General features: G+C 40.7%; 2 protein-coding genes and 1 long non-coding RNA gene across 3 annotated transcripts; all 3 read left to right on the forward strand.

Annotated features, from left to right (window-relative positions):
• Positions 1 to 6,782: 6,782 nt before the first annotated feature.
• Hoxd3 (homeobox D3) lies at positions 6,783 to 10,282 on the forward strand. The gene is made up of 2 exons (XM_026405642.2): positions 6,783 to 7,343; positions 9,506 to 10,282. The coding sequence occupies exons 1-2, from the start codon at positions 6,803 to 6,805 to the stop codon at positions 10,261 to 10,263; spliced, it is 1,299 nt and encodes a 432-aa protein (XP_026261427.1). The 5' UTR covers positions 6,783 to 6,802; the 3' UTR covers positions 10,264 to 10,282.
• A 5,063-nt stretch (positions 10,283 to 15,345) lies between these two features.
• On the forward strand, positions 15,346 to 16,677 carry LOC144254931 (uncharacterized). The gene is made up of 3 exons (XR_013343642.1): positions 15,346 to 15,407; positions 15,861 to 16,218; positions 16,435 to 16,677. It is a non-coding gene; the product is annotated as an uncharacterized LOC144254931 (long non-coding RNA).
• Positions 16,678 to 24,410: 7,733 nt separating this feature from the next.
• Hoxd1 (homeobox D1) lies at positions 24,411 to 25,748 on the forward strand. Its single transcript, XM_026405655.2, has 2 exons — positions 24,411 to 25,062; positions 25,408 to 25,748. The coding sequence occupies exons 1-2, from the start codon at positions 24,411 to 24,413 to the stop codon at positions 25,746 to 25,748; spliced, it is 993 nt and encodes a 330-aa protein (XP_026261440.2).
• The last annotated feature ends 46,341 nt before the right edge of the window (positions 25,749 to 72,089 follow it).

The raw sequence follows: 72,089 nt of genomic DNA on the forward strand, positions 1-72,089 counted from the left end.
CTCTTGCTGTTGGCTTAGTATTCCCCCCCCCCTTGGGAGTAAAATGCTCCCAACCTTCTCCCTGCAAATTTGAAAGAACCCCCAAACTACCCTAAAGAGTTTGGGAGGCTTCTCCACTCTCCTTCTCACCAATCTAGGGGTTTGATTGCAACAGTGGAAGAGAAAAGGTTTAGTGTTTCTGGGTCCTTCTCCCCAAGGAACCCCGAGTGAAAGCTAAATCATGTATTGATTCCCGCATCCCACCTATCCTTTTGTTTACTTGTTCCTTGAGGCTTCTTGCTGGGGGAGGACAGGACAACTCAGCCTGGGTCTTACCCTGTTAAGGCCAGACTGAGTTGCTTCATGAGATCCAGTGAGTTGCTGTGTACTCAAGAGAAGGCCACTGAGCCAAACCAGACTGAACCTTAAGGGGAAGGGACCCCCCAAAGCTAGGAGCACTCCCAAAGACTATTTTGGGACAGGCCCCATTGGGAGGACTGATTTCCAGGAGCCTCACCATCAAAGGAGAGCAGTAAAGTTGTTTTGTCAATTGCTTGAGCTTGGCTCCATCAGAACTTAAAGTCGGTGAACATTTTTCTTCGTTCACTGCCTTGGAGCTGCGCGCCTGCCAGCTTAGTCAGCTGAATCCAATTACTGCGAGCAGCATTTCATTTGGCCCCATGGAGCACTCACTTATAACTTCCCCGAAAATTTCAATAATCCCCACCAAGGCTCCACGCTGGCCCTATCCTAAAGTGTTTTCCCGGGGTGCTGCTGGGGGGTGGGGTTATGGAGCCCGGGGTTGCCTGGAGCTAGCTTTTGGTTGACAACTGGAGGACGGGGGCTCCCTCCCGTTCTCCAAGTTTCTGGCTATGAAAAAGGTATTACAACTGGTGGCCCAGAGCCAGCTGGGTTAAGCTCGGATTTAGGGCACGACAGAAGCCAAAGTTGGGTCAACGCTGGGTGGTAAGTGGGCATGGGAAGAAGCGCTGAAGAAGGCGCTGGGGGTTCGTCTGGAGGCTCAACTTTGACTAACTTAGGGTCCTCTTTCCCTTCCCCTTCCCAAACCTTCTGCGCTTGGAGCTCAGAACGTACCGGCGCATCCCCCAACACCCAGGAGCAAACTTACCCTGTTCCGCCGCAGCTGGAAAACAAAATCTAGCTAGAGGCGCGGAGGGATCACCGCCCTAGGTGGCCTCCCAACTTAGCTCTTCTGAGGGGACGCTCCTACTTCTAAAGAACCCTTTTTTTCAAAAATAAATAAAAAATAATCAAGCGTCGAGAGTTGACGTCCGCCCACGTGAATGTATTATATAAAGCGGCTCCAGGACCGCGGGCTTGAGAGCCCTGATACTTTGCACCTCTGCCTCAGGGCCCGGCCCAGCCGAACCACCTGGGGGTGGGGAGCGGTCGAGTGACTTGTGCCCTTGGGCCCGGGTCATCTGGGAAGCTGAAGCCGGGGTGTGAAGTTAGGAGTCCTACCGGGCTGGGATCTCTCCGAGGCGCTTCCGTTGGGTGTTCATTAAGGGGTGAGTTATTGCGGTGCGAGCCAAAGGTCACTTCAAAGGCTTATGGCTGTGCGCTCTGGTCTTTAGAGCGCCCTGAACGCTTTGTGTGGGGGCTTTCCCGGGTGCAGTTTAGTGTTTGCAAACTACTGAGTCGACAAATTGCACAGGGCAGATGCAAGAGGGAGATCGAGTCTCTCTCCTTTCACCTGAAGGGGGGCCAACACCCGCTGAGCAGCGGCGTCGGTGGTTAGACTGTTCTTGTGTTGAGAGTGTAGGTGGATAGGATGTTTGTATCTTTGGTGGTTTGCAGCCTAATCCCAACACTGGAGTGAGCAGCCCAGGACAAGCATGTGGTGGGTACTTACTGGAAAAATGTCTGGAAAACCATTTAAGATAAAGTTAAAATGTAAAAAGTGGGAAACAGTGTGCAACTCCTTCTCAATAGTGTAGCCCCTGACTAGGATGCTCCCAGATACATCTACAGAATTACTCTCCTTTCCTGCTGTCCTAAGCTGTAGCCTGGCTCTCTCCCTCCATGATTCTGCACAGTCCTCTTCTGCTCCTTAGAGGGTTGGCTTGGTCTCTGGGTTTGGAAGCAGGAGCATTTAGCTTGGTGGGGGCAGGAGGAGAGCTGACTGCTTCCCCCACCACTCCATGGCACACCTCTGACCCACTAGGGTCACCCCCTGACAGAGAGTCTGGCACTTTCCTCAGGTCCAAGCTGTCCCCCATTCAGCCAAGGACTTTGGTGTTTAAGGCCTCTAGCTCCCCAGGAGCCCACTGAGTCTTCTTTCTGCTGGGGAAAAGGCTTCAGGAATGGCTGCAGGCACCACATACAATAGTCACATTGATTATGGCACTCTTAAAGGGGGTAAAGCTTCTCCGCGTGTGTTTCTAAGAAAGAAACGGCTGCTATTGAGTTTTCCATTTTGTTCCAGATCTGCCTCCACAGAATATCAAAAGAAACTGAAGAGCCTACAAAAAGAGTTAGAAACAAAATTCAAGAAAACACACATACAAATTTGTGGTGAGTGGGGATGATTTTAAAAAATAATTTCCACTACATTTTCATTTGTCCTACAACTCAAGTAGCCATCTCAGGATTCATACATCAAGACATAAAACAAAGGGCAGCTTTGAAGTGGATCACCTCAGTGTGAACTGTCGCCTGTTACATGATAACTGATCATCCGCCTTCAAATTTATGGCACTTTAATGGGGTGAGCACACTGCCTTAAATGCAGGGTATAGTACAGTATTAAGTTATCTGGGCTATATAAGAGTGATTTAGAATGTGCATTCCATAGTACAGAAGAGGCTTGGGCTGCAAGAGAGGGAGAACTTGGACAAAACATAAACAAACCTCCTTCTGAGCAAACCTGAAAAGGAGTGGTTTCGAAAAACCTGAAGTGGCCAGGCCATCGGGGAGAGGAGAATCGTTGCTCGGTTCCAGTGAATTTAACAGGGATGTCCATCAAGAGTACTGGCTGTCAGAAAGAGATCCGCGGGCTTCTGAGGCCCTGGGATAGGCAGAGCAGGGAGAGAAGCCGGAGGCCAACTCGAACCTTAAAGAATTTTGAGAGAAACTGACTCAACCAGCACACCATCACCTCCTCCTTCTCTTTCGGCTTGCACAGATTGAGTGTACCCGTCCGAATTTACTAGGTTGCAACAGGAGACAAAACCGGCGACTGTATGTCATCCCCTCCCTTCTCAAACCTCCTCCTCCCCCGGCCTTCCCACGGCCACCGCGGGCGAGCGATCGCCAGCAGGCCTCTGCGTGTCGGTGGTGCCTCCCGGTGTCCGAGGCCATGGCGGCCAGCAGGTCTTTGGTCCTCTGCGAAGCTGCGCGTCCCATCCCGACTCCGGCCGGCCGAGGAGCAGAGCTGCTCGCAGAGGCCGGCGCCGGCTACTTTATATAATCCCGCTGCTCGTAGGATGCATGAGCGGGAAAAGTGCGGAGTAGGGAATTCTTTTGCTGCGCTGCCTCCTACGCGGAGCCTGCTTTCCACTTCTGAAAAGTGCCCGGCCTTGGGAAGTGTTTTTCTTTTCATTCCTTACTGAAGCGTTTACTGCCGCCGTGGTCGCAGTCATAAATTTTGTTACAAACCACAATGACAGGTGCATTGATATGCACCGTGAGAGCTCCAGCTGCTTAATAACCCCGTCCCCTGGCCGCTGTGAGCGCCTTTTATTTATTCGGTATCATATTAGGTATTGATCCTGGGCAGAATTAAGTGCAATGAGCAAGTATCGGGGCTCTGCTGCTTCGGAGTAGCGGCGGAAACTGCAGGACGGCGCGGCCAGGGAGCGGGTGATGGTGGCTTTGAAGACGCCATTCTTCTGGCTGGAGACGGTTTGGCCCTGGGTTCCGGGCCTGCGGTTAGGTCTCCAAACTGAATTGAGTAATTTCCAGGGACCTGGAGAAAGGACTAGCCAGACCCATTTGGCATTCTTCCCCAACAGGGACAGGGGATTGAGCGGGAAGGGATTGGGGCGACTGCTATGACCCATTCCTTGGGCTGGGGGAGGGGTGGAGAGAGAAGGAGGAGGAAGAGGGAGAGGAAAGGACAACTGAGGACTTTGGGAAAAATACCAATCCCGGTTCATCCCCCCCTCCCCCCAGGGGCTTGTCTTTACCCCAAGGCATTTGGGTCTTGGATCCCAAATGAGCAAAGGTACCAAAGGGCGAGAAAAGAAAGCCTTTAAAAAAGGGCTGGGGGTGGGTGATGGAAAAGATGAGCCACTGAACAGTTGACCATTGTCCAAGTGATTTATGACCCGTTCCTGCTTTTTAGGTTCAAGCAGAGTTCACAAGGAGTAGTGATTTCTGGAAAGAAATAAGCCCTTCAACCAGTTTCATAACAATAATCTCAGGTTTTGCTTTAGGAGAGGGGAGTTCTTTGGGACAGTGCATAGTCTTTTCCCAGTGAGAACAGCACAACTTGTGCCCTTATGGGGAAATGGACATGGATGTAAGGTAGTGGATCATGCAAACAGGCAGAAGAACAGACTATGGTTACTCAGGAAGCTACCCAGGGCTTGTACTTTTGAGGTCTGTACACAGACTTTTCTCCAGGCATATGTTACAGGAAGAAATATGAACACAGTTACCTATCCATAGACCTGCTCTGTTCATAAATAAGCTATTTTGATGTGACTGCTCCATGTATTAAGGCAAACTTGGTCAAGTTGAGAGGCAGGAGGGGGATGTTTTGGTTCCAAAGTTGTCAGTGGAATGACAGAAGCAGTAACAAGTTCTGGTGGTGTCTGATGTGACCATTTAGACTTCCAGAGAGTCAAGACTGGAAGCAGCATCCTGGGAAAGTCCTGAAATGTAACCAGTCTAGTCTTTTGGCCCTGGGGGAAAACACATGAAAATATTAGTCACAGGATGAGGAGTTAGCATCCATTTGATATTCAGTAACTTTAACAGTCAGAGACTAAGAAAATTCATCAAAAGAATTAAATCTAGCTTTGTTAAATAGATAGCCTAACTGTGTACATTTACAAACACTAATGGAAACAGTTCCTACAACAGTTATGTCTTAGTGTTTTAGAATCCCATTGAGAAAAAAACTTGTCTCACATCAAGATAAATGGCACATTCATTTAGATTCTAAAACAAAATGGGGGAGAATACTACTAAACAACAGCTAATTTGAAGAACTTTTCAAATTGGTTAGGCTTTTTGGTGAAAGTGGATGGAAAATGAGTGCATGGAGAAGTGATGTTGGTAATATGGTGAAATCACTTCAGCCACATAAGCTGTCTACAGAATGTGGTCTATCATGATGAAGCTAGGGGGAGTTTCTGGAAAGTTGTCTGAAGGATGAGATCAAGAATTAAGACCAGGGAGCTGACCTGTGAGTTTTCTTTATCAAACAGACAAAAGTATTTGAATGGTATTAGTTATACTTTAACTCCTCAGGGGTCTTTCAAGAAGAAGGGAGGGGAGATCTAGGAGAGAAATCTCCCATTAAAAGTCAGGGGATACAAAAGGGGTAGACTTTTTCTTGTTTTGTGTTTTCCCTTCTTCTTTTTTTTTTCTTCTTCTTCTTCTAATTCTGGGTCCATTCAATTATGCCATGACAGGTTCTCTTATTGGTTGTGGACTGGGTGAAAAGTAGGTGGAATAGATAATCCAGAGCAGAGGTCAATTATATCTATTTATAGAATAGATCCAGGGTAAATATGATAAAGTTATAATATAAATTATTCTCCATTTACCCATGCTACATCCATTTAAAATTCTAAAACCCTTTAACCATTTCCATGGTGTCCCTTTAAAAGTAGTAGGAACATACTGTATCAGGTCTAGAAAAATGTAGATAAAAGGAAATAAATGTTTTTTAACCTCAAAATAAGTCTGGGAATCTTTAAGTGCTCTTCTTGGTTTTTATCTTCTAGCTTTCTGCATTATAGATCTCACAGAGCTGACCCACAGAATTAATTGAGCGAATTCTCACCCTGTCATTAAAAAGTGAATTATCTGTGTCTTCATGAAAGATGTGGTGATTTTGAAACTAGGTGGGTAACATACTTTGGGGGAGGGTTTTGACAGTCCTGAGTGTGTTGTAGGGCTTCTTTTGTGCATTAAAACACTAGGATTATGGGTTAGGGGTGTAGTGTAGTTTGGCGGTTGGGCCCTGTTTAGCATGCAGAAGGCCTTGGGTTTAATCCCTAGCACCAAACATACAAAGACAGAGATTACCCAATGACTGATTGATTCACCCATTCATTCACTCATTCATTCAACAAGCATCTATTGCAGTTAGCATATGCAAGGCATTGAGATGATGTTATAACTACATAGATAAATGAGACACAGTCCCTGCCTGCAAGAAGCTCACAATTTAGGGGTTTAAATGAGATATTAAAATGTATGAGGCCATAGGTTTATTTTCATGAAGGCTCAAAGGCTGAATTGAGCCACACCTCCAGCCCCTGAATTGACAGTGTTGAAGAAAGAAAATTATATCTGGGGGTGGGAGGAAGCCCCTTCCCTAGATTAGAGTTGAACTAAAAGGAAGAAAAGGTCTTTTCTTACATTTGGGTGAAATTCCTTTAGACTTTTCCAGGGCTCAAATAAGTAAATCCCAGATTTAGAACCTTGCCCATTCCTCCAACACAAAGTGGGTAGGAGGCAGAGAACCTGGGCTAGTCCTTCTATATTGACTGGTCTTGCCAATGACAGTTCCTCTGGGGCCTCTCACTTTTCTTCTTGTCAGGTCACCTGGAGTCCGGGGCCTGGCCCAGCTCTCTCAGGATTCAGCAGACACTGGAAGTGGTGGCCAAGGACACAGTGGTAGTCAATGTTATTTGAGCAGGGTCAGCAGGCCCTGGAGCTTCTGGAGTGCACCATGCAGAAGGCTGCATACTATGAAAACCCAGGACTCTTCAGCAGCTATGGTTACAGCAAAGCCACTGATACTTATGGCTACAGCAACCCTCATCAGCCCTATCCACCCCCTACTGCTGCCAACTCCCTGGACACTGATTATCCAGGTTCTGCCTGCTCCATCCAGAACTCTGCACCTCTTCGAGCCCCAGGCCACAAGGGGGCTGAACTCAATGGCAGCTGCATGCGACCTGGCACTGGGAACAGCCAGAGTGGGGGTGGTGGCAGTCAGCCTCCTGGTCTGAACTCAGAGCAGCAGCCCCCACAACCCCCACCTCCACCACCCACCCTGCCCCCTTCCTCACCCACCAATCCTGGAGGAGGAGTTCCTGCTAAGAAGGCCAAGGGTGGGCCCAATGCTTCTAGTTCCTCAGCCACCATCAGCAAGCAGATCTTTCCCTGGATGAAAGAGTCTCGACAGAACTCCAAGCAGAAGAACAGCTGTGCCACTGCAGGTAGCTCTCTGAGGGGACCACCCCTAGACCAGGTCCCCTATAGAATGGCCCCAGGAAGCCCCAGTCACTTAGGAACCAGGAGACTCAGGACTTTTAAGTGCAACCTTGGAGGTCAAGGTCCAAAATCCTACTCCTTTTAATGTTTATGATTGGGGTCATACCCTTGCAGTGACAAGGTGCTCACTTCCACTCTGGGCTGCTAGTGCCATTGCTGGACAGGTCTCATATTTATTAATAAGAGCTTTTTCTTATACTGACAAATTATCTGCTTTCCTGAGCTTCTGATTATAACTCAGCTCCCACCCACTTCCATCCAACATCTCTTTAAATTTTGAAGACAGAGCCTGGTGCTGTGGCACCTGCCTGAGGTTCCAGCTACTGGGGAGGCTGAAGCAGGAGAATCACTTAAGCCCAGGAGTTTGAGGCCAGCCTGGGCAACAGTGAGACCCTGCCTCAATTTTAAAAGAAAGAAAGGGCTGAGCATGGTGGCACTGTAATCCCATTTGAGAGAATGAGGCAGGAGGATTGAGAGTTCAAAGCCAGCCTCAGCAACTTAGCAAGATCTGCCTCAAAATTAAAAGGGTTGGTAATGTGGATCAGGGGTTATGTACTCCTGTGTCCAATCCCTGGTACCAAAAAAAAAAAAAAAAAAAAAAAAGGAAGGAAGGAAGGAAGAAAGAAAAGAAAATTAAAAATTGTAGACAGGTACTATGATTCCTAAGTCCAGGTGTTTATGTAGTCCATATCCTATGAATCCTACTCCTTTAAATTAACATGAGTTAATGTCTAAAGAGTGTTAAAAACCACACCAAGTACTTTGCAAGCATTCTCTAATGTTTTCAAAGAATACTTTGAGGATAGGTATGTGGTAACATTCTCTTTTTATAAATAAAGAAATCATTAGACAAAATGCAACTTGCCCAAGACCACAAAACTGTAAAGTGGTGGATTTGAATCCACTTGATTTCTAGGCCTATAAGGCAAAGCCAAGAGATTCTACTTGGCTTATCCCAGCCCAATTCTCCTATTCCAGCAAATCCATAATGAGGAAGCTCATGTCCTAGGGGGAGAGGATATTTCTGGGAAACAGGAGCAGCCTTGGATTTCACTCCTTAAAAGGGAAGACCCTGGAACTGAGGTTTTCTCTAGGTCCATCCAGGGCATGTAGAAGATGGGCATGGCCAGGAGCTCTGACACCTGCTCCTTTTCCGCTCAGACTGGTTGGTTCCTGAAATGTTCTGGCCTTGTGTTCTCTAACAGGGTTTATTTTTAGATAGATGAACATGCTTCCAGGTCCAGGGCTAGTTTGAACCCTGGGATGTGGCTTGTTATCAGGTCTCTGGTTGGTCTGCTGCTCCCTAGGGCTGCTACTGCTAGGGGGAAGGTGTCTTCCAGCCTGTAAGCTCCTTCTTCTGCTCCTCCCTCCTCAGCTCAGGCTCAGGCTCAGGCCCTCCCTCCCAGGAGAAATCCATTTGTCTTCCCAGTGAGGGAGTAGACAAGCAGCTGAGAGGTGGCAGGGGTGGTGGAAGCCAGTGTCCAGGCACTGCACCTAGCACTGCCATGCTCCAAATGCTTCCAGCCTGGTCTTGGGACCTCTAAAACTTTGGGGCAGTATGTTAGTACTTTGGGGGGGTGGGATTATCACCTCCTTATCTCTGGGTGCAGCTGGGATACAGTGAGGTATTAAGATCCCCGCTCCCATTATTTACTCCCGCAGGGTGCTTTGCCCAGGAGCCAGCCTCTAAGCAAGGCAGGCTGGAGATCCCCCCCACCCCCAGGAGCAGCAGAGGGTGGGAGGAGTGTTCAAAGAAGTCTGGCCTTTCTTCAACACGGGGGAGGCCTTACCAGCTGCTCCTAATCTCTCATTAAAGTCCTTCATGGCCTTTGGGTGGAGAGGAGATGATGGGTTAGGATGGAGTGGGAAGGGAGGGCCGAGTGAATAGGACCTCAGAAGGCGGATGGAGGTTTCAGGTGCGACTGATAGGTAGGCCTGGATGCGGAAAAGCGAGCTCCCCCTCGGAATCTCACAGTCCTTTATTCGCCCCAGGATTGGAAATGAAGGAAGTAGTGGAGGAAAATGAAGCCAGGGAAGTACCCCTCTCCATTCCAAAGGGTCCTTATCCCCTCGCTCAGCGCCCACTCTCTTTCCCTCCCTTGTCTAGGAGAGAGCTGCGAGGACAAGAGCCCGCCGGGCCCAGCGTCCAAGCGGGTGCGCACGGCATATACTAGTGCTCAGCTGGTGGAGTTGGAAAAGGAATTCCACTTCAACCGCTACTTGTGTCGGCCGCGTCGCGTGGAGATGGCCAACCTGCTGAATCTCACCGAACGCCAGATCAAGATCTGGTTCCAGAACAGGCGCATGAAGTACAAGAAGGACCAGAAGGCCAAGGGCATCCTGCACTCGCCAGCCGGCCAGTCCCCAGAGCGCAGCCCGCCGCTCGGCGGCGCCGCGGGCCATGTGGCATACTCTGGCCAGCTGCCGCCAGTGCCTGGCCTGGCCTACGACGCACCCTCCCCGCCCGCTTTCGCCAAATCGCAGCCCAACATGTATGGCCTGGCCGCCTACACGGCGCCGCTCAGCAGCTGCCTGCCACAGCAGAAGCGCTACGCGGCGCCCGAGTTCGAGCCCCACCCCATGGCGAGCAACGGCGGCGGCTTTGCCAGCGCCAACCTGCAGGGCAGCCCAGTGTATGTGGGAGGCAACTTCGTCGACTCCATGGCGCCCGCGTCCGGGCCGGTCTTCAATCTGGGTCACCTCTCGCACCCATCTTCGGCCAGCGTGGACTACAGTTGTGCCGCGCAAATTCCTGGCAACCACCACCATGGACCATGCGACCCTCATCCCACCTACACAGATCTCTCCGCCCACCACTCGTCTCAGGGACGCCTGCCCGAGGCCCCCAAACTGACACATCTGTAGCGGTCGCCGTGGGCCCGAATTCGCGGCGCAATTACCTCTTTTGCTTTGGTGGTGGTGGGGAGGGGTGGCGAGTGGGGCCCAGGGGGCAGTTCGGAGATCCCCCTTTCCCGCTCTGGCCCAACCATCAGCGGCCAGAGGCATAGGTGACCGGGCCTCCCCTCCGTGCGCGTCCTCCTTTGGGTGACTCGCCATAAATCAGCCGCAAGAATACTCCCCCCATAAGCCTGACAGTGCCATATACTGCGGACCGAGGGACTCTAATCTGGTAATAGTGCCCCGAAGGTAAGTCTGAGACCCATCGGCGGCGCGCCCTGCAGAGGCACTAGAGCCTGGAGAGTCCTGGGCCTGGCCCGCGTCTAGCTTAGTTTCTGAGACCTTAATTTATATGCTCCTTCCCATCCTGTAAGGATTGCATCGGACTAAACGATCTGTATTTATTATTTGAAGCGAGTCATTTCGTTTCCCTGATTATTTATCCTCGTCTTAATGTATTTATGTGTATATTTGTAGAATTCTCCAGCCGAGCTTAGGAACGCGCTCCCAGGCCATGGGGGCCACATTTCACCTCTTTAGTCCCTTGGTCTGAACTAGTTGAGAGAGTAGTTTTGAACAGTTGTAACCGTGGCTGGTGTTTGTAGTTGATGTAAAGGATTAAGACCACAAATTGTCCTTCATGGGTAGAGTCAGGCAGCCCAGTGGCATGGCATGACACCCGTTAGTCATTTCTCAACAGCCATTTCTCAACAGCCGCAGCCCTCACCACTCGACACAGTTTAATGATTTCAAATTGTCTGGTACTATTTGAACAAATATTTAGAATAAAAAATTTTCTCAGTTGGAAGTGTATCTGTGTTAATCACACACACTTGCAAGCAGATCACTTTGCCTATATCTTTCACACAATCCCAGTGGAAGGCTTTATGAAAGACTGACCCTTTGAAAAACATCATTCTATTAATTTGGAATCTGCTGCACCAGTTGGTCTGGGAGGTACTCCATTATTTCATTCCAGCTATTGATATGGTGGGGGGATCTGAGAATGCAAACCTAGAAATGTTCTGGGTGGGATGACTGGGATAGGGTTTTGCTAAAGCAGAGCCCGCTTTGCTGTTTCTACCACCTTCTTTCTCGATACAATCTAATGTTACATTAGAGAGGCCAGAGCTCATTTTTCTGCATTAAGTAATAAAAAATAAACTTTGAAAGAAAACTGACAATCAAAGACAAGATACAAGAGAAGTTGTAAGAAGAATTGTACTTTGAAAAAGCTAAGGTGCATGGGGAAAAATCCGATCATTTGGAGACAGGCACCCAAGCTTTTTCTCTAAGAAGTGTTGTCATAAAATTTTCCTTTGTGGTAGTTTGTAGTTCATTTCTAAAGAAAAACAAATGTTCTCCACGATGTAAAGTAATAAAAGTTTCATTAATGGAACATAACACGTATAAACACCTTGTTTACTCCTGTTTCTTTGTACAAAAGGGGCAAAATGTCTTCAAAGATTTATAACCGTTTTTGTAAATATTAGCGTGGCTCAAGCTAGGGACAGACAATTTGCACCCAATTCCATGGGAGGGGGGCACTTGGAAAATGCATTCAGATAAGGTTTAATTCTTTTGTATTTCAGCAAAGTCGGCCCACGCATCTCTGTTTGATTTGACAAATAATGCAACTCCTACTACATCCCCGGTGACAGGAGGTGAAATTCCTATCGTGTGGAAATAATTTAACTTCTTCTGGTGGAACAACAATCGTTTCTATTTGGATGTTTGTGTTTCGCTAAGTAATGATGGTTCAAAATAATATTTAGGTTTTTTTGTTCCTTTGTGCTGTTTTTAAAATGGCATGTTAGGTTGTGGTGGGAGGGGATATCTTTTTGCTAAATTTCACTTTATCTGAGCGGGGTTTAAAGTATATATGTTGTAGAAGTGTATCAACAGAATAAATGACTTCAAACGAAGGCATATTTTACCCATTTTCAAGATTTAACATTGTTTTATATGAAATTTGCATCCATAGGCAAAATTTCTAATTGTCTTGTAAGAAATTATTTTTTAAGCTATTAGGGAAATCAAAGAAAAGCTCGCTGCCTTGCAGGGATTACAACCACCTTTCTTAACTGGCTAAATATTAAATAGATGAATTGTCAGGCTGTTTAGATTCAGCCCGGTTTTCCCTCATCTCGTCTTCCTACCATAAATAATAATAAAAATACATAATGCATCATGGCTCCAGGCGTTTTCCAGCGCGGTGTGTTACCGCAGGAGTATCTGCTGAGTCTGCGGGTGTCTGCAAAGCCCCAAGCGTCATCTGTGGCTTAGGGTTTCATGGATTAGACTTTAAAAGGTGTCTAGCTGGGCTGACAACAGCTTCCTCTCATACTCAAGCTCCAAGGAAGTGCGGGGTACATACGGGCTCCCTCTCCAGGCAGCCACAGCCTCCCGAGACCCTCATTTTGAGTATGTGGGGTGGGGGTGCAGGGGTTCCCTTTCACTAAATCTGCGGCCATCTCCAGGCTCTGGAGGTTCCTGAGACTCCATCCTTTCCTGTCCCTGGTGTGAGTCATGTGATGGGGAACACTCGGTCGCTCTGAGAGGCTGGGGGAGGCGTTGAGTCCTGGGAGGGCGCGCTCCCATGCGGCCGCCCGCCCGGGTTAGAGCTGGGCCCGCGGCACAACCATTTAAAACTTCATAAATTATAAACAAGCCGCCTTGGCCTTCGCCATAAATTCCGCTCCTCTTGAACCTGCAATTAGTGTTAGGAAAGACCCAAATCTAAACAAAACCGTACGTTCTCTGAAGGGTCCAATTGCCCGAGTTGCAAACCTTCATGCATTTCTCAGTGCCACCCTTTCTGCATCCCAGGTTTGCACACAGTAGCCTCCTCCCCCGCCACCGCCGGCGGTGCACACTCGGCTGGGTTCCCGCTCTGAGAGGGAAGGTCACAATAGCTGCTCTATCCGCGGAGGCGCCTGCCTCCTCCCACCCGGGTCTCAGAAGCAAAGAAAGAATAGTGGGGGAGGGGAGCTCGGCCGGCGATGGCGCCCTGGGCCCTGGCCTCTCCTCTTGCCGAGGACCCGCAACGGGACCTGCAGGAGGAAGTTGGCAGGGAAGGAAATCTCCACCCCAGTTCCTGTCTCTCTAGAGACGAGTGGACTAAGAGCAAATGGGAGCGCACCAAGGATCGAGGTTGTTGGAGGCGTCACCGACCAGCACTGTGTTGAGGGTGCCCTGAGCAGCTCCGTCCGCGGGGAGCAGGCGCGCCATTATGTGCGCAGCTTCCCTACAGGTTCTGCTGCGAAGGAGGCCACACATAAGCAGCGCTGGCCGACGCCTGGAGGCGGGGAAGGGTTGGGTTTGCTCGGGGCATTGGCCTCTGGGGGGTATACCTCGTTTGCCCAAGGGGAGGATATGTGTGTTTCGCTAAGGTCTTGGCCAGCTCTGCTTTTGACTGTAGAGAACGTATTGAGAAAGGTGGGGTCAGGGAGGTTGTGGGATTTCTTGAGATCGGAAGAGATCAGGGCTACAAGCCTAGGCCTACGGGTGTAGATGAAGGGTGGCAGTCGTTTGAGCTTCCTGGTTGTTCTGTCCAGGCAATCAAGTGTAAATTAAGGCCGGGTAGCAGTGAAGCAGATGGAAAGGCTTGTTACCAATGGGAGTGGAGGAAGAGACTTAGGTGGAGGGAGAGCTTTCCTTGCAACCACGGGGAAAAAATCAGTACTCAGTTTGGAGTGGTGTGTCCAGACCTTACTGATCTATTCAGGAGTTTGGGGAAGTTGCAGAAGAAAGTGGCCAGGATTACTCTCCAGGCCATTGGTAAGGAGGTAAGAAAGAGTGATTAGGAACATACTCTGTTTTTTGGCTTTCAGACCTCAGCCTCATCCAGGGAACTGACAGAGAAAAATCCACCTCTGATGGAACCATTAAGCTAACCATCCATTTATACCATTTCTTTGTACAAGATTTCAGTGAGAGAAAGAGAAAGAGAATACATAACAAGTATGTTCCCCTTGGTGCAGCCTGAAGCCCAGTCCCTATCAGAGACACTTCAGCCAAATTGGTTTCCAAGGCTCCAGAGGCTGCTAACCTTGCTGAACAAGATTTTTCGAATTTCTATCTGTAAGAAGTATTAAGAGATAGTGATTACCTATACTAGTTACTTCTCCCTTCTCCTCCCCCAGTCTGGACCAGCTGACTTGCCCTTGAGTGAAGTGCATCATCTCAGCCTGCAGGTTTGGGAGCTTAGGCTTTCCATCTGTTGAGACTTTTCATTAGTGATGAAGAGGATATGTGTGGGTGTGTGTTTGAATAACAAAGAAGTAAGCTTTCTTTCTAGTAACAAGTGCTCCTCTGCCTGACCCGGGGGACGGTCACAGGCATGTTTTGGCTTTATCCTGAGAGTTAGCTGAAACTTCTTGCTGAATTCAAGAAGTGGCTAATCCCAGTTACAGATCTGGGAAGGTCCTCTTCATGTGGGAGTTCTTGGCATTTGATCCTTCTTTCAGGAACTGAAAGAAAATAAAATGGGGAGAAGAGAAGTTTATGAGTAGGCAAGATGAAAGGTAGAAAGCTCCAGTCCCCAGAGACTTATAGCCCAATTACTCCTGGGCGCAGCAACTTCTCAGAGCATATATTTAGGGCCTTGGTAAGCATACCTATTCCTAGACCCATGAGACACTTAGGAAACTTAGGTTGGGTTGTCCGCAGCCCAGTCCTTCCCATCTTTGAGTGTTGGCTCTCACAGATTTCAATTGGAGAAAGCCCAGATGGAGAGAGAAAGACTGGGCAGATGAATCCCCTGCATTTACTGCATTCCTGGTGCTGTGGAGGATGGTGAACAGAAAGGTGAACCCGGAGGATGGAACCTTATTTCTATTGTAACCTTGTTTTCTACTCTAGCCACAAATGTCCATATTTCCTGGGGTTCAAGGTTGGTGTCAAATGAACTTGTATAAATGGCATGAAGCCTATTTTTAAGCAGTTCTCTCAGGTCTCACACCCACCTTGGCAAGTTGTAAAGTTCAAAGATCCATTTTTAGGACAGATCCAGTGTGAAGAAAAACAAAAGGTTTCCACACATGAAGAGCCAAATGTTCAGTACCTTGCAGTAGCAGAGGTGGGTGAGGGGTTCCCAGGACATCTATGAGGTAGGAACATGTGTCCTCTTGGTCTAGATTTTGTGACAAAATATATATTTTTTCATTTATTGGTTGTGGGGATTAAACCCAGGTTGCATTTTGACACTGAGTTACACTCAAAGCCCATAACAAAATATACTTGACAAGTTGCCATAGCTATCTGGCTCATTTTTATGTAAGAAAAAGATATGGGAAAAGCACAAAAGAAGTGCGGTTTTAATATTAGTGAGGGCCAGGGGAGGAGGAGATCTTAGTTTAAATCAGGATTCATGGAAAGCTCTGGTAGATGGAATGTTTTTGCCCGAGAATCAGGGCTTAAATCCAGGCCAGGAGGGCCTATTGGGCTAGGTGGGGAGAAGAGCGTCCCTGGCTTGTGAGGAGATGGGAGAAGGCCTTCTAATGGCTCTATTGTTCACAGCGCCTCCCTACAAATCCCATAGCCCTCCCTATCTCCTTCACCAGGGCCACGCGGGGACGGGGTCGGACAAGCGGTGCTCTAGGGAGCTGGCACCAACGTCCCTGCTCCCTTGGGGCAGTGACGACGCCGTGCCAGTGGCCGCAGAGAACACACAAAGGAAGCCCCGACCCATCTTCTGGACCTGGAGACATCACAAGGAGGGGACTGGTGCGGACCCCGAGTCAGAGCATTCCTCGGTCCCCCGCGGGGAACAATAGGCGCAGCAGGCCGGGGTGGCTGGGCGGTTTGGCCCGCGCGCCGCACAAAGCCCGCTTGGACCGCGCTGCACGTGACGTGCGCGCGCGCGCGGGCTGGGGGGTGGAGGTCCTGAATCCACCTGGAACACTTTCAGGAAGACAAACGGTGAGTTAATCACCCTACCCGCTGGCGGCCGCGTCCCCTATCGCCCGTGATGAGGCCCGGGAAGGGGCTGGGTGGATTTCAGAGTGTGTGTGTGTGTGTGTGTGTGTGTGTGTGTGTGTGTGTGTGTGTGTGTGTGTGTCTCCAGGGTGGGGGGCGGGAGAGGTTAGTCCTATTAAGAGTTCATCAATCACCCGGTGTGCACTTTTCGCTCGACAGCGGTTCCTCCTATTTCTGAGCAAGTCTGGGCCAGCTGGGAGCCGACCAGAAACCGCAAGCTGGGGAGACGCAGGCGCGCGGGCTGAGCGCTAACGGAGGGCGAGACCCATCGCGCGCCCGCCCACCGGGGAGCGGTGCAGACGGGGCAGCGGGATCTGCACTCCGGGGACCCGAGCTACCGCCCGCCAGCCCCGCCCTCGAGCTACTCCGGGCGCCTGGCGACTTATTCGCACCCCCCCCCCCACACACACACACCCTGCATTCCCCCAGCTCCTCTCCACCCACTGCTTGCCCCAGCGACAGAAGCCCTTACAAGCTGCTTTCTCCCAAGAAAGGGACGAAACCATCTCTGAAGGCAGTACAAGAAAAATCCCAAAGGGTCAGAAGGTTTTTTGCAGACTCTTGTTTAAAAGTTTCTGTTTGCTTGTAGGAGTACTTGAGTGGGAGGAAGTAGGGTAACAAGACCATTGTTGAACTTGGGATAAACTTGAATGCCATTTAAAATAACAATTAAAACACAACACCAGATACAATGAAAGGTCTCCTTTTTCTACACTAAGGTAGACTCTTGAGTATTTTTAGTTCAGTTCTCTTAGGTTCATTTTAGAAGCACCATATACGAATTGACTGGACATTTCAGGGGGCAGTCATTAACTTTACAGCTGTTTGCAAGAAGGGGGGTCTAGGGGGAGTAGGTGGTGAAGTATTCTTATACCCCTTATAGAGTGCCACATGTCATCTTTGTAAAAGATACAAAAGTTCTGGCCAAGTCACTCTTTTTGCTGGGTGACAACAGTTTTTTTTTTTTTTTTTTAACTGGGGATTGAACCCAGGGGGCTTTACAGTGGAGCTACTTCCCTAGTGCACACACACATACATACATACACCACACACACACACACACACACACACACACACACACCCTTTTTTAAAATTTTGAGACAGGGTTTTGCTGAGTTGCTTAGGGCCTCATTAAGTCACCAAGGCTGGCCTAAACTTTCCATCCTCCTCCCTCAGCCTCTTGAGTAACTGGGAGTATAGTCATGCACCACCATTCCTGTCACATCTGACTATCTGAAGCATTAAGCTTTACACAGTATCCGGATATCACTGAGCAATGAAAACACTGGTCTTGCAGTTCTTGGTTCAGTCTGTCTCTTTCCCCCTGCCTTTCAGCAAAACCACTGAACAGGTCTTGTGTGCCCTGTGCTGGGCTCTGCAATACAAAGTTGAGTCATTAATGGTTTGCACCCCCCAGTCTAGTAACAGAGAAATAATCCTACAATAATGTCATAGGGCTGGGGGTGTAGCATTGTGGTAGAGCATTTACCTAGCATGCAGAAGGTCCTAAGTTAGATCCCCATTACCACAGAACCTCAAAAAAACCCACCCAAACAAAACAAACCAATGTAATAGGTGCTTTAACAAATGTGCTCAAACTGATCCTGAAATAAAGAAAAGAAACCACTAACAGTACTGTAGTGTCAAAAAGACTACTCAGAAGAGGTGAATTGAGGTTCCCCTTAAAGACTGAGTTTTTCAGGCCTAGGAGGGAAGAGCATGCTAGGCAGAGAAAGCAACTCAAGCAAAAATGAAGAGGGAAAAAAAGAACAGGATCTGGACTTAGAACAAGGAGAGTAGTTCTGATTGAAAAGAGGTTCATTAGAGGAGTCTGGATCTACTCTAGATAACCAGGGAAGGTTTTAAGCTGGGACATGTTATCTATATTGAAAGCTAACTCTTTGGGGGTATTGTATTTGATTGGAAAAAGGACAGAAGGCAAGAAGAACAAATAAGGATGCTGTTGATATATTCCAGTACAGAGGAATTAATATAATAAAACTGAAGGGAGATAGAACTCACAAGGCTTGTTGATCAGTTGGAGGAGTAAAAGAGGAGCTGTAGATGTTAATTCCTAGTTTTCTGTTTTGAGGGTCTGATTTGGAAGTCAGGATATTCACCAGAATGAACAGAGGGGGAAGAGACTGCAAGGGAATCTAAGGAGTTCAGTTTCAGGTCTACATTGTATTTCCAGCCTTGCTACTGATACATAGTGTGACCCTAAGCAATCCACTTAATCTTTCTGGACTTCAGATTCATCAGTGAAGCAGTCAATAAAGATATCTAACCTCATAGGTTTATTATTAGAAGTGTATGTGTGGTGGGGGGTATCATCTTTACCAGGTCCAAGTGAGTATCTTATATAAAGCTAAAACCTAGGGGAAACATCCTACTTCATGCTGATCAATACTTAGATCCTGGGTGGTCAGATATAAATAAGTCTCAGGGAAATTAAAAACTACACCACCACCCTACTGCTTCCCAGATATTGAATCTAAGATAATGGTTAGGGCTAGATCACATTGGACTGCTAATCAGAGTCCCTCTGCTTCCACAAGGGTATTCTTAGGAGGATTCCTACAGAAATTTATTCTTGGTATCAGATCACTAAGAGGAAACCTCTTAGCCAATGTCAAAAAGCTTTTGTGCTTTTTATGTCATATGTCTAGAGGTGATACTAGAAGTCACCCCCTCTCTTTGAACCTCCTTAATCCCTATATGGAACAGAATAGTATAGGAAAGAATTTTGGACATCTGGCCTTGACTATTTACATTGGATGTGACATGCTGTTTACCTTTTCTGTGTCAATATACTACTGTTGGTAAAATAGAACTAAAAAGATAAGGAAGAATGACATTCTGGGAGATGCTCTAAGAGTGCCTAAAAGTTACTCTTTTCCAGTTATCAGGTTATAAAAAATAAACCATAATATTCCACTGTTAGGTAAGGGTGTGAGGAAACCAACTCTCACAAGTTACTGTTAGAAATATAAACTGATTCATTTTAAAGGAGAACAGTTTGGCAAAATGAATTGCTAGTGTACATACCCTTTGACTTAGTAATTTCACTTATGGGGAATTTTTCTAATAGGTAGAAGCTTGAATAAGTGCTTGTAATAGTGAAAGGTTGAAAACAAGCTAAGTGCCCATCAGCAGGGACTGGCTAAATAAATTGTGGCAGGTGTATAGTAGAACAGGATGAAGTCGTAAAATCAGCCAGGAAGTTCTGTATGTATTTATATGGGATTTTCAAGATACTATAGGGGAAAAAGCATGTGTTATAGAATCTGTTTATCATGTTACATTTGTGTAAAAAACTGTGGGGGAGATGAACTGTTCAGATGTAAAGTATCTCTGGAAAGATACACATGAAATTAAGACAATTGGTTACTGATGTGAAGGTGAACTAGACAGCTAGGGTCAAGGGTGGGAGAAGGACTTTTTACAGCATACTCCTTTGAATTTTGAACCATATAAATGTGGATTTATTACCTATTTTAAAGACACAAGAACAAATTGTAAATGATTAGTACAAGTATAACTGACTTGGGTATGCCTGTGCATTTTCATATATGTCTTTTCTGTACTTGCTCTATTCATTGAAATTAATCTTGGGACACCTCTTGTTTTGTCCTTCCAGGTCCCTGATGCTGGTCAAACTCAATAGAAAAGGGGATCTATTTTACCCTTGCTTGGTGGTGGAGAGGGTGGAGACCCAGGTCTATGTCTGACTTGTCTTGTAGAAGACTCAGGGTAGAAGTACTGAAGTCTAGGGTGGGGGTTTAGCAAACAAATCCCAAAGGGAGGGCAGTAGGCCTCTCAGTCAGCCCTACTGTGTGGTCTCCCAGAAATAAGGATGATTCCTTTAATACTGTCCTGTTTGCTCAGATTAAGGCCTGCCACAGAACAGAGGAATGCCTGCCTTACTTCTTCCTCTTTGCAGGATGTAGAAAGGCAATAGATTGTAGAGAATCAAAACTCCCTTATTTTTGGCAGGATGGCAGTGCCTTCTAACTTCTGAGTAAAGTGACTACCTCTCTAAAATCAAGAGTTTGATGTAGTTTATCTTTAATGTGCCTTTTACCTTTGCCACCTTAGACTGTGAAAGATCAGCCTTTAACCAGAACAAGAATTAATTCTTAGGCCCAAAGACATTTTACCCCTTCTGTATCCCTGGGGCTCAAATGTACCTGCCAGATGAGAGAGATGGAAGAAATGAGGGTTGAGTGAGAAATGAAAGAAAATGAGAGTAGAAGACCACCATTCTCACTCCTTCCCTCTTGCCATTGCTTCAGAACCTCTAATTTTTCTCTGGTGAGACTGAAAGAGACATTGTTTTTTTACTCCCCCCCCATCACTGGTATTATCAAAGGCAAGCCAGAGACATGGCAAGAAGCAGAAGTGAGCCCAGTCTCTGCAAAGCACTGTTTGGTCAATAAAACTTGGGAAATACCTATAGACTGCAACTTCAGGATAAATTTTCTGAAACCTTAGCCCATTTGGACCAAAGTTTACCCTTGACATTGACCTCTCTCTCTGCCCTGCCATTCTACAGCTTTCTGAATACTTTACAGATATACTCATGCATTAGCTAGCCATGAGTTTTCACTATTCATGGTTCTTCCCACACAAACATCTCCTTTCTCACCATACTGCATCCCTCCAACTCCCAAAGCAGAAAATTGCAAAATGTGGTTCCAAATAACCTTGCTGAATATCCTTCAAGAGGCTTGTTAAAAATAAAGATTCCTGAGTCAGACCTATTGGATTAAAATCTCTGGGAGTGGCCAAGGAATCTGCACTTTTAAACAAGCTTCTGTGGTGATTCCTACCCACTAAAGTGGTTTTAGGAGTCAATAATCCAAGGATATCCTTTAGCCAGTTTCAGTCATGGTAAAGCATACTACTGTGTCCATTCTTTATTTCTGTCCAAGAAACACTCATTGAGTGCTTACTGTATGTCAAACACTAGCTTGACCCTTGAGTCTTTCATCTATAAAGCTCTATAAAGGCACATCACTCTAAAGTGTTTTCCTCAGAGAAGGTTGTGTTATTAATAAACTTCTAATTGGTTTAGAATTCTTGTCCTTAGGACTCCTTTTATCCCCACCTCTATCCTCAGATGTCTGAAAAGTGCTACAGAGACCTGCATCTTAATCTCATTTCCTTTTATCTGTCAGAAGAAAAAAGACCCTCCACCCATATTTACCCTAACAGGCAAAAGACCTTCTATGTTTTGGGGTTGTGGAGCCAAGGGTTTGTGCTCATGACTCCAAGGGGTAGCCCAGTAGTCTTGTGGAAGGGAATTGCCAGGGGCTGGTTAGGAACAACTTTAAACACACATGAGACTAGGTTGCCACCTTCCATCACTTCTGTCTGTAGAAAAGAAATTTGCTATTAGAATGAGAGAAATGTAGGCATGGAGGGGGTATGTAATGAGTAAGGTGTGGCTGCTCTGATGAGCAGGATAGGAGAGATTTCAAAGCATTCCTACATCAAACACAACCTGGCAGTCAGGCTCCTCTGCTATCACCTCCCACAGAGAACTCACACCATTAGGACCCAGAAGAGAAGTAACCCTTGGGAAATCATGGCTTGAACAAGTATTAAAATTAATAAGACATTTTCCTCATACACTGTGAACATCTAAGACAAACTCTAAAGTTACTCAAAATACCCTATATTCACATTCCTATATACATTTCCCCCAATACTATCTCCCAATCTCTTTTGAGAGAATTAAAGATTGTTTCTTCTGGAATATGGGCTGGAGACATAGCTCCATGGCAGAGCACTTGACCAGCATGTGTGAAACCCCAGGTTCAATTCCCAGAACACATACAAAAGAGATTCTTCTGGAGTAGATTTATAGTAGAGGTAAGACCTATATCAAAAATGAATCTTTTGATTCATTGGTTTGAGAGTATTTCCTCCCACCCCACTTCCTGCCTAACCTTAGTTGGCAAACATGTATTGAATCATGGTATGAGAGGACTAGCATCTGGACTTCTTGAGTAAGTCAAGAACCTATCCAGGAATGGAGATGGCAACTCTGAGCCCTGAGGTGTCAGATATGCCAGGGACTCAGAGATTAAAGAGAGTAGCAAGAATGATAATCAGAATGTAACTGTTTGTATGGTATTATCTGGGAACTGCTGACTGGGTCTGAACAAATATCAACTCTTACTTTAAACCCCACTCCTGACTCCCCACTCTCACCACAGCTGTGAAAACAAAAAAGTTAAAAAAAAAACTCTTTTAGTACACTTTCTACTCACTAAATCTCCAAAATTGTGCTTCCTTCAGGGAAATAGTGTGGCTAGTTCAAGGTTGAAAGCTATTTTTCAGCATAGGACTCCATTTTTCAATCAAACCCAAGAACTACAGCACTGCAGGAACCCAGATCCCTTAAGTTTTGTGCTCACCCTTGGGTGTCTGTCCATCCTGCACTTAACCTGGAGACTCTTCAACCTCACCAGCATCTACATTTTGGTGTGGCTTTGTTTATTCACAAGTCTACATCCTGTAGACTTGTAAGAAACTGGCTCCCTGGATTGTCATGGCTTCAATTCTTCAAACTGCCTCAAAATGGAATTTTGGGCAAGGGTAAATCACTCTTTGATGACAAGTGGATCAGTAAAACAATAATAAAACCTCGTTCACCATAACTTAGAGGCTATAATAGATCAAGTACTCAAGGGTACTTGAGTAAGCTAAGAGTAGGCTCTTTAGAGTTCTCATTCATACAAGGTTTTAAGAAACCATCCTCTTTCATTAGTAATGTGTGCAAATAACCTTTATTTGTTTATTTAACTTAATTTCCCACAGCCCCAAAGAAGAACACATTTTTAAAAATGCTCAAGGAAGTTGGAAAGTTTGTCAATGTAAAGCTTCTCTTTGTAACTCTTCTACTCTTGGTTTCCTGTGCCAATTGCCCTTTTATTTCCCGTCTCTCTACACTCAGTAAACAAAACCATATTATCAAGGGAAAGATGTGAGCCCATTAACATTGCAAGCCCTCAGATTTCACTCGCAAGAGACAACGCAGCACTTATCTGATGGAACAGAAGCTTTAATTGCTTCAAGATACAAGCCCATCCAAACCTCTGAGCTCTGACCTGTCCCTGGGAAACCTTTACGCCCTTGAGCCAAGAGCCTCATTGAAAGCCTGAGCAGCACAGTGCATGTGCCAGCCTCCCAAAGAGGTGCACAAGAAGCGGTCCCCCACAAGGGTGATTCTTTATTGTGACGACCTACAAGTCGGAAACTTTATTTTCTGTCCATACCCAAACCTGGCACTACTATATGTGCCCTTATCAGGCTGTCACAAGTTGAAAGGGCTGGAGGAAGCTGAAGGGAATGCTGCAACGCAACGTGAAAAGAACTCTTAGTCAAAAAGTGAAGATTTCCTCTGCACCTACAGCTGGAAGTCCCATGAGTCGACCAAGGCGAAAAAGAGGGAAAACCAAACATCTGCTCCAGGTTTTGGAGAGGGATAACACCAGTGTCAAGAAAACCGAAAGAGCATGGGACGAGGAAAAGGGGTAGAAAGTAATGTTACCTTCCTTGGGGAAGGGCTGAGAGCAGTCCCACAGGCCGAAAGTCACGTTCCCATTTAACCCCTTCCACACAGCGGCACCTACAATCCACACCCGAGAGTAGAGTCTCCCACAATCCAGAAGAACAAGCTCTCACCCGCTCCAACCCTGGCCCTCTCCAGAGCGGCCAGTCCTGCCTCCCTCCCCCTACCTCGCCCAATACCTGTCTGGGAGCAGGCGCCCCGCCCTTCCACAAGCAGCCCCACAGCCTTGCCGGCTCTCCCTGGGGCTGGGGGCGATGGGCAGCGGCCCCTGGCTGGTTGGGCGAAGTTGGATGCAGGGCAGGCGCAGGGAGCCGCGCCTGTCGGAACTCGAGCCGTGCGGAGAAGGCGCCCATTGGCCAGCCAGTGCCACGTGGCCGCCCCGGCTAGTATATTAGGCCACTATTTACCTCCGATTCGCTCGCCATGGCTCGGCGAGGGCAGCTCGGGTAGAAAGAAGAGGCGGAGAGACGCAGACGGCGGCGATCCTGCCCGGCGTCTGCTGGGTTCCTCACCCGGATCCTGGCCTGACTCCTCAGGACAGTGTGCTGGAACCATGAACTCCTACCTGGAGTACGTGTCGTGCGGCGGCAGTGGGGTCGGTAGCGACGTGCTCACTTTCGCACCCAAGTTCTGCCGCGCCGACGCCCGACCCGTGGCCCAGCAGCCCGCTTTCCCGTTGAGCAGCGGCGACGGCGCGTTTGTCAGCTGCTTGCCCCTGGCCGCTGCCCGACCCACGCCTTCGCCCCCAGCCGCCCCAGCTCAGCCTCCCGCGCCGTCCCCTACTGCGCCCAGGTACGCGCCGTGCACCTTGGAGGGTGCATACGAGCCTGGCACTGCACCTGCCGCTGCGACGGCCAGGGGCGCGGACTACGGCTTTCTGGGGCCCGGGCCCGCCTACGACTTCCCAGGCGCTCTCGGGCGAACGGCCGACGATGGCGGGGCGCACGTCCACTACGCCACCTCGGCGGTGTTCTCCCGTGGAGGCTCCCTTCTCCTCAGCAGACAGGTGGATTACGCGCCCTTCAGCGAGCCTGGCCCCTTCCCCGCCTGTCTCAAAGAGCCAGCCGATGGCCACCCTAGGGCCTTCCACTCTGCGTCCCCAGCCCAGGGCGCCTATCCCAAGTCCGTCTCTCCCACCTCTGGCCTCCCGGCCGCCTTCAGCACGTTCGAGTGGATGAAAGTGAAGAGGAACGCCCCTAAGAAAAGTAAGTCGCTGGGCGCTGGATGGAGGCACTTGGGGCTGGGGTAAGAGCCTCCCCCGCGGAACTGAGTTGGGAGCGTTTTGCGGCGGTGCCTCCCATCGGAAATACGTTCTGATGCCTCTCTAAAACGGGCCAATTTCATTAAGAGCGCCCAGGCTCAGAAAATGTGCGGGGCTTTGAGAATATTAGAGGAAGGAGCTCTTTGTGGAGTATTTCTCCTGGCACAACTGTGTTCATAGAGACCAGGAGGAGTGCACTATGACTTTGAATTCTAACTCTAGCCCCACTGCTAGCCGGAGTCTTTGCATCCTCTGCCCTCCCTGCTAACGCCTTGTCTTTACGTTGCAGGCAAACTCGCTGAGTACGGAGCCGCTAGCCCCTCCAGCACTGTCCGCACGAATTTCAGCACCAAACAACTGACAGAACTGGAGAAAGAGTTTCATTTCAATAAATACTTAACTCGAGCTCGACGCATCGAGATAGCCAACTGCTTGCAGCTCAATGACACTCAAGTCAAAATCTGGTTTCAGAACCGCAGGATGAAACAGAAGAAAAGGGAACGAGAAGGGCTTCTGGCCACAGCCACCTCTGTGGCCTCCCTCCAACTCCCCCTCTCAAGAACCGGAACAAGCCCCACAAAGTCTGGCAGGAGCCCCGGGAGCCCTTCTCAGGCCCAAGAGCCTTCATGAGGTCCAGTCTTGAGTCTAAGGAGTCTTGGCCAGCAGAAGTCATGGGGTGCCCCCACCTCTATATAGACTTAGAGCTCAGTTTGGGATGGAGGCAGGTATGGGCAAAAATTAATAGAGATTTCACTTGGGAAAGGAAATACCTTAGTTGGCTTCTGAATTCCAGGCGGTGTGTATACAGATATTTGATGTCTCTTAAGCAACTTGTTTGCATCTTATTTATATCTTATCAGGGAAAAGATGCCCAGCTGCCAGCCCAGCTCCACTGCTATGTTGCCTAAATTAATCATATGCAAGGTTTGGGTGCAGGGTGGCAGGCCATTCAATTGTGAGTTCTGTCAACCCTTTGATGTACTCAGAAGTGCATCTTCCTAATGTTTTTCTAGTTTAATTTAAAGGACAGGCTACATATATTCAGCTTCTTGAATGACCAAAGCCAGTTAGGGTCTCCTTGTTGTAGCTCAGCTGCTTCAATGATGATCTTTACATTTGCACTCCAGTTTTTTTTTTTCTTTTAAAAAGCAGTTTCTACCTCTCCATGTGCCTGAGTGAAGATACAATCGCTATTTAGTTTGTAGTTAAACAAATCTACACAGTGGGTGAAGATTAGAACCTGAACTACACCTTGACATCATTTATTCAAACTTGAATGTAAATATATACAGTATGTATATTTTTTAAAAAGGTTTGCTTGTGATGAACTTCTATTTCACATTTAATGTCAGCATGTAAAGGGTTTGAACTTTGTTTTGTAATAAAAATTACAGAATCAAGTACTCTGCTTTTCTTTACACCCTTTTCATCCTGATTTTTTCTTTGAAGTCGATTCAGTTTCTTCTATTTGTAATTCCTTGATTCTGCTATGGGAATGTTTATGTTGACAACTTTTTAAAATAACCATGCTTACACGTGGAGCACACACAGCAAATTATGGTGAATTATTAATTAAGGGAGAAAACTCTGCCAAATATCCAAGTAAATAAGGAAATACTTTGCTTAAGTACCTTAGTTTTCATGGCAGGCATGTGGACTGCACACTAACTCAAAGGTTAGGTGCCCACTATGGGGTTGTTGTGAAGCCAGGGAGATACTTCAGGGAGCTCTGTTCCTTTTTCTTCTTTCCTCACAGAGGAAGAAGAAAGGAGACCTGAAGACACTGTCTTGGTTAATGCTCTCTGAGAAAGACAGCTGCACATCAAAAAGTACTTAGTGGCTGAATTCCCATTTCCAAAGTCCAGAATTAGAAAGAAGGCTGGGAGAGGCCAGTAGTTAGCACATTCTACTACTTCCTGTAACCCAGGTTAAGAGAGAGCACAGGGGGTGCCTTTCTATTTTTTAAAAATGAAATATTTTCAATTTTTCGCAAGAGGTACAAACAGAATCTGAAAGTTGACAGGAGGGTATATCAATAAGCAAACCAAAAAACCCTCTAATCTTATTTTAAGTTGGCCCCACAGTTCTCATCCCTAAAGTCACTGATGACCAGACTTTTGTGTAACATCACAGAACTATGAAGAAGAAGGAGAAAAGGAAGAAAGAAGAAACAACAATGCCAAGACCCAAAAGCAAGTGGATACTTGAGACGATTGTTAGGTCATTTTCACCAGTTTGTATCTTTAAACTCTGAATAGTTAATTCAATAGAAAGGCTTAAAGGCCCAAACAAGGGAGATAAAAACCTCAGCTCTCCTTTTAGCTAGATTTCTAGATTCCAGAGCAGTGCCTCAAATCTAATACTTTAGATGTCTACAGAATAGTGGAGGATGACTTTTCCTATAAAACAGTAACATGATTAGTTGTCTTAGAACTTTGAAATTATATTTAAATGCTTGTCATCTGCACCCACAATCTAATAGAGTTGAAATAAAATTATCAGCTCTAACAAACCCAGCTGTTTAAATGGAAAGACATCACTTAAAATGTAAGTCTGCCAATATTATTCTTCTGTTCCATTATCTGTCCCTCAGTAACTTCATGCTAATCCGATCTGGTTTAAAACAACAACTCCCCTCTGAGCCCTGCAACTATTTGAAAAGGCTTGTTTAAAGACCTGTGATCTGCTCCTTTCCAGCCACCTCCTGGGCTTCCCCTGCAGTGGTGTTTGACGTGACAATGTTTCCTTTTTGATAAGCATTCAAATGTACACCTAAACAAAAAAAAAAAAATACCAGCATGCTTGGTCATTTCCTTAATCTACCACCCTTTCTCTGAGAAAATAAAGCTTTTCCTTTTGAAGCCAGTACTAGCACTTACCAGCCCTGATGGATGTCTTCCTTGAGGAAGGTGGCTATTTAGATGTACGTATAATGCTGTTTTGTGAATCAGGCCAATATTAGCTATTTTTTGACCAACCCCAGGGATCCTTAAAAGCTTTCTCAATGCAGATCACTATACAGCTATATTCAGTATTAAGAAGAGTCCTGGCTGGAGATTGGGAGGAACTAGGTGACCTCTGGAGGTCCCTTTCAGCAGTGAAAATGCTACACAAACAATTCAATGACTTCTACATATTTTATTTTAGGCCTATCATTGGAAGAGAGTTGGGTTGTAGGAAAGCAAACATAGTCTCTAGGATTACATTGATACTTCGTTTATGCAAGAAAAGTGGATTTTAGACATTATCAAATTCATCTTGTCACATGGATCCTTTACAGAACATTCCCCTTCCCATTATTCAGAGCTTTGTGTTATTTTGCATAAGATCTCCATGCAGTGTGAGGTTATTATGCAAACTGTTAAGCTGCTAAAACAAACTCATTTCTATTTTACAAGATTTTAAACTAAATATGCTAATTCACTCTCCAGCGATCTGTTACAAGAATGAATACACAGTGGACAGTTTTGGCTGTTATGTAATTAACTATTCAATGTTCCTTTGTCTTCACATAATGACCATGTGTCTACTTTTCTGGATTCAGGATAATTGGGAGTGAGGAAAAAGAAATGTTTAATAACAAAATTTCCATTACTTGAGTACTAGCAAGTGAAAGCTTTGCTGATGTAAAAACCTAAAGCAATGTCACCTAGATTTCCAAAAGATTAATTATGTGTGATTTATTCTGCCTCCAACTCAAATATGGCGAGAACCAGTACTAGACTAGGTTACATCTGATTATGTCATCTGAAAAAAGAAGCAGGCTCAAGAGAGTTGCATTAGCTCTGAAGTTCTTAATTATTCTTATGGCCAAATAAATGCCCTGTATTTGCTGAATATTGAATTTGAAAACCTCAGGATCTAATCAGTTCAGAGAGATGTTGAGTCTGACCACAGACCTCTCAACAAGAAAAATGCCCATTGTTAAAACTTTATTTGTGGTTTTAAAGTAAAACCATGGTGGACATATCTCACAAATAATGATACATCTCCATCTAAGTAGAAATAAAGATTTTCATGGTTTTTACCTCTATCATGTTTCCAAGACATGAAAATGCAACAAATATGCAAATAGTCCAATTCAACATGCCATTTGTAATTTGTTTCTTAAGTTATACTTGTTATTTAAAAATATAATTTCAACAGAAACTCTAAATTAAATAACAAGCCAATAGAAAAGAAATCCTTTTTAAAAATTTTTTATTTTTTATTAGTTGCTCAAGACAATACAATGATCTTGACATATCATATATTTGATTCAAATGGGGTATGAATTCTCCTTTTTCCACGTGTACAGATTGCAGGATCACATTGGTTAAACAGCCACGTATATACATACAGCAATACTAGTGTCTGTTGTATTCTGCTGTCCTCCCTATCCCTCCCCTCCCCTTTCCTCTCCTCCCATCACCTCTCTCTACCCAATCTACTGTGACACAGAAAAGAAATCCTTAATATTGATATAAAAGAAAGTTTTATTACTTAGCTTCAAAGAATTTAGCATTACCTCTTCTACATTTGATAATTTAATTGATATAACTTGGAAAGGAAGGTGTTATGATTTGGATCTAAAGTGTTCCCCAAAGGTCATGTGCGAAAGGGTTGGTCATCAGCCTAAGGCACTATTGGGAAGTGGTACAACCTTTAGGTGGGACTTAGTTGGAAGAAATAAGTCATTGTGGGTGTGCCTTTGAAGAGTATATTGGGACACCTGCCCCTTTCTCTCTTTCTTTCTGTTTGCCACAAGGTGAGAAGCTTTGCTCCACCACATGTTCTCCACCACGATGTTCTGCCTCATCAAAAACAAAACAAAACAAAACAAAAAAACAAAACAAAAAAACAAAACAAACAAAAAAACAGTGCCAAGTGACCATGGACTGAAACTTCTAAAATTGTGAGCCTTCCTCATTTATTTATCTTAGGTGTTTTGTCATAGTGAGGAAAAGCTAATACGGAGGGCCAAACAGTGATAATTTGGATTTGTAACAGATACTTTTGAGGCATTTCCAGAGAGCACACTAGACGATTTAGCATATCACATTTTCAGGGGTTTTGCAAAGCTTAATCTTACATAATTTGGGAGACCTCTTTAATAAAACAAATACAAAATCATGTATACAATTTACCAAAGCATCTCTGAGGACCTGGAACAGCCCAGGTTAATGAAGTTTATGGAAGGTGATATTGCTCATATACCTTAATGGTAGAGGGCTTTCCCAGCATGCTCAAGGCCCTGAGAGGCATGGTGTCCCACACCTGTAATCTCAGACACTTGGGAAGCTGAGGCAGGAGGATTGTGGGAATTTGAGGCCAGCCTTAGCATCCATTGCTCAAAAAAAAAAAAAAAAGGTGAATTTCAACTTTCCTTGGGTTCATGGTAATCCATCTTTCTTAGCTCCTTCTCTGAAACAGTTGCTTTATCCCTGCTGCCCAGTCATTGCCTATAAATTGATAACAATAATTGCTTTTCTCCAACATTATGGAGCCAGAGCCACTGTTTGCTTTCTTCAAATGCATCACATAGTAGATAATGGGGACAAGGGCAAGTTGATGCCCTGTTGCACTCTCAAAGCATTTCAACACCACTATGCTCTTCTGGGCTACTGTTTGAGAATGGGAGTTCCACCTCATCCTGGAGGTCCCCATAGGTACAAACAGAAGAAAAAGATTTAGATGGAGACAACCTAGCCAGACTGTTAGCTTCTGAGTGTTTCCTAGAAGCATGAAATCACTGAGGCTGAGGTAAAGGACTTCAAGCAAAGAACATGACTCACCCTGTTATGTTTTCTAATTAATAGGAAAAATAAATTCTCTGGTCTCAGAGAATTTAGAATTTAGAATTCCTCCACAGTCCTTTATTCTGATGGTTATTACTGAAAAGATTACTTAATAATACTATTGCTCTGTAAGATGAACATCCACAAGAAGCTGTTATTAAGGTACTATCCATGGATTTAAAAATTCATCTATCTGGCTATACAGTGTGTATGTGAACAAGGCCATGTTGACCTGTTGACCTGATGAATGAAAAGTTACCTATGGTGATAATCTCCCCCACAACCAAAGTTACCACTGCTCTTCAAAAGATAAACAGAATCTGGTAAGAGACCTTTCAAATGGATATAAGTACTCCACACTTGGATTTTCAAACTTCTTGCCTTTAATTTCATATTTTAAAGTTGAAAACTTTCAAGATAGATGACTCTGAATTCTTTCTCTTTCTTTAAAATATATGACTTTTGACTGGGGATGTAGCTCAGTGATAGTGCAGCTACCTAGCATATGCAAGACCATGGGTTCAATACACATACACACAGACATAACACACTCCAAAGTGGATGCTCTGTGCCTTTGAAAAAAAAAAAAAGAGATGTGAATAATCAGATTTCTCCTTCTTTTAATTAGTCATCAAGTCCTATTTTTTCTTCAAAATGTCTTACACCATTTTTCTTTCTCCATTGGCTCCAGCTTTATCATCTCTCAGTCAGGAAAGCAACTGATGGCCTTACTTGTCTCCTTGCCTCCAGTTTTCTTGCCTCTATTCTTTTTCCAAATCAATCCATTTGAAAGCCGTGCCTTCATTTTTGTTCAATTCAACCTTTCAGTAGCTCCTGGATGCCAGGACAAGAAACTCACTGAATGCAATCATCTTTTCCCTGTTAATCTTACATCATTGCCTGACAAACAATTTTCACCACTCTTATTGGGGTCTGTTCATTCTCTTCCTGCAGAAACTTGGGCCTTTCTGTTTTTGAACATTTTCTAATATATTCTTGTCTCTCATTATTACTCCCACCTTTTCCCTGTGTATCCAAAGTCATCCTTTATTTTACTTATTTATTTTGTTTTTTTTTTTTCATTTTGTGGTATTGGAAATTGAACCCAGAGCCTTTTACATAATAGGGAAGGGCACTACCATTGGAGCTTCATCCCTAGGCCAAATTCATTCTTTATTACTTGGCTCTAATTCCATCACCTCTGTAAAACCTTTTTGTACCATCCAAATTTAAAGTGAACTCTTCTGTGTAACATTTTGTAGTATTTGTTATTTGTATTACTTGTTCAGCACTCAGAATCTCCTGCCACATTATGAGATCTGTTGCCCTCTTTCCTTCTCCCTTCACCTCTTACTAACTGTATTTCTATGCATATACAATTGATCTCTCGTAGTAGACATCATACATAATAATGGACCTACACTATTTGTTGAATGTTGAACCTGATTTTAGATCAAGGCTTACTGTCCTATAATGGTATCTTCTAAGGGTACAGAAAACTATAAGGACTTATTTGTTAATTCTTCTTTATATTTCATCATTTAAATAAGTGATTCTTGACTACACTATAAAATACAAGTAGGAGGCTAGGAAGCCAAAAGAGGGATAATTGTAGATTTTCCTCCTTGTACTTATGGCACATTCTTTTGATTGAATATATTTCAAACCAACAAAGAGTATAAATGTTATCTAAAATGATCACTTTTATCCTTACAGAGTATAATTAACAATGCACTTTGGTTGTTGTTAGCAGCTTTTCATATATTGCATTTGTTACTTGCTACAGTGGCTGGAGTACCTCATGGGAACAGAACTTTTAGAAGACGTTAAACAAATGAGGTCAAGTGTAAGGTTTTGTCTTCTCCTTTTTCTTCTCTCAGTACAGGGGATTGAACCCAAGGTCTGGCACATGATAGGCAAAGTGCTCTGTCACTGAGCTACATCTTTGTCCCCATTGTGAGGTTGTTTAATAGAGGTCTGGAGACAAGTAAATGTAGTGGTTATGAGAGTAAACCTTGGAAACAGACAGGCTTGGGTACAAATCCTGGAAGAGAATAACTCAGTGTCATTCAGCTGTACTTCTTCTCTAAAAATGGGGACAATAGCACCTCTACTTCATTGGTCTATGAGGATGAACAGAGACAATACTTGTGGATGGCTTAAGACAGGATGGGTGATAAACCTTGCAATAGAAATCTAGCATGGAAAGACAAGGAATCAGAGAGAGAAATATATATCAACAAATATTTACTGAGTTCCCAAGTGCCATGAATAGGCCACTAACAACTGGATTAAAGTGATATTGAGAAAGAAACAAGAATTTTAGGATATGAATCTGGAGAGAATAAAGTCTAGGGTTATTGATGACGTTCGAAAAATATTTGTGGTACATGGTAACAGAAGAAAGTGAAATGGCAGTTAATGTATACTTACCATGGTTCAGATAAGTGTTCCTCAAAAGGCCCATGTATTAGTGGCTTGGTTGGCAACCTATGGCCCTATATGAATGAAGGTAGTGGATCCTTCAGGAGGTAGGGCTTATCAAAAGGAAATAAGATTATTGGGGGTGTTCCTTTGAAGGGGATTTTGGAACCCTGGTTTCTTCCTTCTCTCAATCTCATGTTCTGACCATGAGGTATGCAGCTTTGCTTAACTCTTGTTCCTTGCTATGATGTACTGCCTCACCACAACCCCAAAGAAATGGGACCAACCCACCAGAGACTGAAATTTCTAAAACTGTAACCCAAAACAAACTTTCCTCTTTCTAAGTTAATTGCCTCAGGTATTTTGTTACAGTGATAGAAAGCTAATATAATATTTCGTGAATGCAATGGGTGAACACTCGCTGAATTAAAAGTCTAAGACCTTAGAAGAAGCTTGGGAGAAATAAAGGATGAAAGGGATGTTATACCATTAAACACTGCTTCTAGTATACTAGGTCATTTCAGGCAATGAGAAAAGATAAATCCATCACACCTCTGTTCACTTTTCTTTCATGCAAAAGGACATGTGAATTTACATATGTGGTATTTTGGGGGTCAGGTGTCATAAAATAAAATGCAGTGATGATTTACATCAGTTTCCAACATTGTAGCACTCCCTAGGGTTGAATTTATCATTCTTAAGAATACAGACTATGTTTGCTGTAGTCTGTAGACATTAAAGTTAAATCGGGAACAGTCCATCACATTTTCAACTCTGTTTCCACAGGAAAAAGAAATTCTTTCTTCTACACACTGTGACAGGAGAGAAGTATGAATTTTCTGCACTATGTACAAAACCACAATTATTTCCATTTCAGGTTTATGAAAGATTTCCCTTAAACTGAAATAAATAAAAGCTTGATACAAAAAGAACACTTCAAAGTCTAATTAATGGCCAAAGAACAGTTCTATATAAATAAAAATATTACTTATTTCCTAACTACCTATGACCAAATTGTCAAAATAGTGTTAGCACTTAGTTGACTGTTTGAGAGATTACTCTATTCATAGACAAATGCTGACACTTCCTCTTACATTTGAAACCTGAGACATGTTTCAAACAATGAAGTGTGTTGGTTTTAAATATGGGACAGGAAAAGAAACTATGAGCTTGTGAAACTAGTAGAAAAGATAGATTCAATGTAAATAAATAAAATGAACTCCAAAGGATACATTAAAATTATAATATTTCTTATTCAGACAAGGATAGTATATTGTTTGTCTCTATAAACCTTAAATTGAGGCTAGGGAAGAGGGTACATACTTGTAAACTCAGCTACTTGGGAAACTGGGGAGAGAGGATCACAAGTTTGAGGCCAGCTTCTCAGGGCAACTTGCAAAACAATGTCTCAAAATAAAAATAAAAAAGGGTTGAGGTGGTAGCTCAGTGGTAGAGTGCCACTGGGTTCAATCAGGGAAAAATCTTAAACTGAGTTTAAAAAGCAATTCAAACTTCCTGGGATTAATTTGCCAAGAAGTCCAATTTGTTCTTCTATTATTGACTGTAAATAAAAGCATATATGCAACCAGAATAATAATTTTTCTTAGCAGCATATGGTTCTTTTGCACACTTCAAAAACAACTGTGTTAGTATCTCTGAAGATGCTTCAGAATTTGTTACATAGGGAAGTTATCTGAGAATTATCAAAGTCCACTTTTTTGGAAGATTTGTAACTTTTGGCTTGGTTTTTGATTTGAAAAATTTACATATTTCCTAAAAAGATATTATAGGATTATAAAAACTGGTTTCATATAATTTCAAACAATAGCAACTTATATATTTCTTCACATCAATGAGCTTCATGAATAAAAATGATAAAGGATACTATTTTATACCTGTCTCTAACACAATGTCTCTAACACAATGACAAATATAGCTCCAGGTTATTCGTAAATAAAGAATAAAGGTTTCAGACTTTCCAGTTCTGCCCCTTTCAATTTTAGTTACCAAAAAAAAAAATTATCCTTTGAAACACAGGACAAATAAAGTTAGCTTCCTTGAGTAAGATTATATAGTGTGAGAGACACTTTTATAAAAATTAAAAAAGGAATAATTATCTGTTAGTTTCATCTGGTTCTCTCATTGAATTTCAGTAGATGCAAGTTTAATATTTTAATTTAAAAACAGCATACAATCTGTGTACCTACTTTTATAAAAATTATTTCTGTGTACAAAATTAACTGTGTTCATCTATCATTCCTCACATCTGAGTGTCTCCATAGAGATATCAAGAAAGATATTCACCTAATGTTACTGATGGTTATTTCTACACAGGAGGATTCTGTTGATATTTTCTTTGTGGTGTCTTTCTGTATTGCTCAAAAATTTTAAAATAGTACATCATTAAATGTAGAGGTAATAAAGTCATTACTATCAAATATAAAAAAGGAGAAAAATGCATTTGGTAGCCACAGCCCTTGCATTTATTTTTGCCAATGGAAAGCCTCAGAGGAATTAGATAATGCATCTCATGTGCCAATTCTTGAATAATTAAATAAAAATGTCTGTAACATACATGGGTGTACACATGAGTCAAATAAATGATAGATAAGGTCTATCATTCATTTCTTCAACAGGGAATTCAGCATTTGGGTGTCACATATGTTCCATTTTCATCCTACCAGTTGGAAACAAGTTCTGAATTGTGCTTATAAAAGCAGAATTCATGATTAGCAAAGGAATCAGAAAAGTACACCTTTAGCTGCATTCAAATGAGAAGCCATTTCCATATTTCTTTGAGATATGGAAAATTATGCTTCAAATGATCATTTTTCCATATTTACAATGGAAAACTAAAGAAATGCCTGTGCATGGTAGGCAAGCCATTCGCCACTGAGCTATACCCCAGTCTTAAGAAATGAAACCTTTAATGTTAAAAGCAAGTTTATAAAAATATAGATAACTCTTTTATCAGAATATATATATATATATATATATATATATATATATATATATTTGATACTAAGAATTGAATCCATGTATGCTTTACCACTGAGCCATATCACCACTCCTTTTTTATTATTCATTTTGAGATAGGGTCTCTCGAAGTTGCTTAGGGCCTCACTAATTTGCCAAGGCTGACCTCAAACTTGTGAGCCTCCTGCCTCAGTTGCTGGGATTATAGGTGCACACCACTATGCCTGGAAGAAAACTATTCATAATAAGCTTTGCTTTTTTTTTTCTTCTGGAAAATATATAAAAATATTCTTTTATTTCCATTGTGCAAGGCCTGGGATAGAGCTCTTTTGATTGATTGCCTTGCATGCCCAAGGTCCTGGGTTCTAATCCCCAGCAACAGCCAAAAAATATATATATATGTGTGTGTGTGTGTGTGTGTGTGTGTATATGTATATATATATATGTATATATATAGATCTCAATTTCGTTTCCATTGTGCAAAGACCCATAAAGTTCAACAGTGGTCTGTGAGTTAAGCCTCACAGAAGCTAGTAAGAATTGGTTAATGGTGATGAGAAAATCCTGGTTCTTTCACTGGTTTTATTTTGAAGTTGACTTATTTCATTATCAGCTTAATAATGCTCAGTAAATCTGAGGAGATTAAAAAAAATATGTGTTTTTCTAACTGTATTAAATATCTTCATTTGGGTCAAAATGATTAAAATTTTGTGGAGCATCTACTCCATGGCTGCACTCTTTTAGCTTGTACAGTATTTATTCTTCCCAACGGCCGTTCACTTTTTCAGTTTGACAAAGAATAACTGACTCTCTTGCCAGTTGTACAGCTCTGAGGCAGTGTCGGCATTAAATTTAGAGGGTTGCCGACTCTGGCTGTGGAGTTTCCTCCAAACCTAGTCCCCTTAGAAATAACAAAACTTAATTAGTTTTTTCTGTTTGTTTATTTATTGGTGCTGAGAATGGAACCCAGGGCCTCGCACAGGCTAAGCACATACTCTTCCACTGAGCTGCACTCCCAGCACCTTTTTTCCTGCTTAAACTAGCTTTAGTGGGTTTCGTATTTGTACTCAGAACCCAGTGTACTGCACTGCCCTCAAGGAACTTATAAAAGCAGTAGTAAGGAAGATTGGACAAGTCCAAAAATAACATTAAGTGCTTTATGGGAGCTTCACATGCTTAAGACTCTGTCTACCCAGCACAAAATGGAGTGGCAGTCTGGCCAGCCTCCAGTTGCTTTAACAAATTTGGCAGCCCTTGAATACCTAGGGCTTCAGTCGATCATAAGGATCTCTGGAGAAGGGAATTCCACTAGTGCCACTGGGAGCTTACCGCTGGTTGCTTCTGAGACTGGAGAAGTGGAGTCTGTTTTTTCCTTCAATCATTTTTGTTTCTCAAGAACCTTCTCAGCTCAAAGTGGGAATTTTGGACTAAGTGATGATAAAGATCCCAGTACCAGTTGCTTCTGGCTTTGTTTCATGGTTGATTAATATTAATTTCATTTTCAAACCCTTCCGTGTTCTCCATTACATTTTGTACACATCTTTGTTCTGGAATGAGTGCTGTTTATTGCAGTTTTCTGCCTCCATGTCTAACTCTTCCAAGGAAAAAGCTGTAACATATTAATTGTTCTAACTGAATTCTCTACCATATTTCTTTTTGCTGTGTTTAGTACGATGTTGATTTTTATAATCATAATTACTGAACAGATTGTTTTTCTTAAAGAATTTTCTTTGGGCCCCACTCTGGTCCTGCTAGAAGGTACTGCAACCCATGCTTGGGTTAAAATGATGAAGTGTGAAAGTCTATCTCTGTCTCTTCTTTGTCTGAGGTTTATTCTGCTGCTGTTCTCTATAGACCTATCCATACTTTCTGGCCAGTGGTGGATTAAGTGAGTTCTGAGCACTAACCAGCCATGCTCTATCTTAACCTGGTTGTGGCAAGTGGCAGCTTATGATTGTTTTTAAAATTGTATAGGTGCATTTAATTCATTCTTCTCTGGTCATGCTATATTTCACAATCAAAGGAAGTGAAATAATGTACATGTTTAAAGTGTGTTCATCCCTACATATACTGGATTTACTTTTGAATGAAAGATGACGTTTTACTATGTTTTAAGCTTCTTCTAGAGGCAAGAGAGAGGCACTGAGAGTGTTAAACACCAGGATGACAACATTGTAAGATGGATTAGAGGGGAAGAGGTGAGAGTCAGCAAGGCCATTTAGGGATTAATTTCAATAGCCTTGATGAGAGATGATGAGGGCTTGAGACAATGAAGACAGAAAAACATAAAACAGGCACTTTGGAGGAGAAATGGGAGGGAGTTGGTGACTGAGGAATAAGAGGATAAGACAAGATTCAGTCTTCAACCTTCACAAATGATTGAAATTTTTTTTTATCATAGGAAAAATATCCATAAAATAAAATGTATTATTTTTGCCATTCTAACTACACTTTAGTGGCATTGAATATGTTCACATATTCAATATGTTCACATTGTTGTGCAACATCATGACTGTCCAATGGTAGCACCTTTTTATTATCCCAAATTGAAATCCAGTACCACTAGGTGATATCTCCCATTACCTTCTCCTTCCAATTTCTGATAACCACCACTCTATGAATTTGACTACATTAGGTACTTCACATCAGTGGAATAATTTACCTATTCTTTTGTGTTTAGCTTTTTTCACTTAGCATAATATTTTCAAGACAAAAATTATTGTGTTGTGCCTTCTAAAAATTGCTTAAAATAAATCTATATTTTTCAAGATAACACCAAATTAGTACATACTTAAATAAAAATAGGATTTTTCTGTGATTTCTAATTGCAAACTATGGATAATTGAAGTTAAGTTTTTCTTTTGTGTCCAGAGTATGCATGGTGTGAGTTTGTGTGTGTGTGTATGTGTGTGTGTGTGTGTGTGTATCTGTGTGTGTGTGTGTGTGTGTGTATGGAGAGAGAGAGAGAGAGAGAGACTCTCAGCCTACTTGTTGGGTATTCTTACACTGTAAAAGTTGCCTTTCAACACCCATAAATATTGTATTTTCAGGTCTTCCTTAAATTCCCCCTAGATTGACATGTATTTATGAAGTCTCCTATTTTCTTTGAACTGTGTTCTCTGATAACAGGTCAAAGATGGTGACAAGGGGTTGTTGTGCATTTCTCAGAGACACAGGAGGCTAAGACAGGAAGATTGCAAATTCAAGGTCAGCCTGGGCAACTTAGTGAGACCCTCAACAACTTAGCAAAACCCTATCTCAAAATAAAATTTAAAAACAGGCTGGGGATGTAACTTTTTAGCCAGGGATTAAAAATAAAATAGACCACAAATGCGTTCTGGCGTCAAGGTAGAAACAGAAACTTCAGGAAAACAGCAGGTTGATGAAGGAAGAGTTGAGGCATGTATGGCCAGTGAAGACTTGGGTTCTACCAAACCTCCTCTTTACCTAGATTGGCTATGAGCACTGTGGGGTGGCTAAATGGTCCATCATACCTTGCTAAAGGTGAATGGTGCTTATGTGGCAATAGGCAAGGAGAGAGACAAAGTAGAGCTTCTTGTCCAGAATCCTAACTGTTTGGGTTGAAAAGAGATTTTCTAGTTTACTCAGGGAGCATGAGTTTGGAAGCCAGAGGGTCAGGGTTTAAATTATTGTGTGATCTTGGGAAGGTAATTTTTAAATTTTTTCGTGGAACCATGGATTTAATCCAGGGGTACTTTATCACTGAGCTACATCCTCAGTCTATTTTTAAATTTTATTTTGAGATAGGGTTTTGCTAAGTTGTTGAAGGTCTCAATCTGTTGCCCAGGCGACCTTGAATTTGTAATCCTCCTGTCTCAGCCTCCTATGTCTCTGGGATTGCAGGTGTGCTCCACAACATCTGGCTTGGACAGGTCATTTAACTTCTGTGCTTTGGTTTCCACAGGGGAAAAGGACAAAATGGTATCTACCTTACTGGGTTGTTGTAATTATTAAATAAAACAAGATTTAAAAACTTGTTTAAGGATAGTTTTTAGAATATAGTACACACTTAATATATGTAAATCATCCTTCATTTTAGTCTTTTTGTTTTTGACATTGGGGGTTAAACCTGGGGTGCTTTACCACTGAACTACATCCAGAACTTTTGATTTTCTTATTTTGAGATAGGGTCTTCATAAGTTGATGAAGGTCTTGATAAGTTGAATTTGCATTCCTCTTACCTCGGCCTCCTGAGTTTCTGGGATTATAGGCACATGCTACCATGCCTGGCTCATTTTAGTCTTGAAAAAAAAAATGAGACCAAGAGACATTTTACTGCTGGCTCAGTGTAAAGCCAAGACTGGAGATGCCAGAACTTAAATGTGCTTTTTATTCCTCTGGGTTTCTTAAAACCAGAAGGAGGGGAGAACACCAGGTTATAATCAAGAATCTCTCTGCCAGAGTCTGAGGGGAAAAAGAAAAATGTCACCTGATCCGAAAGTTCTGCATTTTATTTCCCCACAGTAGGAAGAAGGGTGAATTTTATGAGAAGGCAGAACTAGAGGAATGGCTGTGGGGGGGGGAGGGGGCGGGCGGAGAGTAGGGAGGGACAGACTGCCAGGGGGATATCTTCACCTACATCCATACTTTGTTATTCCATTATTTTTGGTTTTGTTTGTTTTAGTAAGAAAACTTGGTTAAAGTATAAATGTCCCTTTAGAGGGGTTATTTATTTATTATTATTTATCTATTGCCATGTAACAAATCACCCCAAAACAATGGTTTAAAACAACAACAATTATTTATTACATCTAAGAGTTTTTAATTTTTTTTTTTTAGTAATAGATGGACATAATACCTTTATTTATCTATGTGGTGCTGAGGATTGAACCCAGTGCTTCACATGTTCTAGGTGAGTGCTCTACCACTGAGCTCTAACACAAACTGACATCTCACAGTTTTTGTGGGTAAAAAAATTCTGGAATGGCTTGGCTGGCTGGTTCTGGCTCAGGATCTTGCAATAAGTTACAGTCATATCAGCTGTGATGCAACTTGTGATGTAGCTGAGCTGACACCTTGACTGCATCTGGAGGAGTCACTTCCAAGGTGGTTCATTCACAAGTCTGGCAGGTCAGCTCTCTCCAGTTCTCTGACCTCTTTATGGGACTGCTTGAGTATACTTATTACATGGCTACTGGTTTTCTCCAAAATGAGCAATCCAAGAAACTAATGTAGAAGCTGCCATACTTTTCTGACCTAATGACTGAACTGGCAAAATCTGATTCAGTGTAGGAAGAGTCTAGACAATGCATGGTCTAGAAGACCAGAGTCTAGACTAGACAAGGATCTCGACAAGAATGTGAAGACTAGGAACAGAGGATCATTGGTGGCCATGTTGGAGGCTGGCTACCACACCCACCTAGTTCCAATCTGTTATACTCCAGGAATAGGAGAAATACAGGGGCAAGGTAGGGTGTGAAGGGAAACCTTGAAGTGGTCCTGATGGGGAAAGTAAGAAGACCCAAATGAGGTTCACCAAACTTTTCCTACCCTACCACAGGGTCTGAAAGGCAGTGTGAATCAAGTAGAAGCAACCCCTGAAGGAAGCTACCAATCTTAACCATTGAGCCCCATCCCCAGACCTTTTTAATTTATTCATTTTTAAATTTTGAGACAAGATCTTGCTAAGTTGCTCATGGCCTCACTAAGTTGATGAGGCTGGCTTTGAATTCTCGATCCTCCTGCCTCAGCCTCCTGAGCTGCTGGGATTATAGGCATGCACCACCATGCCCAGCAACAACTTTGAAACTCTTGAAAGAATCTCTAGTGATCACTATCATCTAGCTGGTCAGATAGTGGCTGCTGCTGCTCCCATTAAAGTATTGTGTGCTATAATAGCAGGTGGGTCTCTTTATGCATTATTGTCTCCATCTTTGAAATGGGGTAGACAATATTAAATCACTGGTGGTTGTTTTGAAAAACAGGTTATTATTAAAAATACACAGTATATTTATTTTCATGTTATTATTTTGTTGTAAATGTTCATTAGCTTATTTAAAAGATAGTGTAAGTTCCTCATAGATGCATTAATCAGCACACTTACTTGCTCATTTTTCTTTTAATTTTAGTTTTCAAAAATACCCAAAGGCTACATCATTACGGGGTAATGGACTGCAAAATCTTATTTAATTGCAATGAACATATTTACTGGAGTTACAGAAAAGAAAAAAAAATAGTCTAGAATCTTCTATCAATTTTAAAGAATCAAAACAACCTCTGGTAATAGGCAAGTATACTTCCTTGTGATCCCATTCCCCCTCCCTCTCTCCCCACTCCAGCTCTGAAGATTTTGAGAAAGCAGAATATCCTGGGTCAGATCATTTTTTGTACCCGAAAGGATTTGGAGACCTATAGCTCAAAACTCTTGGGAGATTCATGTATCTAACACATTCATGATTTGATTTTGACATAGGGTTTTAGGGTAACTCACCAATGGCAATTTCCAGAGCTTTCTTTCTCTGAAAAGAAGAAAGTGTTTAGCTATTAGACTATGCTTGGGACCTCTTGGGCTATAAATGGTTCCACTGGCTGTGAACTATTCTGATGCATTTTGTCTTCATTTATAAGATGATGTATTTTTTTTGAGGTGAGCAACCAGGCTTTATTCAAGCAAATGGTCTTATTTGTGGTTTTTGAATTATATAAAATGTTTTAAGGGGATATTTTCCCCATAAACTAAAAATGATAATTAAGAATAAATAAAATGCAAGTTCAAGAACATTTACTGCACCCAAATTTTTCTACCAAATCTTGATACCATTACAGATATGACTATATTTAATTCAATCTAAGAGTTTCTTCAAACTGAATTCTCTTGCTGTCTATTTCTGGTTCCTCAGGGATCCTATGAAAAAATCCAAGGAAATTCCTTGCTGATTAGGGAGATATTAGACTACAACATATGGTCCACACATGTCATTAGTATTCCTCTAAGGAAAAAATGCAAAGGATTATATTTAGAATACAGGGTATGTGTTCAGTGGTTGGGATGACCCAGGGGATTATTAGTTTCTTCTTGTGGAATTTTCTGTAGTTAAAAGATGAATCCAGAATTGTGACTGCCTGGTGGACACTGGAGCCCATCTGCAAGTTTTGCAGGTATGAGGCCTGCCAGATTTTTACTATAGTGTAATATCTTCAAAGCTATTTATATTGCTCTTCAGACAAGATTTTCTATATATATTTGAAAGAAGTCTTTTCACACAGCTACCTTCTGAAATAAAAACTCATCTATGAATTATATATCATTGACCTCCAAATAAAATGAGTTGTGTCTGTAATAGCGTTGTAAATTTTGTATCTACTGGTGTTACAGAAAATTAAGTAATAATTTTAATAATAATAATTATTATTTTAATAATAATAATTATTATTATTTTAATAATAATAATAATTAACAAATAATTCAAAACTTTATTCCTTTGTGTCATGATGGTTTTACAATTGTGTTTGCATATTTGATGTGGGAACTAGACAACAGATGTCTTAGTCCATTCAGTTTGCTGTAACAAAAATACCATAAACTGAGTGACTTCAAAATGATTAAAAGTTAGTTCTTATAGTTCTGGAGGCTAGGAAGTCCAAAATCAAGATACTGGCAGATTTGGTATCTGGTAAAGGTTCTTTTCCTCATAGATGGTACCTTTTTCCTGTGTCCTCATGTGGTGGAAGGGACAAACAAGTTTCCTTGGGTCTCTTTCATGAGAGCATGAATCACTTTAATGACCTCCCAAAGGCTCCACCTCTTAATACTATTATACTGGGTGTTAAATTTCAATGTATGGGGCTGGGGGTGTAGCTCAGTTGGTAGAGTGCTTGTTTTGAAAGCACAAGGCCCTGGGTTCAATCCTCAGCACCAAAAATAAATAAAAATTTCAATGTATGATCTTTAGGGAGAACCCGAACATTAAGAACATAGCAAAAGGACATGATTTATTTATTTATTCATTCACTTATTCACTTATTTATCTATTTATTTATTTTGTGGTACTGGGAATTGAGCCCAGTGTTTCCTTGCTCAGGTAGGCAAGCAATCTATCACAGAACTACATTCCCAACCATTTTTTTAAAAAAATTATTTTGAAACAGCTACATTCTGTCACTTTTTAAGGTTTTGTTTTGAGACAGCATCTTGCTAAGTAGCCCAGGTTGGCCTTGAACTTGCAATCCTCCTGCCTCAGCCTCCCTAGGAGCTAGAATGTGCCACTATACCTGGGCAATGGGACATGATTTCTAAGGAAATTCTGAAATATAGGTAACCTGCCATCAGGTCCCCTCTTGCCTCTGCAAGAGTTATTTCTATTCTTCACACTTGAATAACTCTACTTCTTTCACTCTTGAAAAAAGAAAAAGAAAAGAAATTATGAACTCATGTTTTTGTCCTAGGAAGCAAGTCATAGGTCGATTTGCCAGGCCTTGGCTAATCTCACCATCTCAGAAACTCCATACTTCCTTCCCAATTTTCTGGTAAAACATCTTGTAGTGCAATATGAACTCCTTGTTTTGAAGGAATCTTCCTTAAACTGATGGAGTCCTGAAATATGTAAGCACTTTCAACACATATTTGGCCTTTCTTTCTGAATATTCTGCACTCTGTTAAAAATCAATATTCCTTGCCCATTTCACACCTCCAGTCAACTGATGACCCTTTCCAATTGCCTGATTGGCACTTGAGTGGCACCTGATTCCTTCTAGTCACTCAGGTGAGAACCATTGGGAAGTATACTTTTCTTTATCCTCTGACACTAACTACTTTCTAAGTCCTTTATTTACTTTTCTCTCAAGTTATCTGAATTGTTTTCCATTTTCTCCTTATTCCACATCACATGTGAATCTTTGATTAGAGCTAAGCTTCCAGGATTCAATGTGCTTTTCATCTGATCCAGCTGAAATCCTGTTGCCAGTGATTCTTCATGAACCATCTCCCTCTCCGAGTTGTGCTGCTGCTCTGGCTGCATACTACAGCAAGCTCGGACTCTTTGATGTAACTCTCAGGGTCTCTAATGAGAACCTGTTCAACATATACAAACTGATTTCCCTCTGTTTCCAAAACAAACCTCCTACTTCAGTCTGGTTAGTTTCCTATTGCCTATTATTCATAGTAAACTCTTACCTTGTTTTGTTCTTTTTTTTTTCCAGCCATTTTTTTCTTCCTGAAATATTCCTTTCCTTATCTTCCAAATCTGCAAATTCAGATCTCTGATTACACTACTTCACAGTAGCTTCTTCTTTCCCTGCATTTAAAATCAACAAAATAGATCAAAACCATAAAACTATGTTCTTCGTGCTGGGGTATGGCTCAGTGGTAGAGTGCTGGCCTGGCATGTGTGAGGCCTTGGGTTTGATCCTCAGTACCACATATAAATAAATGAAAATAAAAAGATCCATTGACAACTAAAGAATTTTTTAAAATAAAAAAGAATAAAACTGTGCTCCTATTCTTTGATTCAGTAATCCATTTCTGGAACTATATCCTAAGAAATGAACAAATAACAAATTAGAATAAACTTGTGCACAAAGTTTCCCTTTCCTTCCAATATTATTGATGTGAACACTAAAGGCAAGAAACAAACTACATGTCTAATAACAGAAAGCAAAAAGAAAAAAAGGGCTGGAGATTTGGCTTAGTTGGTAGAGTGCTTGCCTTGCATGTACAAGGACCTGGGTTTGATCCCCAACAAGCATCCTCCCCTTCCCCCCCACCCCGAAACACACACCAAAAAATTAAAAAAAGAAAAAGAAAGCAGAAAGAAAGAATTATCATATATATCCCTATGGAAATATTGAATGCACAAAATCAATATGCTAAAGATATGTAATTATGTGCATTTTAAAAAACTTATAAGTTAACTTATAAGTTAACTAAAAAGTAGAAACAATGTAGCATTATATTTACATAACCATTTTAAATCAGCCCTTAATATGTGAATTTTAAATAAGTTTGATTATTTCCATTTTTTAATGATAAAAAAGATAATTTGACAGTGAAGAAATTTCTGACAAAAGAATAACACATCCATATATGTAAATATTTTTGAATTTTGTTTAAAAAAGTTTAATATCTCTTATATGCCAATAATATTCTAGTCACTTTATTACATGTCAATTAATCCTTACAGCATACTGAGCTAAGGAGGTATCATTAGCTACCTTTTATTGATGAAAAAAATAATTCCAGAGAAGTTTAAATAATTTTCCCAAGATCAAACATCCAGGAAATGATAGGTTCAGAAAGTTTACCTGATTCTGCTACGAGAGCATCTGAATCTAGATTAAATTTAGCCTCTTCTTCATTCATAGTAAAATATTCATTGTTGAGAACATGATTATTAAATACTGTGACTATTATACTCCTGAAAAAGTAGTAGACAAGAGAAAGATGTGGAGGGAGAGATAGATTGAAATTATTTAAATGGATTTCTTCCTAAGGATTATGCAGAAACATTGATGAAGTTGATGACAAAGCCTATACTAGGTAGACAGAGACCTTCTGGGAACTCTGGTTTGCCATTTTTAGATGACAGATTGTGATTCAGAGATGACAATGATAAAATTGTTCAAACAATTGAATAATTTGAGTAAGATGCAAACCATCATCAAAATCAGATGGAAGGGCTCAGGATATAACTCAGTTGGTAGAGTGCTTCCCTTGCATGCACAAGTCCCTGGGTTCAATCCCCAGCACCACACACACACACAAAAAAAAAAAAAAAAAAAAAAAAATCCAGGAAATGATAGGTTCAGAAAGTAATTATGTGGATTTTAAAAAACTTATAAAGTTAACTAAAAAGTAGAAACAAAAGATTGGAGGCTACCATTTTTCTGTAGACCCCACATTTCTTTTATTTTTTATTTTTATTTTTTGGTACCAGAGATTGAACCCAGGTGTGCTTAGCCACTGAATCGCATACCCAACCCTTTTTATTTTCATTTTGAGACAGGGTCTTTCTAAGTTTCCTAGGATCTCACTAAGTTGCTGAGGCTGGCTTTGAACTTGCAATCCTCCTGCCTTAGCTTCCAGAGCTTCTGGGATTTCAGGTGTGTGCTATTTTGCCCAGCTCCTAGATCCCACTATTCAGTTTGGTACTTCATGACACTCTGGGTTTAAGTTATCTTTTATCTCTAAAGAAAATTGGTTCTCCAGACTCAGATCTATTTCTGGAATGGCAGAAGATCCTACAGCTATATCCAATGTATGGCCCATAAAAAGTTATGAGGTAAACTGGATGCACATTTATAATCCCAGCTAATTGGAAGGCTAAGACAGTAGGATTGTTTGTGGCCAGCCTCAGCAACTTAGGGAGACCCTGTTTCAAAATAAAATAAGAAATGGGGGGCTGGGGTTGTTGTTCAGAGGTAGAGTGCTTGCCTAGCATGTGTGAGGCAGTGGGTCCAATCCTTAGCACCACATAAATAAAATAAAATAAAGGTATTGTGTCAATCTACAACTAAAATATAAATGTTTAAAAAATAAGAAATGGGGATGTAGCCCAGTGGTAGAGCATTTGCCTAGCATGCACAAAGCCCTGGGTTCAATCCCCCAAATCAGGGGGGAAAAATAGAAGTTATATGATGTTTTGGCAATCTGTGGGTACATGTAACACTTTAATATCAGAGCAATTTGCAAACATAATGTTAGAAATAGGCTAATTTTACTGAATTCATAGAACTGTATTCATAGAATCTGAGAAAGACTCATTCAGACATCCATGCATTTCCCTCTGGGATTTAGAAGTGTGGATTCCTGATTGAAGAGAACAGGTAAGATGTTGTTGAGCTTTTCTCATGCAATTCAAACTGTAAGGGATGGCATAGGCATCATAAATGAAGTGCCAGTGACAATTTGAATCTCACAGTAATTTAGTAGGTCAACCTTGTTTCCACCCAAACTGTACTGTGTTTTTCAGAGCCCACTGACAAATAATTCCATTAATCAAAAAGAGGGCCTGGAGTTCTAGCTCAGTAATAGTGTGTGCTTATCTCATCCTTGGCCCTGGGTCCAATCCTCAGCTCCAACAAAACAAAATAAAACATAATTACTCTTGCCTAAGTAAAAAAAAAAAATTTTTGCATTGCTGTGGATAGAAAATGTTTGGTGGTCAATCTAGTTTCTCACCAAATTCTAGTAGATAAATTACTAGGATAGTCCATGGGGATCGAATGAGTTGGAGCAATAGTTCTTGGAGAGCCCTTTGATGTTAGAGTGATCAAAATGGGCAAAAAAGGAGTGGGTATCTATTGCATGGGAGAAGTGTCAAGGCACTGAAGCTCCATAACAGCCAATTTGTCAAAGAAAAGGGGAATGGAGTTGCCTCTTTCTCTTCTGCACACAACTGAGGTTTCATGCTGTATAGTTTTGACTTCATTTTGCTCTCATCTGCCTATACTGTGTGTTTATATTGAAATCCACTGTGCAAAAATTCTGGGCTGGAGAGGTGGTGAAGAAAAAATACTTTACCAGAGATGGTCCTAGATTCTGTATCACTTCCTAGGAGGCAAGATCACTAGTTTTCCGAAATCCTCTCCTTGGTAGAGTGAGACGCCTAAGATTTAGAGTGCCTCATGTTGTCCACTAGTGCATCTCAGCACCATTGCCAGCATCTGTTAAGTAATTCATCTGTGTGGTATTTGTTAATGTGATACTAAAATCCCAAACGATTTGAAAAATTAAAGTTCTTAGTTTGAGCTGCTTCAGGACATACTGAAATTAGCAAAGGTGCATTGAATAAAAATATACTCCTTACTCTTCTGTCTGAAAATCTTAGCTCTGAGGTAGAGGGGAGGGGTCCATTGAATATTCTTGTTATGAATACTTTTAAGCCTACCTAAAATCTCTTTTTCTTATGAAATTTTAAAACAAATGTGAATTCTAAACTTACCCTAAAAATTCTACTTGATGAGATGATTCAACTAGAAAACTAGTGATTTAACTTGACTGTTTTCTTAGCCTATGTTTCTTCAAAAATAAAATAATTTGATATTGTACTTTTCTTTTGGTATTGGAACTTGAACCCAGGAGCACGTTACCATAGAGCCACAACCCAATCCTTTCCATTTTTTTATTTTGAGACAGGGTCTCACTAAGTTGTCGAGGGTCTTACTGTCGCAGAAACTGGCCTCAAACTTTCCATCCTTTTGCCTTGGCCTCCTGAATTGCTGGGATTACAGGTATATACTGCCAGGCCCAGCTCAATATTTTACTTTTGATGTACTACAGATGAACACAGTATAGGTGATATGCCTACATATGCTATTTAGGGATTTTGTCATGGAGAAATTTGGGTTAGTCCTGTCGTGTTGGTTGTAACATTGAATGGTGTTGTTATTTTTAATAAAAGGAAGACTTTTGGCCATCATTTTATTTTTCCCTCATTGGGATATAGCAGCAGGAAATGACTTTCTTAAGACTGTGAAGGAAAAAACCCTATTATTCCATCAGTGACCTTTGGCAAACAACTGTTCCCTTGAACTGCTTTTGTCTCTGGAGCGTTTAACTAAGGTTTCTTCTGGTCAAACCATTGACAATCCAAATGTCAAACAACAGTGTGGTAATTTTTCATTCTCAAGATAAGTGTTTCTCTAATAAGATGATCAATTAGTCTTATTCACATTACAACATAATTTCCTATGTGCTTTTATGCCATACAAAGATCTCTATAGTCCTATTACCTTCTTATTAAAAACCGTCTTCATTTAGATTTCATGCTATTAGAACACATAATCAATCCAAACACACCTCACGTATGACCTAAGTGTATCGACATTTTCATTATACCAATACATCTGCCAAAGGTGATATTCTGAAAAAAAAAATCTCTATTCTGAAGAATATAGACTGAAATGTTTTGCAAAGTTGTTCTACACTTAGATAACAAGAAAATTCTGGGCACTAAATGTGTATTGAAGGAAAATTTATATTTTTTACAATTTTTAAGCATTTTCTCCACTTGGGAAACAAGGTACTTTATAGAATGTTATGGAAGAAAACTTCTAAAATTTGTTTGATATTTGCATGAAAGTCACTTAAGATGCTTTGTTTTCTTCTAAAGAAAACCTAATGTGAGAAATATGAGCTGTAAATGTTGACAATTCTCAGAGCATCACTATGGATTACTTTTGGAAGGTTTTACCATTCTTTGGGGTTGTACAAGCAGAAGTACAACAACTGCTTCAAATACATCCACATTTTAAATATTAGTGACTTTTTTTTAAAAGAAACTTCTTGCTAATTCACATCTACCTAAGTTTTTGAAATGATTTTCTATTATAGTTGAACAATTAGAAATTCTATCCCAGAGGTTTCTACATTTTAGAGAGACCTATGAATACTATTGTTTTTAGAGATCTCTTTATTTTAAATTAACGAAGTTAAAAGAAATCCTCTCTGAGAATGTTACATAGGAGATCAGAGTGCTGAAGCCTCTGAATATCCACTATTTCAAATCTGTTTTGGAATTGCAATAAAAGACAGTACTAAATGTATGTGCATGTCTGTGTATAGTGAGAAGGAAAAAGTTCCATGTTGTTATGGTTTGGATGTGAGCTGTGCCCCAAAAGCTCATGTGTGAGACAATGCAAGAAAGGTCAGTGATGAAATGATTGGGTTATGGAAGCCTTAACCCAATAAGTAAATTAACTGAAGGCAGGTGGGGTGTGGCTGGAGGAAGTGGCTCATCATGGCTATGGGGTATATATTTTGTATCTGGAGAATGGAGTCTCTCTGCTTCCTGATCATCATGTGAGCTGCTTCTCTGTGCCACACTCTTCCACCATGATGTCCTGCCTCACCTTGAGCTCTGAGGAATGGAGCTGGCTGTCCATGGACTAAGACCTCTGAAACCATGAGCACTCTAATAAACTTTTCCTCCCCTAAAATTGTTCTGGTCAGATCTTTTAGCTGCAGCAGCAAAAAAAAAAAAAAAAAAGCTGACTAAAATACATGTCTATGTCTTTTGTAACACAAGGAAGAAATTTGAATTATTTAACATATTCAAATGATCTGACTTAATGTAATAACAAAATACTTTCTTACATTTGAAAGTGAAACAGCATTTCTAATAAGCATTATAAATAGAAGAATCATCATTGATTCATTGGTTTATGAACACACGCTTTCTTTCTTATGATGAGCCAGTGACAAGCACCTATTCTGGGCCAGGTATTGTACCAGACACTGGAGATACAAAGATAAATGACAATCTGTGCCTTCCTGAAGACTTTTTTTCTCCTAGAGCTTTCATGTTTAATTTAATCAGTGCTTTTCTTAGGAAGGAAAGTCGAAAGAGAAGGGGAGGAAAATGATGGTCTAAAAAAGGGATGGACGCTTGAGTCAGAAGCTATTTGGCTGCCCTTGAAAGGTTGTGAACCCATTCTATTATTATAATAGTCTCACTTCTTTACTTTTCCAACTGAAATGAAGCATACACACCCCTTTTTCTCTCACACCAAAATAGGATTAGCAGCAAAGAGATAAGTGCCTGGGGTCTGGAGTCAGGTAGACACAGGCTGGAACACTGATCTTGCTATCCACTCAGTTAGTTGTTCCTGTCTGTAATTTCCTTAATTAGCCTCTCTTTGTATTTTTTTAAATTACAAAATGGGAATAAAAATATCAACTGGTCCTTGCTTAAGGGCTTATTTTTTTCCCTTTCCAGTTCCTTCCTTTCCCTTCAAGACTGAATACCATTGATCTGAAAAGGAAATTTCAAAAATAGTTTTTTTTTTTTCAAATAAATGAAACGTGGGAATTGTGTCTTTCAAGCGCTATGGTATATTGTTAACCTTGATGTTTTATAAGATGCTGGAGTAAAAATATCAGGGCCCCTTAATCCCTTGGTCTGGCTATGCATTTTTGGCATTGATCCCAGACTAAATATAGCAAGACTTGCTTCTTGGGTCAATATAATTTCTAATCCCTAAGTTGAATAAGCAAATCTTCCCAGACAAGATTTAATTCACAAATGCATTTAGGTAGGCACTGGATATATCTCACAGTGCATCCTCAAGTGAAAACAGGTCATCAACATTAGCTCAGCTAACTGAAAAGAAATGTGCATTAGGAAGCCAGCAATCTCACCAGCAAATCCTGCTGGGGATTGACTAAACATAATTGTTAATTGAAAAAAATTAAAAATAGAGTACTAGGGACATATTCTCCCATTGATAGTTGCACATAATTCCCCTAAGTGTTACTGGAAGCTCAGCAAGTGCATCTTCAGAAGAATATGCCTCTTAACATCCACCTTCATCTGACAGTCTTCCATTTGGCAGACTCTTGAAGGGGGCTGGGAAAGGATAGACACTCCCATGGAATTATCAAGGCTTTTAAAGAAGAAGAGTCCATCTCTCTACACTTACCAGTTCTACACACCACAGCCTTAGCTTTAAAATGGCTAAACCACAACCACAGGTTCTTATCCTTGGAGGATGAATTATTTCTTTATCTTTCTAGAGTAGACTAATAGGATTTCAACTAATTTACTTTTTTAAATATTTATTTTTTAGTTGTACTTGGACACAATACTTTTATTTATTTATTTATTTTTATGTGGTGCTGAGGATAGAACTCAGGGCCTTGCATGTGCTAGGTGAGCACTCTACTGCTGAGCCACAACTGCAGCCCTTCAGCTAATTTATTTTATGAAGGACGAGTTTTTAAAAATTAGGCCCCTTTCATTTACATGGATGTTAAAGAACTTCTTCCTTTTTTTTTTCCCACAATAGTCAAAATGTCTCTGAATTCTTAAAGAAAGCCAAGAACAGGCTTTTTGCTTTCAGAGTATTAGTAGAAGTTAAATGTCTTTATATTTCCATTCATTTTGATTGAATAAACAGGCCTCCATTTTCCAATTTCTTCACTAACTGAAATCAATTTCTGTGGTAGATGAAAGTTACCCTCACAACTCAGTGTGAAAAGTCGATGAGAAATTTACGACTGCAGTTTCTACAACTACTTCTAATGATCGAGGGGGTAGGCTCAGCCTGCTTTGACAGTATTCCTACACCAGGCTGAGACCATCCTGATGTTTCTCTGAAACCTCTCCCAGGAAAACAACCATTGAACCTGAGACTGAATTAGATATACTCTAGCAATTTGTTTGGCTTGTATTTATTATCTGGGACTATCTTATCAAATTACCATAAATTTAGTAGTTTAAAACAACTCAATTTATTTTCCTATAGTTCTAGAGGTCAGAGTCTGACTTGAGTCTCACGGGGCTAAAATCAAGGTGCCTGCAGGGCTTCATTCCTTCCTAGAGGCACTGGGGAGAACCTGTTCCTCACTTTAGTAACTTCTAGAGGTACTGCATTTCTTGGCTCCTAGACCTTTTTATCTTCAAAGTTTAGCAATAGCCAGGTAATTGACACATCACACCATTTGGTTCCACTTTTAAAGACCCTTGCAATTATTGGATAAATCAGCATAATCTCCTTATTTTCAGGTCAGATGATTAGAAAACATAATTTCATCTGCATCTTGAATTCTCTGTCACCCTGTAACACAACATAGTCATAAATACTAGGAATCAGGATGTAGACATCTTTGCCTACCACAAGGCTGAAAAAAAAATCTTCCCACATACTCATTACAGAAAACAAGCAAACCAAACAACAATGACAGTAACAAAAGGAAATAGATTTCTTTTTTTCCAAGAAAGCAAAATAGAAAACCTTTCTTAGTTGGAGATTTGTCATCTGGTTTGAGGATTGGGAGCAACTGTTTTTGAATCACAAACTCCAAGTGAGACTTATCCAGTTCGGGAAGAGTTCCCAGATTTGTGACAGTGGGATGGAACAGGGTTCCAAGTCCTCTGAGGGCTCACCTAGTGTTTCAGACAGTAAGCCAGGACAAACAATTTCTTTGTTGCAGGTGTCTGCAGGCAATGGTTTTAAAAAGTGTCATTCTAACCTGACCTGGGCTGAAAAGAGCTCAGCATGTTTCCCTTTTCTCTTAAATTCACATTGCAATGACCTGCTTGAGATGCAAAGACAGTAACCTCAGGACTGGGAAACTCAGGGTGGGCAACTTTGTAGAGTGTGGCTTTGATTGATAGGTGGGATATAATTAGATACCATCACCCCATAATTGATGAATCTTTTTCTTGCTCTTTCTGATTCTCTGGGGAGAGGAGGTCATCTTTATTTTCCATTCTTCTTCTTTTCTCATCCCTACTTATGTCTTTGGTCTACCGTGGATACCAGATAATTCTGTATGAAAAGTTATATGTTATCATCCTGTAAGCCTTGTGTAGCTGTTATAGTAGAATTCTATGTAGCTGTGATAAACTATTAGATGGGGCTTGGTTAGTGTTGTTTTTCTTGATTGTCTTTTCATTCTCCTTCCAACCCTTTAAAAAAATATAAGGTGGTCTTTCCCAAGTCAAAAGCATCAAAGACATGTCAAAGAAAAAACAAAATGAAATCCTCACTCTCAGGGGGGAGAGGAGGAAGAGAGGAGAAGCTCATTCCGTTTTTGGGTGCCAGTAGCAGCCTGATTTTACACTCCTCTCCCTACCGGCCTTCACCTCCACTGCAGCCCTTTCAGAAAGAGTCTTGAGAGGTTTCTTGATATGATTAGAAGCATAAACTTCACAGTACACTTAGATACTTCTAATTGGCTCCCACTGATAATTGTGCTAAAAAAGAGTTGCTAAGTCCTAGCCCCAAAGAAAAATGGCTAATGGGGCTGATTTTAGACACTGTTGGATGATGAAAAGAAGAGTTCTTATTCATAAGTATTTTATTTTATGAGAACTGTGGTAGGCAGCCTTTAAGATGGTCCTAATGATTCCCAATTTCTTGAGTGCAGACTGGTCCCAGAAACACACATCTACCCTGCAGAATAAGGCAAAGGCATGAGATTTTGGTTCTGACATTATGCTGCAGAAAGACACTGGCTCTCATCATGTTTGCCCTTGTTTGCTCTCTCATGTTTGCTCTGATGAGAACCAGCTGCCACGTTTTCAGCTGCCCCACGGAGAGACCATGTGACAAGGATGGGGGTAGGCTTTGGATGACAGCCAGGGAGGAACCCAGGCTCTCCATATGACAACGGAAGGAACTGAATCCTGTCAACAGCTATCAGAGTGGGCCTGGAAGTGAATCTTCCCTTGGTGGAGGCTGGAGCTCACTGCAATCTTGAGACTGAAGAATCTGGCAAAGCTGTGAGAAAGCAAATGCTTATTGTCTAGGCCTCTAAATTTTGGGGTGATTTGTTTCATCATAATAGAAAACTAATACAACAATGAAATGGTATTATAGAAAGCTGAGAGAGTAAAGGGAAAAAAACCATCCATAAGTCTCCCACTCAATCACAATCACTGCTTTAGTTTTTGCATGTTTTATTTCAGTCTGCATCCACATTCACACATATATTTATATTGCAGATAAGCATAATGTCAATAAAATTTTGCATCTTATTTTTTTATTTAACATTAAGCATAAGTATTTCCATGTTGCTATAAAAACTTCATTATTATAATTTTTAATGGCTACATAATATACTCTCAAGTGAAAGTACTATAAAATAGCTAATTTCCTCATTCTTTCTGGGTATTACAATTACTTCTTATTTTATTTTCAATGAAAAATAATGTAGCAACCTGCATCTTTGTTTATGTGGTGCTGTCTTTCTTTCTTTTTTTTCCTTACCACTTTTAATTTTTCCATGCTGATCTCTTCCTTGGGTACACTTCTCAATTGCTATAATAACTCCTCAGATAATTCTCAGTGGTTGAAGGATGGCAAAGTCTATTTCACTTCATGTCCAAAGCTATCTTTGCTTTTCTCTTCATTAAGTATTAGTTTAGCCTTCTAAACTGTGTGTGTGTGTGTGTGTGTGTGTGTGTGTGTGTTGTGGTGGGAGGGGGTGCTGGGATTTGAACATGGGCCTTACACATGCTAGGCAAGGCTATTCATTTTTTACAAAAATATTTTTAGTTGTAGGTGGACACAATATCTTTATTTTCTTTCTTTATTTTTATGTGGTGCTAAGGATTGAACTCAGTGCCTCACATGTGCTAGGCAAGCGCTCTACCACTGAGCCACAACCCCAGCCCAAAGGCTATTAATTTTTGATTGAAAATTGCCATGGCCAAATATATGACAAAATCAAATTTAAGAAAAATTCCATCTCCTTAGAAGATGGTTTAAAAGTTTTTAGGCAACTCGAATATACAATTGTATATGTGGAAACAAAATCGATAATGTGCATTTATAATATTTAATTTTGTCATTAATTTTGTGATGTAAGTATTTATTTAAAGCAACACATGAAAATCCCCTTTTGAGGCAGACACAGTGGCACAGGCCTGTATTCCCAACAGTTCAGAGAACTGAGGCAGGAGGATTGGGAGTTCAAAGCCAGTCTCAGCAACTTAGTGAGACCCTGTCTCAAAATAAAATATAAAAGTAGGCTGTCGATGTGGGTCAGTGGTTAAGTGCTCCTGGGTGTCATCCCTGGTAAGAAAGAAAGAAAGGAAGGAAGGAAGGAAGGAAGGAAGGAAGGAAGGAAGGAAGGAAGGAAGGAAGGAAGAAAGGCCCCTTTTTAGTTTGAAACACTGCTTTATTTTTTGTTCTTGTTGAATTCTAAAATTGTTTTTATTGTGATAAATTTTATCACACAAAATTAGCTATTCTGACCATTTTTAAGTGTACAATTCAATGGCGTTAAGGACATTTACATTGTTGTATAACCATCATATCCATCTAATTTCAGAATAGTACTGTCTCTCTTTTGGATTAGTAGTTTTATAAGTGTGTTTATTGGGTCAGAGGAATTGGATAATATACCTTTTGACCCTTGAATTTTAATAATATTTTGATGTTTAAGTACATGAACTATAGGGATTTGAGCCCTGAATATTTGAGCCCTGCATATAATATTTGGGGAAGTTAGCTAACTTCTCTAAGCCTCACACTCCTCTTTTACTAAAAACAAACAAACAAACAAAAACCACTTCTTGGGGGGCTACTACTGCTTCTTACAAATTATAGAGCCCCCCAAAAAGTGTTGTTGTTGTTTTTTAGTTGTAGATGGACACATTGCTTTTATTTTATTTTTTTATTTTTACAGGGTGCCAAGGAACAAACAGGCTGTCAGGCAAGCTCTCTACCACTGAGCTACAGCCCCAGCCACTCCTCTTCTCCAAAGCAGGGAAAATAATGGCATTTAACAATACTTAATAATAATGGTTTGAAGTTACAAGTGTAAAATACTTAGTAGGGTGTCTAGCACATGGTACACTCATTATTTAATAATTTGTAAACATGTATATGTAAGTACCTTTTTTAAATCATCGTGTTAGTCACATTTCTGTCACCATGACAAGATAAACAAGCAACTTGAAGGAAAGATTTATTTTGACTCAGCTTCAGAGGTTTCAGCCCACGGTCACTTGGCCCTGTTGCTTTGTGCCTGCTTTGAGGTGGAAGATGATGGCAGAGAGCACTTCGCCCTATAGTTCCCTGTTGGTATTGGTGAAGGAGACTGGAGGGAGGAGAATATTCCTCTGATTTCCTCTCAGAGGGGTTTCATCAGCTTGCTGTGCCCTGACTCCCAGCTGGCAGCCCCCTGCACACAGTCTCTCTGTCTTCAAGTTACTGTAACTTCACTGTACCCTTGCATGTACTGAAGGGTGGGAACAATCCAAGGGATAGCACTACAGTAATGTCCTTTGCTTACTTCCTGTCCTGCTCACACCTTTGCAAGTAGTTTTCTTGCTAAACTCTTCTTCAACTATCCCATCGTGGGTATACCATCTGTTATCTGCCAGGATTCTGTACGGGCTTTATGGTCCCTAACCAGAACTTTTGGGGAAGAAAGAGGAGGCACCTTGCCAAAGAGGGATCTGGCTTTTCACCACTCCAGACTGGATTTGGCATATGCTGATCGTAAAGGAAGACGAGTGGTGTTATTACAACAGCTGTGAGTCTTTGAGAAAACTGGATCCGTCCTTTTCTGTCAAAGGTGAGACATTTCTATCAACCTCACCAGGTAATGAAATGCAGTGGTCTGGGGACTGTTGTCCAGATGTCCTGGATGTAGCCTGGGCTCCTGTCAAGAGTGGCCAGGCTATTAGGGCTCTATCTGAAGTGTGTGGAGTAAAGATTTGTTCCCAGGATGTAGGCTCCCTATTTATCTCTCTTATTGTTTCTTTTGCTGAGAAAAAACTTTTTAGTTTGAGTAAGTCCCATTTGTTGATTCTATTTGTTAACTCTAGCGCTATGGGTGTCCTATTGAGGAATTTGGAGCCCGATCCCACAGCGTGTAGATCATAACCAACTTTTTCTTCTATCAGATGCCGTGTCTCAGATTTAATATCAAGCTCCTTGATCCATTTTGAGTTAACTTTTGTGCACGGCGAGAGATAGGGATTCAGATTCATTTTGGTGCAAATGGATTTCCAGTTTTCCCAGCACCATTTGTTGAAGATGCTATCCTTCCTCCATTGCATGCTTTTAGCCCCTTTATCAAAAATAAGATAGTTGTAGTTTTGTGGATTGGTTACTGTGTCCTCTATTCTGTACCATTGGTCCACCCGCCTGTTTTGGTACCAGTACCATGCTGTTTTTGTTACTATTGCTCTGTAGTATAGTTTGAAGTCTGGTATCGCTATACCGCCTGATTCACACTTCCTGCTTAGTATTGTTTTTGCTATTCTGGGTCTTTTATTATTCCATATGAATTTCATGATTCTTTTATCTATTTCTACAAGATATGCTGTTGGGATTTTGATTGGCATTGCATTAAACTTATAGAGAACTTTTGGTAATATCGCCATTTTGATGATGTTAGTTCTGCCTATCCATGAGCAGGGTATGTTTTTCCATCTTCTAAGGTCTTCTTCTATGTCTTTCTTTAGGGTTCTGTAATTTTCATTGTATAAATCTTTCACCTCTTTTGTTAGGTTGATTCCCAAGTATTTTATTTTTTGGGGGGATATTGTGAATGGAGTAGTTGTCCTCATTTCCGTTTCAGAGGATTTGTCGCTGATATACAGGAATGCCTTTGATTTATGCGTGTTGATCTTATATCCTGCCACTTTGCTGAATTCATTTATTAGCTCTAATAGCTTCTTTGTAGACCCTTTTGGGTCTGCTAGGTATAGAATCATATCATCTGCAAATAGTGATAATTTAAGTTCTTCTTTTCCTATTTTTATGCCTTTAATTTCTTTTGACTGTCTAATTGCTCTAGCCAGTGTTTCGAGGACTATGTTGAACAGAAGTGGTGAGAGAGGGCATCCCTGTCTTGTACCAGATCTTAGAGGGAATGCCTTCAATTTTTCTCCATTCAGAATGATGCTGGCCTGTGGCTTATCATAGATTGCTTTTACAATGTTGAGGTATGATCCTGTTATCCCTAATTTTTCTAGCGTTTTGAACATAAAGGGATGCTGTACTTTGTCGAATGCTTTTTCTGCATCTATTGAGATGATCATATGGTTCTTATTTTTAAGTCTATTGATGTGGTGAATAACATTTATTGATTTCCGTATATTAAACCAGCCTTGCATCCCAGGGATGAATCCTACTTGATCATGATGTATAATTTTTTTGATATGTATTTGAATCCGATTCGCCAGAATTTTATTGAGGATTTTTGCATCAAGGTTCATTAGAGATATTGGTCTTTGGTTTTCCTTCTTTGATGTGTCTTTGTCTGGTTTCGGAATCAGGGTGATGTTGGCCTCGTAGAATGAATTTGGAAGTTCTCCCTCTTTTTCTATTTCCTGAAATAGCTTGAACCCACACTTCAGATAGAGCCCTAATAACCAGAATATACAAAGAACTCAAAAAATTAGACAATAAGATAACAAATAACCCAATCAATAAATGGGCCAAGGACCTGAACAGACACTTCTCAGAGGAGGACATACAATCAATCAACAAGTACATGAAAAAATGCTCACCATCGCTAGCAGTCAGAGAAATGCAAATCAAAACTACCCTAAGATACCATCTCACTCCAGTAAGACTGGCAGCCATTAGGAAGTCAAACAACAATAAGTGCTGGAGAGGATGCGGGGAAAAGGGCACTCTTGTTCATTGCTGGTGGGACTGCAAATTGGTGCAGCCAATTTGGAAAGCAGTATGGAGATTTCTCGGAAAGCTGGGAATGGAACCACCATTTGACCCAGCTATTCCCCTTCTCGGTCTATTCCCTAAAGCCCTAACAAGAGCATGCTACAGGGACACTGCTACATCGATGTTCATAGCAGCTCAATTCACGATAGCAAGACTGTGGAACCAGCCTAGATGCCCTTCAATAGATGAATGGATAAAAAAAAAATGTGGCATTTATACACTATGGAGTATTACTCTGCATTAAAAAATGAGAAAATTATAGAATTTGGAGGGAAATGGATGGCATTAGAGCAGATTATGCTAAGTGAAGCTAGTCAATCTTTAAAAAACAAATACCAAATGACTCCTTTGATATAAGGGGTGTAAACAAGGACAGGGTAGGGACGAAGAGCTTGAGAAGAATATTTACAGTAAACAGGGATGAGAGGTGGGAGGGAAAGGGAGTGAGAAGGGAAATTGCATGGAAATGGAAGGCGATCCTCAGGGTTATACAAAATGTCATATAAGAGGTAAGGAGGGGTAAGTCAAGAGAATACAAATGGAAGACATGATTTACAGTAGAAGGGGTAGAGAGAGAAAAGGGGAGGGGAGGGGAGGGGAGGGGAGGGGGGATAGTAGACAATAGGACAGACAGCAGAATACATCAGACACTAGAAAGGCAATATGTCAATCAATGGAAGGGTAACTGATGTGATACAGCAATTTGTATACGGGGTAAAAGCGGGAATTCATAATCCACTTGAATCAAACCATGTAATATGATGTATTAAGAACTATGTAATGTTATGAACGACCAATAAAAAAAAAAAAAAAAAAAGAGTGGCCAGGCAATCTAGAGCTGATTTTCCCAGATGTCTATTACTTCTTACAAATCATAGAGCCCCCAACACCTAAATTGCAATTTTACAATCAAAATTTGTATCAAAGGACTAGGGACCACAATGAATCAAAACACATTTTGCTGTCATATATACCTAATTAAAATAAATAGATTATTAAAAAGAGGACTAGGGACCAAAGGAAGTCGCATTGCACAGTGTCATTGTATGGAGGTACCTAGACTCCAGAAAAGAAGTTGTCCTGGGAACCCCTGCCAAGATCCCATGGTTGTTTTGTGGGCAAGACAGCCTTGACATTGGAGTTGGGGCATTGGCTGCTTTGTGTTCTCCCTTGATAATGCTTTATATATTTGATAGGGAAGTCTGACCCCAAAGTCAGGGCCCTGCCAACTGAGAGTCTTTTATTCTGCAGGCAATGGGAAGGTCCAACTCTAACCAAACCTCCAAAACACCAGTTGTCCACTTTGCTATCTTTGCTTGCATGACTGCTTCCAGCTTTCATTTTCTACCCCTCTCTTTGGGTACATTCCTTTTACCATTACTTCAGTGATTTATATTCACTCATTTACTTAAGCATTTATTGAGTGGGCAGAGCCTGGACTATAGTGGGCAGCTGTGAATGATGAGTACAGACCCCACTGTCCTTGAGCTTACAGTCTAATAGGAGATTCAGATTCACACACAAAAAAAATCATTACACATATTTATTTCTTGTTTTGCCAACTTCATTGTAGGCAGAACTCATATCTATTGTTTGGTACCCATTGAGTACAAAGTACATAAGAAACACTAAAATACTTTAGTGTTTCCCGCTAACAGAGCAGACTTTGTTACTTGGCTTGCTTTGGTGTCAAAGGCTTTGGGTCTGGCCTTGGGACAAAAGAAGAAACCATACTGGAAATGGATGCATGCTTGGCTCTCCCTGTACATGGTATGACAGCCTTGAAATCAGACTGCAGAGCTCCTGATGTCCAATATATTGGGCCAGCTCCCATATTCTAGTGCTTCCTCCTGGAGCTTCGGTGTTTCCTTTACAGAGGAGCCTCCCTATCCCACTATGAAAAACCCCTTTCAATACAGAACAAAGAACATGGAGCTCTGAGGCTAAACTGGAATCAGCTCTCAAGGGCAAGAAACTATTTTTCAAACCACCCTGATTAAGGGAATGGAAAGGAAAGCCTAGGTAAGGCTCTCTGGAATTCATTTGCAAGCTATTATTTTAATTTTCTTACTGAATTCTGGATATTTGTTGCCATTGGCTGAGATATTTTGCTCTCGCTTTTGAGGGAACTAAATTGCCCAGTTATTCCAACCAATATATTTTGAGTTTGGGAATAGTTTGCTTCAGTTACTAATTTAATGTCCAACATTCTTGATCATTATGACTTGAGTTAAAATGAATTTAATTTATTAGATGCATCAGGATTTTCATGATGGGGTTGGTTCTCTGCAAGGGAACTGAGTAGTTTCTAGTGGAAAATAACCTTTACATTGATCACCATCTGTTGGTAATAATAGGGCTGTGTTCACACAGAACCCCAAAAATTTTAATTAAAGAGAGGTATCAACTATAGAGTTAAAATAACATTCATAACTTTTCTCAAACTTTTGTTTTTATGTAGTTATTTATTTATTTTTTGCCTTTTTTTTTTTTTTTTGGTACCAGGGATTGAACCCAGGGGTGCTTTACCACTGAGCCACATCCCAGCCCTTTTATTTTTCATTTTTCATTTTCATGAAGTTGTTTAGGGTCTACCTAAGTTGCTCGGGCTGGTTTTGAACTTGCAATTCTCCTGCCTCAGCCTCCTGAATCACTGGGATTATAGGTGTGTGCCAATGTGCCTGACCTGTACCTTAATTTGTCATTCCTGCCAGCATATCCATCTCATATTTGTGGCAGTAGCTCATGATCTTGATTCTTTTTCATTTTTAGACCACTGGAACTTCTCTCACTCGTGTCTGCAAGGCCTGAGGTAAAGAGACACTCTGGTACTTACTGTGCTGCAGGATTGGATCTTAACTCTTTCTTCTAGACCTAATTGTGTGTCCCCCACCTCACTGAGAATTTCTCCACTAGTGACTCTGCAACTTATTTGTTCATCTTGTTCTCACCTTGTCCTTTGGATTGGAAGTGCATCAGTTTTCTTCTGATTTATGACTTTGGCATCTCCAGACTCCCCCATACTACTGATTTCTTCAACGACCAACTCAAGAAATACTCTCCCAAGTTCAATTAGGAAGGGAAATGATGCTCCCACCAGACTTGTTCCAAGCATGAGCTGGATCTCAGATACCCTGTTTTCTAAAAGTAAATTAATTTTGCTAATTAAATGTTGAATTGTGGGAGCTGGTGGGATGGATAGAATCAGAAACCAATCTAGATGTGGGCTTAGTGCTGAATGCTTTAGATAAATCAAAGTCTTTGTAGAATCACAATATGCATTGATAGAAAACCAGTAACAGATATTTGCAGCTAGTACATTAATATTTGCAGTTGTTAGGCTCTTTAAATCATTTTTATAACTAAGATAAATTGACTGTAACTGTGAACAACATAACTTTCCTTAAGGATTCTCTAGCAGAAGGAGCAAGAATCTTTAAGGTAGAGAAAAAAGTATGAGTATTAAGACTGGGTTCACCTAAGCAGAGTGAGTCAGGAATCTACGACAATCTGTTATCAGTCAGAATTACATCTGGCTGCAAGTATCAGAGGCACAAAATAACAGTGGCTTTACCAAAATGAACCTTTCTTTTTCTTTCATGTAAAAGTCTAGAAATAGGCAGTCTTTAAAGTCATCAGGGAGTCAGGCTCCTATTGTCTTTACAGTATTTAATGTTCCATCTCAAGGTCTGAAGTGGTCACTGAAGTTTCAGTTGTCACATTTGCCTTCCAGACAAGAAAAAGTATATTATATATGTACTTTTGCTTATATCACATTAGCTAATACTTAATCATGGCCATACCCAACTGATAGAGAAGCTGGAAATGTCTTCATATCAGGTTGCTATGTGCCCAGCTAAAAAATCAGTAGTAGTAGAAGAAGGAAGGAGTAGATGTTAAGGAATAGACAAATATGGTGTAACTGGGGACTACTGGGCAAATTACCCATGAGCACTGCATGCAAACAAGTCCCTCAAAATCTCTGTCTTCCAACATTATATAAATAATTTGAAGTATGCATTATATCATTTTTAGAACATTTTTGTAATAAAACCAAAAGCACAACTCTCTAGAATCAAATTGCAAGTTATTACTCTTTTTATTTTAATTTTTTTCCCTGTGGTACTGAGGACTGAATCGGGGTGCTTTGCCATCAAACTAAACTCACAGCCCTTTTATTTTTTTATATTGAGAGAGGGTTTTCCTAAATTGCCCAGGCTGGCCTCAATTATGTGATCCTTCTGCCTCAGCCTCCCCAGTAGCTGGGATTGCAGATGTGTGCTGCTGTGCATGGCTACCAGTTATTACTCTTGATGTGGGTGTTGAGAATGAAGAAGAGTGAGAGAATGCTGGAAATAAAGGACCTCAGAGAAGTAGGCATGAATGGACCTTGGAAGTGTAACAGCATCTTGTCATAGTTTGAGGAATGAGTTTGATCATTGTCAGTGAAGTTACTCTGAATTGCAGATTTGGGACTTGGGGACTTGTATTTTGTTCTGATTCTCCTAAACAACATTTCTGTACTTGGGTTCACAAATCAGGGGAACTGAAATTTCAACTCAAAAGCATGACATTTTTTTTTCTAAAGGAGTATTTTTCTCCTCCCAAATAAGGCAGTTTCAATCCTTTCTTGCCATTTCCTGCAGCAATAATATATTTACCCAGTGGTGCTCTAAGTTAACCTAATACGCTTAACTGGCTATTAAGGAGTGATTTATGTACCTCGAAAAATAGTCTGCTAGTCGGTGTGAAAAAAATCCAAAAGAACTTTGCCTGTGAACCACCAGATGACTCTTCATCCCATGCTGGCCTCACTATTCCCTCTGAAGGACCATGACACCTGAACCCCTTGAAGGTGGAACTCTATTTCATGGTATCCCAAGTGCCCAGCCTGTTGTTTCTCCTAAAATTGGCTCTCAAAACTATTTGTTGAAATCTCAAGATGGTGCATCAGAGATAAAAACAACAAGAACAAAACACATAACAAAAATTAATAGCATAGCTTAGGGTTAGTTCTAGATCATTTCTAATAGCTCTAAGAGAAAAGAAAGTTCAGAGTAAGGTAGTGCTGAGAAGGCTTTTAAGTTTTTATACAAGAAGTGACGAGGGGTAAATATTTACTGTATTTGACAACTGTTCTTCAGTGTGAAAAATCCACAGGTGTAAACCACAATGAAGCAAAGAAAACCTCATCTATCGGAGCCTAAGCATTTTACCAGGCTGGACTGTAGGACACATGATTATTCCTTTTGCTGCTTCTGTTTGCCAGTTCTGCCCATTTGCCAAAATAAAGACGTTCTTTCTCAGGTCAGACCTCAGCTGTGAGAGTAAACTAATGACTTCAGAATGGGAGACAGATGCTTCCTGCAGGAGGATTCCAGGGCAGACAAAGGATATGTAACCAGAACTAGTTACAGAAAATGTGAGACCCAGTGCAAAAGGAAAACATGGGGCCCCTTGTTTAAAAATCAGGGAAATGTTATTAAAGTTTCTAAAACATAAAGCTTTTTTCTCTCTTCCACAGTCATTTTGTTGTTTTTGTTGTTGTTGTATAATGCTGATCTAAGTAAAGAACAATTAAAAATTTAATTATTGGAGTGCTTTTTTTTAACCATTCATTTTTATATCATGGGATGCCAATATTAAATGTAAATACATTTTTTTCAATGTAAATACAATATTTAATTTGTATTGCAGAATCACTGAAATTTCACAATTTGCATTTTGTCTATACATATGTATTTCATTTTTATTGCAATATTGGAATAGCTACAAAAAACTAACAACTGTGTCTGTTTGTTTTTTTCCCCCAAGAGCTGATGATCAAACCCAGAGTCTCACACATGCCAGGCAAGCCCTGCACCATTGAGCCACATCCCCAAGCCCTAACAACTGGCTTTTATTTCCCTTCTTGATACATGCACCTTCTACCAACACTCTGTGGAAGCCCACAGCTCCCATAAAATGCTTATTTTGGATCTGCCTTGAGTCCTGTTGGTCTCCAAGGCTGGGTCTACTGGGATACTGCGATCATATAACATCCATCATACTATATACAAATAGAGTATTTAGAAGGAATGATGGGTACATATATTGTGTGTTTCTGTTTATGCATGCACACCATTGTTCCTTCAGACTTTCACCTACAAAACACAAGTTCAAGATTAAATTATTAGGAGTTTCAAGATGAGGACTGCAGACCAGTAAACCATGCATGCGGCTATGTAATGTGCAATTCATATGCTCACGAAGCCAGTCTTGCATAGAACTACAGTGCTACCTTTCTTACTCTTTTTCAGTAATTTGAAAAACCAGGAATCATTGGAAGTACACAAACAAAATAGGCATATGTCAATAGAGTATTTAAAAAAATATATGATAATAGTTAACTCAAGCCTCAGATGAATCTTAAAATGCTATAAAATAAATAATAGGAAAAAAGGAAACCTGTAGGCAATGTTTAATTGAGAGCCAACTTAAAGAAGTGTAGCACTTATGTTTTATGGAAAATTAGTGGATTGAATTTTTAGAGAATGAGACACTTTTGTTTATTGGTACAAAACCTTAGAACTTTAAAAAATATAAAGGTGAATAATTGCAGACAGGTATTATTAAGAACTCATTCTGGTAATTTTAATATACTTTGAAAACTTTGTTGCATTTATCTATAACATAACTATTTCTACTTCTAAATCAGGCAGATGATACAAGAGTAAGCAAAGACATCAATCTTGTTTTTTCTTTTCATACCCTCAGATTTTGCATTATTTTGTTGATGTGAGACAGCATCATAATCAACCCCAGAGGAAAATCTATCTAAACAATTTCAATTTGAAAGGTTTAAAGAAACAATGATAAATAAGCCATTAATTTGTTTTCATTTTAATGTATCTTTTTATTTATGGTGAAAATTTCAGCTATATTTTCAAATAATCAATTGAAAATATAAATATATTAGAATGGAAAATTATATGACAAAAGGGCTATGATTAAGCTGAGGCCTTCTTGTGAATATAAGTGTTGCTGCAAAATATATATTCATGAATAATTGTTTATAATACAATTGACCAAAAGCCAGAACACCCTTGTGCTTAGTGAAATATTCTTTAAAAATAACTTTTGCATGCACACACATACAAGCACACAGAGGTTGCAATTATGCATTAAACATTTCTGAACATATACTCAGGAATATGTAAATTAAGTGGTTTCACATCTCTGGGAGTGAGACTGAGTCTTCAGAGGGAAGACTTTTGGTTTTCTCCTTTCTCCCACGCTCTGTGCCATTTGGATTGTTTTTGCCATAAATGTGATTTTATTTTAATAATTTGAAAAATCTGGCTAATTAAAAACAGAAGTCATTCAGGGAGTGTACAATAACACATTGCAGTCTATAGGACACACTGAATATGTCTCTACCATGCTTTCCTTTCATTCTCTGAAAAATGTTATTGCAAATTGACCACTTCTAGTTGTAAATATTTATGTAAATATGATGTGATTTATGAATAAAATGTGGGATAATTGAAGAAAGCTAATTATGTTGATCACCTCAAATAATTTTTTTTGGTGAGGAAAAATTGAAATTTGTTCTTTAAGCAATTTTGAAATGTGCAATACATTATTAGTTGCTATATTTACCATGCTGTGCAATAAATATAAAAATATCCCACCTTTCCCTCTTGTCTAATCGAGTCTTTGTACCTTTTAATCATTACCTTCCTATTCCCCTGTCCCAGCCTCTCTGCTTCCATGAGTTCAATCATTTTAAATTTTTACTCACTAAAATTTTTTCTTATTAACATATGAAAAACTGTTCAACATTATAGCAATAAGGGAAATGCAAATCAAAACTACACTGAGAACCAACCTGAGTCAGAATGGCAGCCATCAAGAATAAACAACAATAAATGCTGGAGAGAATGTGGAGAAAAAGCAACACTTTTACACTATTGGTGGTGTAAATTAGTACAACCACTGTGGAAATTAATATGGAGGTTGCTCAAAGGACTAGGCATGGAACCACCAATGACCCAGCTGTACTACCCCTCAGTATTCATCCTGAAGAAACGAAGTTATCATGCTATATTGATACATGCAAACCCGTGTGTATAGCAGCACAATTCATAATAGCCCAATTATGGAACCAGCTTGGGTATCCAGTAACAGGATAAAGAAAACATAGTATAAAGAAAAATGAAATTTTGTCATTTGCAGGAAAATGGAGGGAATTTGAGACCATTATGTTAAGCAAAATAAGTCAGACTCAAAAGGTCAAGGGTTGTGTGTTTTCTCTCATTTGTGGAAGTTATTAAAAAGGAAAAGAAAGGTGGAGGTGGATCTTATGAAAATAAAAAAGGAGTTAAGTAGAGGAAAGGGAGAAGTGTTGAGGAATGATATTGGCTAAATTATGTTGTTATATTGTGTATATATATAAATATATAACAAAATGCCATCATTATGTACAACTATAATACATCAATAAAAATGTGGAGGTAGAAAAAAATTTTTTTATTATTGACATCTATTAGTTGCACATGTTTATGGGGTATAGTGCAATAATTGGACACATGTATATAACACATAATAATCAAATCAAGATAATTAGCATTTCCATCTCATTAAAGATTTATCATTTCTTTGTGTTAAGATTTTTTTTTCTTTTTTTGGTACAGGGGATTGAACTTAAGGGCACTCAACCACTGAGCCATATCCTAGCCTTTTTTTTTGTATTTTATTTAGAGATAGGATCTCACTGAGTTGCTTAGAGCCTCGATAAGTTGCTAGGACTGGCTTTTGAACTAGTGATCCTCCTGCCTCAGCCTCCAGAACAACTAGGATTACAGGCATGTGCCACTGCACCAAGTCTTGTTTGGGGAACTTTTGATGGATTGTTTTAAATTCCCCATGGGAGTGAGAACATGAAATATTTGTTTTTCTGTGCCTGGCTGTTTGTTTCACTTAACAATTGTCCTCCAGGTTCATCCATGTTATTTATAGGACTCTATTCTTTTAAAGGTCAAATACTATTCCACTGTGTTTATACACACCAAATTTTCTTTATCTAATCATCAGCTGATAGACACTTAAGTTGATTCCATATCTTGGTTATTGTGAATGATAATAGGAGTGCAAATATCTCTTCAACATATTGATTTCAAATCTTTTGTGTAAATACCTAGAAGTGAGATTGCTGAATCTTATTTTATTCTTAAATAGGTTCAGGCCACTCTCTAGTCCGAGAGTCTTCTTCAGAGGAGCAAAGACCTGCAAAAGAGGAAGACTTTTGGCAATGACAGGGTTTAATTGTCAACCATGAAAAAGAGCAGTGTCCATGCACCTTTGCCTGTGATGCATTATGTATAAATGATATTCTCTAATACTCTTAAAACTTTTTTTAAACAGAAAAATTCAAACATACTCAAAGGTAGTGAGAATAATATAATGAACCCTCACACACTCATCAATCAGCTTCAAATTATTATCATTTCATGTCTAATCTTGTTTTGTTTATACTCCCACCCACATCTCCCTTCCAAGTAAATTATTTTGGAACATATCCAAGTATATCTTTTCATCCATAAATATTTTACTATGCATTTCTGTAAGGACTGAAAAAAAGCAATAGCAATATAATTATTACATATTTAAAAACTCAGTAATTCCTTTTTTTTTAAAGAGAGAGTGAGAGAGAGAGGGGGACAGAGAGAGAGAAAGAATTTTAATATTTATTTATTTTTTCTTAGTTCTCGGCGGACACAACATCTTCGTTTGTATGTGGTGCTGAGGATCGAACCCGGACCGCATGCACACTAGGCGAGCACACTACCGCTTGAGCCACATCCCCAGCCCTCAGTAATTCCTTAATATTACCAAATATAAAGTTACAATCTGAATTTCCCTGATTGTCTCATAAATGTGTTTTCTAAAGCTAAGTTTTCTACAAACTTTATTTATTTATTTATTTTGTAGTACTGGAAATTGAACCCAAGGGTGCTCTATACTGAGCTACATCCCTAGTCTTGGTTTTTCTTTCTTTTAATTTAAATTTTGAGACAGGGTCTCTTTAAGTTGTCTAGGCTGGCCTTGAACTTGCAATCTTCCTATTTCTGCCTCTGGAGTAGCTCAAATTATAGGTGTGCATCACTGCACCTGACTATAGATTGCCTTTTAATCTTTAGATTACCCCCTTCCTATTTGGGTCCCCCATTTATTTATTTATTCATTTATTTATTTTTCAACATTTGATTCCAAATAGATCCAAGCAAGATGTTAACATAATTGATTCAATGGTACGTATTATAAATGTGCCATTTTCATTTCTTTTCATTTGGGGAAATACAATTTTCATTATTTTAATAGAGCACTCCTTTATTGTGTTTAAAGTTCAGATACACATAACTCTTTGATTTCTCTGGCATACGTTAGTATATATGAAAATACCCTCTGTGTTTCCCAGGACACTACTTTTCAGAAGAACTTTGTAGCTTCCCAACTCCAAAATAAAGACCTCAGAGAAAGTCTTCTGTTTTTTTACATATTAACATTTGTTTAAAAAGAGTCAGAATTCCTTATGCCATATTTGTACATGCACATAACTTAGTCTCACTATTATGTATAATTACAATGCATCAATGAAGAATAATTATTTAAAAACTAAATAGATAAAATTAAAAAAGCACTGTTTGCTAACCTCCGCATTAGAATAAGGGAATGCATATATTGGTCATGCCATTCATAGTCATCTCTTTTACATTAAATCTATGTTTCATTAATTTTTTAACAATTTTTTTAAAGAGAGAGAGAGAGATTTTTTTAATATTTATTTTTCAGCTTTCGGCGGACACAATATCTCTATTTGTATGTGGTGCTGAGGATAGAACGTGGGCCAAATGCATGCCAGGCGAGCGCGCTACCGCTTGAGCCACATCCCCAGCCCCCTTTTTTAACAATTTAATATGAAAAAATTATTTATTTTTTCCTTTTAGTTGACACACTATAATTATACATAACAATGGGATTTGTATATTCATATGTGCACACAATAAAACAGTATGATTTGATCAATTTGATTCCCCAATACCTCCCCTTTCTCTCCCTTCCCTCCCCTGATGCCCTTTTCTCTTCTACTGGTCTCCCTTCTATTTTTTTCTTATTTGTTCTACTTAGTTATACATGACAGTAGAACACATTTGGACACATTGTATACAAATGGAACACAACTTCTCATTCCTCTGCCTGTGTGGGGTGCAGAGTCACTTCAGTGGTAGAATCATACATGTATACATAGGATAATAATGTCTGTCTCATTCTACCATCCTTCCCATCCCACAGCCCTCCCCCTGCACTCACTGTCCTCCATCCTTCATTTGTTTAAGAACCAGGCAATTTGTGCTGTAGGGTTTTCCTTTTTTGTTTATGTATTTATTTTTCAGTGCTAGGGATTGAACCCAGGGCCTCATGCGTTCATGCTTTACTACTGAACTGGGCCCCAGCCTTGTAGGGTTTTCCAGTCTGCATTTTGATGATTGCTGCCTCCTGATATTGTTTAACCTGTTTTCTGTCCCTGTGTTTCTTATAAATTGGTAGTTAATCAAAGCAGGTTCTATGTGGGGGAAAGAAGATTCCCTTGGTGATGTGTCCCCCCTATGCAGCACATTAGAAGGCACATCATGCTTGTGGTCTC

This window comes from Urocitellus parryii, chromosome 1, assembly GCF_045843805.1.
Source record: "Urocitellus parryii isolate mUroPar1 chromosome 1, mUroPar1.hap1, whole genome shotgun sequence".
Classification (NCBI taxonomy): domain Eukaryota; kingdom Metazoa; phylum Chordata; class Mammalia; order Rodentia; family Sciuridae; genus Urocitellus; species Urocitellus parryii.

Bases quoted from the DNA above. Each gene is read 5' to 3' on its own strand.
- Hoxd3 (XM_026405642.2), top strand. From the start codon at position 6,803: ATGTTATTTGAGCAGGGTCAGCAGGCCCTGGAGCTTCTGGAGTGCACC. The intron at 7,344-9,505 runs GTAGCTCTCTGA...TCCCTTGTCTAG, and splicing joins GAACAGCTGTGCCACTGCAG to GAGAGAGCTGCGAGGACAAG.
- Hoxd1 (XM_026405655.2), top strand. From the start codon at position 24,411: ATGAACTCCTACCTGGAGTACGTGTCGTGCGGCGGCAGTGGGGTCGGT. The intron at 25,063-25,407 runs GTAAGTCGCTGG...TTTACGTTGCAG, and splicing joins GAGGAACGCCCCTAAGAAAA to GCAAACTCGCTGAGTACGGA.